This window comes from Carcharhinus amblyrhynchos, chromosome 16 (assembly GCF_965287045.1).
Source record: "Carcharhinus amblyrhynchos chromosome 16, sCarAmb.v2.hapA, whole genome shotgun sequence".
NCBI classification, from domain to species: domain Eukaryota; kingdom Metazoa; phylum Chordata; class Chondrichthyes; order Carcharhiniformes; family Carcharhinidae; genus Carcharhinus; species Carcharhinus amblyrhynchos.
In genome coordinates, this window is record NC_137339.1 from 25,390,829 (window position 1) to 25,462,917 (window position 72,089).

At 40.7% G+C, this 72,089-nt stretch overlaps 1 protein-coding gene and 1 long non-coding RNA gene across 5 annotated transcripts in view; one reads left to right on the forward strand and one right to left on the reverse strand.

Moving 5' to 3' along the window:
• The first annotated feature begins 796 nt into the window (after nt 1-796).
• ythdf1 (YTH N6-methyladenosine RNA binding protein F1) lies at nt 797-36,973 on the forward strand. Of its 4 annotated transcripts, none has more exons than XR_013888771.1 (7): nt 797-905; nt 1,150-1,174; nt 1,856-1,935; nt 19,867-21,390; nt 28,692-28,731; nt 30,969-31,082; nt 35,020-35,993. XR_013888771.1 is itself a non-coding variant. In XM_080204876.1 (6 exons), the coding sequence occupies exons 1-6, from the start codon at nt 879-881 to the stop codon at nt 36,967-36,969; spliced, it is 1,848 nt and encodes a 615-aa protein (XP_080061002.1). In that variant the 5' UTR covers nt 797-878; the 3' UTR covers nt 36,970-36,973. The 4 variants fall into 4 exon arrangements, 2 of the variants coding, with proteins under 2 accessions (XP_080061002.1, XP_080061003.1); XR_013888772.1 differs by lacking the exon at nt 35,020-35,993 and adding an exon at nt 33,452-35,013; XM_080204876.1 differs by lacking the exons at nt 30,969-31,082; nt 35,020-35,993 and adding an exon at nt 36,818-36,973.
• A 21,907-nt stretch (nt 36,974-58,880) lies between these two features.
• LOC145353906 (uncharacterized) overlaps nt 58,881-72,089 on the reverse strand; it is a 20,663-nt gene continuing 7,454 nt past the window's right edge. Inside the window, exons 2-3 of the long non-coding RNA XR_013888773.1 lie at nt 71,524-72,089; nt 58,881-60,574 (exon numbers count right to left, since the gene is read on the reverse strand). The exon at nt 71,524-72,089 is cut by the window's right edge and continues 350 nt beyond it. This is a non-coding gene — a long non-coding RNA (uncharacterized LOC145353906). The remainder of the gene's footprint in view (nt 60,575-71,523) is intronic.

The window sequence follows — 72,089 nt, forward strand, 5'->3', positions numbered from 1 at the left end:
TGCTACCGCGCTCCACATCATGACTACCGTGCTGCCACAGTAGTGCCCCCCCCCCCCTTTGTTCCTGTCTACAACATTAACTTTACACATAACTCACAATTTAAAAACGAGAGGCAGAACTCCGTGCGAATAAAACACGTTCTCAATTATGCAGTCTCCAGGATAGAGAGGAGGGGGAGAAAGTAGTGCTGACTAGAAGGCCAAAGCCCAGTGCCACAACCACCACCATTTGGCTGATCGGGATGGCAAGACGTACATGCATGTCATCACTTCCAGTGGATTCCCCGTCCCCTCCTTCGCTGCGTCACTGCACTAGGTCCCTTCTACGTCATCATTTGTTGGTCTTCTCTCCTCTCCCAGTGTCCGTGTGCGTACTACGTCACCAACTCCATTGGCCTCCCCTCCGCCACGGCGCTGTGTGCGTATAACGTCATCACTTCTGTTGTTTCCACGCCTCCCCAAGCGACCGTGTGCGTAACTACGTCATCATTCGCAGCTGCTCCCTCCGCCACGGCGCCCTGTGCGTACGACGTCATCGCTTGAGGCTGCTCCTCCCCATCCTCGGCGTCATTGCGCCATCACTACGTCATCACTTCTGGCCAACCACTCCCCCCTCACCCCCGGCGTCAGTGCGCACTACGTCATCGGATCCCGAGTATGGTCGCCATTGGGTTAAACGCCTGAGAAATTGGAGCGAGGAGCCAGCAAGTTGAAGGAAGGAAGGGGCGGGTGGGAGGGAAGGAGGAGGAGGGGGGTGGGTGGGGGGGTTAGCTAAGCCGCCGCGGCCTCTTGAGCTTACTTAACCCGCCCCCGAGCAGCCCCCACCCCCTGCTACCCCCTGGAAGCCGAGCCTGGGCGCAAGTGGCGATTAATGAAGTATGTCTGCGACAAGCGTTGACCCTCAGGTAGGTAGGGCCGGAAGGCGGCCGAGTCTTTGTTGTGTGTCTGTGTGTTCCCCCACCCCCCCATTTCTTCCCCCCCCACCCGCTGTTCCCCGGTTTGTTTACCCAGGTGTCTCCCCCCCCCCCCCCACTCCCCGCTCCATTCTCGCCCATTTATATTAACACTTTTCTCTTTTTCATATTCCTCCCATCCGCTGCCCGCCCGTGTGTCCGTTTGCTGCTCCTGCTATTGGTGGCTCTGAAATAGAGAGCGAAAGGACAAGAGAATAAAGGTAAGGTGCTTGCTGGCCTGCAAGGCCCTGGGGCTGCTTGCAGATGCCGTCAGTAACGAGGAAAGTTGCCATAAGTGGCTTTTATTTTGTCTGTCTGGCAGCCGGGGGATGGAGGGAGTGGGAGTCAGCCTGTCTCTCTTCCTCCGTTACCCCCTCCCCCGGTTCTTGGCGGTCTAGGGTCGGCGCCAACGCCTGGGAATAATGGTGGCGGAAATGCTTGGTAAAAGTTGGGAGTTAAGGCCAAGCTTCCCCCCTCCTTGGGTAGTGGGATCGGCCTCCCTTCTGCTTTAGGATGACTTGTACTAAGGAGACGTCATATGTTTCCCTTTGCAAATCCCTCCTTTTGTCCAGGAGAGCAATTTTGCTCCTTTTTAATGGAACGCGAGTTATTTTCTCTCTCTTCCCCCCCCCCCCAACCACCAGCTCCATTTAATGTCATCTCCCAAGTATTCAAATTTTAACCAGTGAAACTTTTTGAAACCAGAAAATGCTGGAAATCCGTTGGCAACCCGCTACGTTAACTACTTTCTCCTTGCAGATGTCGACTACTCTCTACGCGAGTGGAGCATTTTTATATTTGCTTTAGATTTCCAGCATTTTTAGTTGTTTTTAGTAAACCCAATTTTTTTTGAAAAGTTAGAGATTGTGTCGTTTACTAAGGTGTTCTGATTTTTTTTGCAGTGCAAAATGGTTCGCTGCATCAAAAGGACACGGTGCACGACAATGATTTCGAGCCATACCTAAGTAGCCAGTCTAATCAGGTGAGTCAAATGCCTACTTTTACCATTACATCTCGGAACACAGTGTAATTAGTGGGAAGGCTATGTATTTCTAGACATTGTCTTTTAAAAAAGGCAGGTAAATTGGTAAAGTTTTAACAAAATATCTAATTTAAACACATTGTAAAGATACAAGTTCAACAGAAGGAACAAAACGTTGTTGTTTTAATGGGCCTTCTAACAAATTTAGAAAAAAGTTTGTAGTAGGGACTTCAATGAGATTGATTTTTAAAAACGTATAGTTGGCTATGTGTAAGATAACCAAGTGATATGCTGTTATGTACAATTTTGATTTTTATTTGCTCACAAATTTAATCAAATATTTCATGTATAACACACATTCTTCGAATTCACTACCAGTCATATTTTCCAATTTTGATAGTCAAGGTGAATATTAATTGAAACCTGGTAAATTATTAGATACAGTTAATCCTTTTTTAAACTAAACTATTTCCCAGTCCAAAACCATTGAGAAACTATGTATGTCAAATTTTCTTCAGCACTGGAAAGGAATACTATTATTATTGTTACAGATTGAATCACATGGGCACCAGCTATATTTTGTTGGTCTTGCAAAAAAAATTCTTTGTGCCACCGTACACAGTCTCTCTCTCATTTTAAATGAGCTCACCTGATCAACTGTGTTTGTGGGGAAAGTAATCAAGCTTGTGGGATCAAATCCATGGATTCCATTCGGAGAGAATTTTTGATATGTTTGTTGAAGATTTTCATATATTTTACAAAGCATGCAAACTTAAATGTAGCATTTACTGCAAAGATTTTTATAATGCAGAGTTAATGTCTGAAAGAGGGATTGCGAATGGGTGGAACAGCTCTTCATGTTTAATGAAGAACATTTTAAAATATATTTCATTTGCAGCATACCTCCCTCTGCATTCATGCCAATTATTAACCTTAATACATAGCATAAGCCTGAGTGAGTAAGTTCTGTTTTTTTGCTTGTGATTAATTGAATATTACTGATCTGTGTCAGATGTGTTTGCAGCATAGGTTTCTGTCTGCTGAAGTGACTTACTGTGTAAATGTGTGTAGCATTAATCACTCGATGTATGCACACTTAACAATCCAAAATTGCCCCATCAGATCACTCTTGCTGTTTTGTGGACATCTAATAAAAAAAGTGGCCCTGGTTCTGTCTTGCCAATAAGTTGCATCTTTTTTAAATAAATTAAGAGGTCACCAATCCTGTCAACAAAAAGGTCTTGAGGTCACTCTCTGCTGCAGCTTTCTCCTCTTCCCTGACTTTATTAAGGTGTCATTTTATTCAGGCCCTTCATTTGAAGGGCCAAAACCTATGTTTGAGCCTTGACTAAGTTTTGGCAGGCTAGTCACTGTAGTGGGATTGAAGTGGCCTCAGTCCTGTCCTCATTCAATATCCTTGCCTACATTCCAGCAGGTGTTATTTGATGTGATCAGAATTAAGCTTTTTTTTGCCCCCCCCCCCCCCCCCAACCCCAGGGACACTGAGATCAGTTACAGTGCCCTGTCACCACTATGATCAACTAATTCAGCATAGATTAAATATCAAACTGGGACCTTTCCAATTCGTATGACTCAACTTGCTGAACAATTTATTGTGCCACTGGGGGAACTGCTATCTGCAGTAAGCCTCCTTTGTGCTATTTTTAATTTGTTTGGTTTAAGTTTGTATTTAATTCTCGTGAAGTGCTATAAGAAATAGATTGCAATTAAATTCAGTCTACTGAGGGATTTAATAAATGTTCCATTGAATTGATGTCTAAGATACTTGTTGCTTAGCTGAAGTTACTTGTATTAGAAGCAATAATACTCATTAAATTAGTTGGTTTTGTCAAAAACTTGTCATGTTAATATTGGCAAAAGTTGTCAATAAGTTAATTGATCCATAAGATGCAGGAGCATTCAATGAGATCATGACTGATGTGATAGATGAATCCTCAGCTCCATTGTCCTGTATTATCCCAATAACCCTTGATTTAAAAATCTCTTATCTCAGCCTTGAACATAATGACCCAGCTTCTACAGCTCTGTGGTAAAGAATTTCACAAATTCGCCATCTTCTGAGAGAAGTTCCTTCTCATCTCTGTCTTAAATGACACCCTCTTACTCTGAGATTATGCCCTCTGATCTTAGATTCTCCTACAAGGGGAAACAACCTCTTTGCATTTACCCTGTCAAGTCTCCTGATAATCCTTTATGCCTCAGTAAAGTCACCTCTCATTATTCTAAACTCCAATGAGTAGAGGCCCAATCTACCCAACTTCTCCATAAGAAAATCTCTCCATATCTGGGATCAATCTAATGAATCTTCTGTGGACTGTCTCCAGTGATGTGGAGATGCCGGCGTTGGACTGGGGTAAACACAGTAAGAAGTCTCACAACACCAGGTTAAAATCCAACAGGTTTATTTGGTAGCACAAGCCACTAACTTTCGGAATGCTGCTCTTTCATCAGTTAAGTGAGAGTTCTGGAGACAAACAGGGCAAATAAGACACTAAGTCAATTTACAAAATTGTCTTTCAATGTCTCCAGTGCCAGTATATCTTCCCTTAGATCATGGGACCAAAACACCAGGCATGGTCTAACTAATGCCTTGTACAGCTTTAGTTTATTTCATTCCCTTTGCAATAAAGACCATCACTCCATTTGCCTTCCTGAGTACCTGCTGAACTTCTATGCTAGCTTTTTGTGATTTATGCATAAGGACCCCTAAATCTCTCTATGCTGCAGCTTTCTGCAGTCTTTGTCTATTTATGTAATATTCAATTCTTTTAGTTTTTCTACCACCATGCATAACTTCACATTTTCTTACATTTATATTCCATTTGCCAAGTTTTTGCCCACTCGTATTCCTTTGTAAATTGCCATCCTTACCACTTATTTTCCCACCTTTTGTCATTGAGCATTGTAAATTAGTTAACTAAACACTGAATTTCCTTTATTTACTTCATATAGATTTTTGATAAATTTTACTTATTTAAAATATACTCGTATCATTTTAAGATTTTCAACTGTTAAGTATTAAGGCAAAATAAACTTGCTCTTCTAAAACAGTTTGATTCTCAATGAGAAGTTACTGTTCAAGTATAATAAAAATAGTTATCCTGAATGCATAAACTTGTTGGTAAACAAGATTCCTAAATGAGGTAGAGGATTTAGAGGTTGTGACTCACATTATTCAAAGTATTGACTGGGGCAATTTGTTTAAAAATTGGCAATCTAATTCGAGCTAAAATGACCAGAGAAGTTGTTCAACTTGTACAGGATCTTGGCTTATCTGCACTTGGAGTTTTGTTTTTTTTCCCAAATTAATACAAGGATACAGATGTTTGAAATTGTGCAAAAGACAGTCACAAGAATGATCCCAAAACCAAGAGATTATAACTGATGAAAGAGAAACCTCTTGGATAACTTGATCTTGTTTTTTAAAAGATGGAAGGGTTTGGGTGCATATGGAATTGTTTCTACATGTGGAGGAGATCAAACCAGGGGCATCAAGCATTCACGAAGAAACCTAGGAAGGAGGTCAAGAGAAACTTATCTACAGCGAGGTTAGAATGTAGAACAAGAAGTAGATGCGACAAAGGACAAAGATGTATTTAAGGGGATACCATAGAATCCCTACTGTGCAGCAGTTGGCCATTTAGTCCATCAAGTCTTCACAGACTCTGAAAGACTATCTTATCCAGACCTAACCCTCACTCTATCCCTGTAATCCTGTGCATTTACCATGGCTAACCCACCAAACCTCTACATCTTTGGACTTAAGGGGACAATTTAGCATGCCCAGTCCACTTAATCTGCACATCTTTGGACTGTGGAAGGAAACCAGAGCAGCGGGAAGAGACCCACACAGACACGCTGAGATTGTGTAGAGTTTGCGCAATCACCCTGGCGCTATGAGGCAGCATTGCTAACAACTGTGCTACCATGGGGGAATTGTCTTTTTTTTGCTATACGTTGTCATTCTGTTCCCCATCTTTGCTGTGATATGGATATGTGGTGTTGAACTGGGGTGGGCACAGTAAGTCTCATAACACCAGGTTAAAGGCCAACAGGTTTATTTAGAATCACAAGCTTTTGGAGCTCTGTTCTGAAAACTCATGATCCAAATAAACCTGTTGGGCCTTAATCTGGTGTTGTGAGGCTTCTTACTGTGCCCATCTTTGAACATAGCTGAAAATTACTTGAAATGATTGACTATATTTATGCAACTAGAAAAAGGTCATAGATTTCTAAATAGAGGTACATGGCAAATGGTAATAACTAAGTATGTTGATTCTGTACATTGTTGGAACTGGCCAACTTTTGTTTCTTCTATATTGGAACTAAACATAAAGTTATCGCTCCCAATGCAAATCTTAATTTCTTGTATATATTAAAAGCAATGTAGCAAAGAAATGGAAGTCAACGTTAAAACAAGAGGCAAAAAGCTAGTTCCATAATTTAAAGCTATTAACAAGAATGAACAAAAACCTTCTATAAAATGTTAAGACTCAACATAGGTTGAGGTACCAAAAATGGATTCTGAAAATTTGAGTCTCACTTAGTCTTTCACGCTAGTGGTGTTTTTCCTTTCTCATTGCAGTAATCTGATCAGTTGTGCCAGCAGTTTCTGAATAATTTGATGTGGAAGTTAAATATTCATCTATCGTGTTTTTTGTTGAAAAGGAGGTGTAGTTAGTCACAATAATTAAAATGGGTTACTGTAGCATTCACATTTTACTAGCAATGTTTCAATTTTAATTAAAATCAGAATTGCATTATATATGCTGTGTCCAAATTTGCCTTTTTCAACCTAATGTTTTAATTCTGTTAATGGAACAATGAACAGACTACTATTACATTTTGATTAATGTTTGAGTGCCTGTTTCCTGTTTATTATGGGATGTGGTATGTTAAATTGTCAAAATTCAAGCCTCAAGGATAGAGAAACAAACTTTACAGTAATAAACAATTATTTTCAGAACATTTTCCAAAACTGATGGGGTTAGTTAGCATTTTATTAGTTTGTGTAATGAAGTGTAACCTTTTGAAAAATTATTGTGATGTTGGTGTGGTGCTGGAATAGTATTCAATCATCGTTGTTTCTCTTGACTGAAGTGCTGCATCTGAAATTCATTTCATATCCAGTATAATGTGAAACTCCGAAGTTTGATTGGAGTAATTTAAATATTTCAAAAGTAGTTAATTGTACATTCTGAGCCTTTATATGGCCCATCAAAGTGATGTAATATTCAATTAAATGAATCTGTTAGTTAAAAACTGATCACAAGACAAAATTGGATGTTGTTTGTTTAAATGCTGAAGACCCTTCAGCTGCTTTGTGAATCATCTCTTCCCTCTGTCAGAAGACAGAATTGGGGCTGTGAGATTGCAGTGTTCAGTTCCATTTGTAATTCCTCAATAATGAAGCATGGTACAGTGGCGAATTATTTAAAACAAAACACAATCACTCTGCAGCAAGACCTGGCTAGGATTCAGCCTTTGGCTGGTGAGTGGCAAGTAGCACAAGTTGCGGGCAGTACTCTCAACTTCTTGACGGGTTCACTATTCATCAAATCGGTATCAGTAGACTAGAGGATGGTTTGTCATTTAACATCCTACAATCATTATGCCATCTGCAAGATGCAAATCTTGGGAGATGGGTTACTATCCTCCTCTTAGATACAACTGCAATCAAACTTGAGACACTCAACACCATCAAGGACAAGGTAGGCTGCTTAATAAGCATTTCACATACTAATTTAAATATCCAGTCATTCCACCACCATTGTAATGGAGCTGCAGTCTAGACTAGATACAGTAAATACTGGGTTTGATTTCAGCCTTGGGTGACTGTGTGGAGTTTGCACACTTTTCCTGTGGCTGCGTGGGCTTCCTCTGGAATCTGCTCCCACATTCCAAAGATGTCTAGGTGGATTGGACGTGGTAAATTGTCCCAAGATTTCTGGGATGGGGGTTAGTGGGGTAAATACATGGTGTTACAGATATAGAGCCTGGGTAAGATGGTCTGTCAGAGTTGGTGGAGACTTGATAGGCCAAATTAAATCATTCTGCACTGTAGGGATTCTATGAAATAACAAAATCCCCTTTAAACTGGTTTCATTTTAAAGGGCAATTTTTTTAATGTCTGCATTTCATTTTAAAGTGCAGTGTTCTGTTTGTAAAGGGTGCGAGCAGTGTGATGAAGCCACTTGTCCCAAAGTAGTGACTTCATCATGTGAGCAGGCCCAGTGATTCTGTGTGGAGTCTGTCTTAAGATGGATGCCATTTTGTCCTTTCTCTAAAGGAGCATCGCTTTTCTGCTACGTTTTCAAGCACCCCCCCCCCCACCCCCAGCTTGAACGATACTAAATTTTGAAACTTTTTTACCATGCTGCACTGGACATCTGTCTGGGGACCCCTTTACCCCCAAGTTTCCGTCATAAGTTCCAGCTGTTGGTCCTTCATTGTTGCAGGACGGGCTGTGTCGTCTGAGCATCATGTAAAGTCGTGATTCAAAAAAAAGCCCAGCACCAAGTTATCAAGCAAAGGATGGGCAATAAATGGCAGTCTAGCCAAGGATAGCCATAGAATGACTTAATTTCCTGTCTTTCCCTGTTGAGTTTTTAAACAGAACTCATTTTTTCATAAAAGATTGCATGAAAATAATTTTTACTCCGATTATTGGTTTTCAGTTGGCTTGAGAGATCTGCTTATTTGTAATATGTATCTGGAATTTTTAATGAATATGGCATGTTTAGAGTAGCTAAGAGTAGTGGGCGAGAAGAGGATTGGGAGAGGTTTAAATGTCAACAAAGATTGACAAAGAAGTTGATAAAGAAGAGTCGGAGAAACTATGAAGCTGGGCTAGCGCTTAATATAAAAAAGGATAGCAAGAGTTTTTATAAATATATAAAAAGGAAGAGGCTGGCTAGGGTGAACGTTGGACCCTTGGAGGATGAGAAGGGGGACTTAGTGGTAGGGGATGTGGCTGAGGTCCTGAATAACTTTTTTGTTTCGGTCTTCATGGAGGAGGACGTGAATAATTTGCCGGGTGTTAGAGATGGAAAGGTGGTAGGACTGGAGGGTCTCAATGACATTACTGTTACTAGAGAGGCGGTGCTCGACAGACTGGAGGGGCTGATTGTGGACAAGTCCCCAGGTCCGGATGGAATGCATCCGAGGGTTCTGAAAGAAATGGCAGAGGTGATAGTGGATGCCTTGGTTATTTTCCAGATGTCGCTGGATTCTGGGGAGGTGCCAGAAGATTGGAAAACGGCTAATGTTACGCCAGGGTGCCAGGCAAAAGGCAGGGAATTACAGGCCGGTTAGTTTAACGCCTGTTGTAGGTAAAATGTTAGAATCCGTCATCAAGGAGGAAATAGCGAGGCATCTTGAGGGGAATTGCTTGATAGAGCAGACACAGCATGGTTTCGTTAAAGGGAAGTCGTGTCTGACCAATTTACTGGAGTTCTATGAGGATGTGTCTAGGGCAGTGGATAGAGGAGAGCTGGTGGATGTGGTCTGTCTTGATTTTCAGAAGGTGTTTGACAAGGTACCTCAAGAGGTTATTGCAGAAGGTCGAGGGACATGGAGTTGGGGGTAGGGTGTTAGCGTGGATAGAGGATTGGTTGTCAAATAGGAGGCAGAGAGTGGGGGTCAGTGGGTGCTATTCGGATTGGCGGTTGGTGACTAGTGGAGTGCGAGGGAACCGAGTGTATGGTGTCGAAATTTGCTGATGACACCAAGATTGGTGGAACGGCAAACTGCGCGGAGGGTGTGGAGAGTCTGCAGAAGGATCTAGGTAGGCTGGGTGAATGGGCCAGGAACTGGCAAATGGAATTTAATGTTGGCAAGTGCGAGGTGGTCCACTTTGGTAGGAATAATGGTAGGAAGGATTAGTACTTACGTGGTGAAAAACTGCAGCAGGCAACGGTGCAGAGGGACCTCGGGGTCCTTGTGCATGAGTCGCAAAAACCCAGCTTGCAGGTGCAGCAGGTGGTCAGGAAGGCGAATGGGTTGCTGGCCTTCATAGCGAGGGGGATTGAATATAAAAGTAGGGAGGTCTTGCTGCAGCTGTATAGGGCATTGGTGAGGCTGTAGCTGGAGTACTGTGTGCAGTTTTGGGTGCCGTGCTTACACAAGGATATTTTGGCCTTGGAGGGAGTGCAGAGGAGGTTTACTAGGCTGATGCCGGAGTTGAGGGGGTTGAGCTATGAGGAGAGGCTGAATAAACTAGGCTTGTACTCGTTAGAGTTTAGAAGAATGAGGGGAGATCTCATTGAGACGTTTAAGATGATGAATGGGATGGATAGGATAGAGGTGGAGAGAGTCTTCCCGCTCAGAAAGGACAGTAGGACTAGGGGGCACAGACTCAAGATAAAGGGGGGGTGGTTTAAAACGGAGTTGAGGAGGAACTTCTTCACTCAAAGGGTGGTGAATCTCTGGAATTCTCTGCCCGTTGAAGTGGTGGAGGCTACCTCGCTAAATATTTTTAAGACGCGGGTTGATGGGTTTTTGATAAGAGAGGGGATTAAGGGTTATGGGGAGAGGGCGGGAAGGTGGAACTGAGCCATGATCTTATTGAATGGCGGGGCAGGCTCGAAGGGCTAGATGGCCTACTCCTGCTCCTATTTCTTATGTTCTTATGTATTTCATCCATATGAGAACAACAAAGTAGCATTGACTTGGTATTCATATCAGATGCCAGATTTAAGGAAGTGTACCCCTGAAATTATTAGCAGTATCATTGATGTGACTTAAAATACCTGTGAATAATGTAAAATGCATTTTGTAGCTGCCCAGTGTGAAGCCACTGTTATTTGATTGTTGGCATGGTATTCTGATATTTATCATTTTAAAAATTTTGCTTTTAAATAATGGTGTTGCTCAGCTGGACCTCCAGCTGAATTAATGGGCATTCGCATTACCAGTTTAATAGTTAATATTGATGTTGGGGTCTATTTTCTTTTAGCTGAAAGGGGATGAACTAAACTGAAGCGATTTCTGCAAGCTAGGTTAACATATTATAAAATATGTGCAAAAAACATATAATGCAGAGTACATTATAAGGTCATATCTAGGGATGTAGGTAAGTTGCTGCCTAAACCAAGAGGCACACCCAGCAGTGATGTTTTGTCACAAACTGAAGCTTTGACCATGGACCTGCCCAGTGTACCCAAGTTTTCACATTTTTCAAAAAATTAATTTGCTGACCTGATGGATGTGTGTAATTTTCCATTCTAGCAAAAACATTGTGAGATAAAGTTGCAACATTGTATAAACTACTGATAAATTTTTAGATATGCGGTTATAGATCTGAAATCACCAAGTGCCTCACCCAAGTGGTGAGATTACAATAAGATCAATAGCAGGATGTTCTGTTTCTTAGCAACCCACAAACCTTGGCCAGAAACTGTCCTCTAGTTTTTGGTGTAACAGTGGTGCAATAGCCTTACAGTGCAGGGCTTTTTTTAAAGGAAGTTTGAAGGAAGGAAATTTGTGTCACTACTGTGTCAAACCTCATTTATGTGAATTTCTTTCATCTTTTGCACTGCTCCCAAGTTACATTAGCAAAAGCTCCACTTGGCTCATTGACATGGTCCCATTGCTATGCAGAAGATCAAAGTATTGCTATTAACACATTCTTAATTGACATGAATTTGCATCTATAATTTTAGGTGCAGGAGGATACAAAATCACCATGTATTTTAGTGATTTTTTTTTCTCTTCCTTTGCTTTCACGGTATCAGAATCTGTAAAATTAAGAGGGGGTAAGCTTTCATAGAATCCCCACAGTACAGGAAGAGGCCATTAGGCCCATTGATCTGTACCAACCACAAACCGTCCCCGGCCATGTTCCTGCAATCCCACACATTTTCCCTGCTAATTCGCCTGATAGTAGGGTAAATTTAGCATGGCCAATCCATCTAACCTGCAGATTTTTGGATTCTGGGAGGAAATTGGAACACCCGGAGGGAGCCCACACAGACACACAAGAACATAAGAAATAGGAGCAGGAGTAGGCCATCTAGCCCTTTGAGCCTGACCTGCCATTCAGTAAGAACATGGCCGATCTGAAGTGGATCAGTTCCACTTGCCCGCCTGCTCCCCATAACCCTTAATTCCTTTATCAATCAGAAATCTATGTACCCGTGACTTAAACATATTCAACGAGGTAACCTCCACCACTTCAATGGGCAGAGAATTCCAGAGATTCACCACCCTCTGAAGTTCCTCCTCAACTCTGTTCTAAACTGCACCCCCCGCCCCTTATTTTGAGGCTGTGCCCTCTAGTTCTGGTTTCCTTTCTAAATGGAAAGAATCTCTACCTCTACCCTATCCAGCCCCTTTATTATCTTGTAAGTCTCTATAAATCTCCTCAGCCTTCTAAACCCCAACGAGTACAGGCTCAATCTCTCCTCCATAAGCTAACCCCCTCAATTCCAGTATCAGCCTGGTGAACCTTCTCTGTACTCCCTCCAAAGCCAATATCCCCTTTTGCAAATAAGGGGACCAAAATTGCGCACAGTACTCCAGTTGCAGCTTCACCAGTGCCTTGTACAGTTGCAGCAAGACCTCCCTGCTTTTATATTCTATCCCCCTCGCGATAAAGGCCAGCATTTGCCTCCTTGATCACCTGCTGTACCTGCAGACTGAATTTTTGTGATTCATGCACAAAGACCCTCCAGGTCCCTCTGCACAGTAGCATGCTGCAACTTTTCGTCATTTAAATAATACTCCATGCTACTATTATTTCTTCCAAAGTGGATAACCTAACATTTGCGAACGTTATAGTCCATCTGCCAGGTCCTCGCCCACTCACTCGGTCTATCCAAATCTCTTTGCAGACTTTCCGCGTCCTCCACGCAATTCGCTTTTCCACTCGTTTCCGTGTCACGAGCAAACTTTGTTACCCTACACTCAGCCCCCTCCTTCAGATCGTCTATGTACGTGGTAAACAGTTGAGGCTCCAGCACCAATCCCTGTGGTACGCCACTAGTCACCAACTGCCAACCAGAAAAGCACTCATTTATTCCAACTCTCTGCTTCCTGTTAGATAGCCAATCCTCAATCCATGCTAACACTTACCTCCAACTCCGTGTACCCTAACCTTCTGCAGCAACCTTTTGTGAGGCAACTTATTGAACGCCTTTTGGAAATCTAAAAACACCACATCAACCGGGGAGAAAGTGCAAACTCCACTTCCGGTGACTGAGGCTGGAATTGAATCTCGGTCCCTGGTGCTGTGAGGCAGAGATGCTAACTACTGTGCCATCGTGCTGCCAGTGTCCTTTTGTTTTACAATGTTTTGTGCTTAATGCCCATGCATGATTTTAAAACTTAATTTTTATAACATCATATAAGAGGAATGTATGTGATATTACATCATATAAGAAGGAATGGTAACGTATGTTCTGTGTTTACCTTGGGTTTTAATTGTTGGCTCTTATGCTAGTTTTACATTCCGGTTACATTAAGGAGAATTTGGAGATTTTGGCATGAGTTTCTGTCAGCAAGCTAAGTGTAGAAATTTATTTGTAAGTTGTATTGAGTAAATTCTAATCCATTGTCTCTGGATCCATGGGTTCTAAATTTTATTTATTCTTTCATGGGTTGTGGGTGTTGCTGACAAGGCCACCTTTTATTGCCCAACCCTAATTGCCCTTGAGAAGGTGGTGGTGAATCATTGTCTTGAACTGCCGGAGTCCATGTGGACTCGAGTCCGACACAATGTTTAATGTAAAGGGAGATCCAAGGCTTTGACCCAGCAATGTGAAGGAACAGCAATGGGGTTCCATGTCAAGATTGTGTGGTGTTTGGCGAGCCAGTTGCAGGTGGTGGTGGTGTTCCCAGCCATCTGCTGCCTTTGTCCTTCTAGCTGGTAGGGTTCTTGGGTTTGGAAGATGCTGCCAAAGGAGCCTTGGTGAGTTATGCACTGTACATCAGTAGTGGCAGAAATGATTGTTTAAGGAGGTAGATGAATTGGTGCGGCACTTGTAATAAATCGTTAATTTGGGGCAGGAATTTATAGACTCTAAATCATGACTTGCAAAAGATTTATTTGGTCAAAGTGTTCTTTTGCTGACAGTATTGAAGTTCTGTGCTATTTGAAGTGGAAGAGCAAGTGCATTTCAGCAAGAAACCTCCCTCAACATAGAATCCCTACAGAGCAGAAGGTGGTCATTTGGCCCACTGAGTCTGCATTGACTCTCCGAAAGCATCCCAACCTATCCCTGTAAAGGAGGCACATTTCTTAATAAAATCTACACATTAGTTGATATTATTAATTTTCTGAGGCTGTTCTTTTCTAACACCAAACTACTGTGATTAGAAAATTGTTTCACATCTTTCATATTGCATGATTGTTAAATCACTATCCAGGGCAACTTTTAAGGGAAGGGACTAGTTATGTTGAAAATGTTGAAAAGGTACTTGTGATGGCATTGAGCTTGGCAACAAAATGCAATGACATTTATAGATGGCTGGCCTGGAAATTATGTACATGAGCAAAACCTTTTACATAAGAACATAAGAACATAAGAAATAGGAGCAGGAGTAGGCCATCTAGCCCTTCGAGCCTGCCCCGCCATTCAATAAGATCATGGCTGATCTGTCGTGGCTCAGTTCCACTTTCCCGCCCTCTCCCCATAACCCTTAATCCCTTCTCTTATCAAAAACCCATCAACCCGCTTCTTAAAAATATTTAGCGAGGCAGCCTCCACCACTTCAACGGGCAGAGAATTCCAGAGATTCACCACCCTTTGAGTGAAGAAGTTCCTCCTCAACTCCGTTCTAAACCGCCTCCCCTTTATCTTGAGGCTGTGCCCCCTAGTCCTACTGTCTTTTGGTGCATCCTCTCTTCCATTAAGGAAAATGCAAACAGCATCAACAATTACTTTTGTAATTTGAATAGGCAAATCATCTTTTTAGTTGTTCAATGTTGCTTATATTTCAACCAATATGGATAGTTTGAAATGTTCAGACCCCACGTTCACGTGCAGATACTGAAGCTAATAATTACTTAAATCCAGATTAGAGCTTTTATGTTAGTAATGAGTTTTACGTTGGTCAAAGATGTTTTTATTTCCTTTAAAAAGTTACTCCTGCTACTGTGTAATGTAATTTAGCTTGTGTAATTAAATTTGTTCTGTTATACTGTGGAGTTGGCTCAACATTGCTGACAGCAACAGAATAGCAACTCTGTCAAGATGTTTTCATACAATTTATTTTCTGCTTCATTATTTTTGGAACATTCTTTGATGGCAGGAGGAGGTCTACAGATAACTGTTTGGAAATCTGTGTTGTAGACCTGTATGGTGTTCGATGCATAAATCTAAAAGTAGTGCATATTGCGTCATCCACTGAAGATTTGGGAAAACTTTTTAAGGTGAACTGTGGCACCTCATGTATAGTACAGTGCTGCTGAATTAATTACCTAATATTATATTGCTAAAATTAGGATAGTCAGTATAGCGTAAAGCACTGTTAGATATTGCACATGTAAAGGAAAAGAACTATCTTCTGCGTATGTAGTGAAAGAATATGTACTATTTTCTGTATGAGGAAATTTATTTCATAGAATCATAGTTAAGGCACAGAAGGAGGTTATTCTCATTGTTTCCATGGCAGTCCACTGAAAGAACAACTTCATTGGTCCTTTCCTATTTCTCAGGAATTTTTTTCCCTTCAGGTGCTTGGCTAATTCCTTCTTGAAAGCCATGATTGAATCTGCATTCACCACTATCAGGCTAAGCATTCCAAATCTTAATTACTTGCTGCATAAAAAGTGCTTCCTCAAGTCATCTTTGATTCTTTTGCTAATCACCTTAAATCAGCATCCTCTGATTGTCAACTCTCAGCCAAAGGAAATGGTTTCTCCTTTTCCACTCTGTCAAGACTCCTGGTGATTTGAACATAGGTGAACATTCTCATCAAGGTGATTAACCACCGTTTCTCTAATCAGTGTCCGTAATAGAAGTCCTTCATCCCTACCATCATTTTGTACCTTCTCTGGTAGGTTCACATTCTTCCCAGAATTATTAAAATAAAACACGAGTAGCTCTGCAGTTTCGTTTAAAAAATATTAAACTTTGTCCATGTCATGAAGAGTAGCAAGTCATGTTCATCTGTCAATTACATTTGCCCCGCTTAAGCAAAGTATCTTAATTTCAAAACTCTCACCTTCGTTTTCAAATTCCTCCATGGTCTTGTATCTCCTTACCTCTGTAATGTGTTCCAACCCTACAATCCTTTGCAATATGTACATTGCGCCAGTTCTGCTCATTTGAATATTGCAGATTTTATTGTTGGCCTTCCAAAGCTCAAGGCATGACCATAACTCTGAAATTCTCTCCCTAAACTCTCCCTGTCTTGGGTTTTAAGGAGCATCTTAAAGGACTTGTCTTTGACTAAACTTTTAATCATCTGCTCTAATCTGCTTTGGCTGCTTGATGTCAGATCTTCCTAATTCACTGGAGTTAAATACCTCAGGCTATTTTACTATAGTAAATGGAAGTTGTTGGAAGAAATGAACATTGTGATTAGTGATAGAATACGTAAAAACTATTCAGAATTTTGCATGTAGGTTCATGAGTCACCGGGACAGTCTGAAGGAAATAAATAGAAAGGAAGCCAGGAAAGGCTGGGAAATGAGATTAGCTTCAGTTAAGTGGCATAGGTTTATTGGGCTTTGTAATTACTGTGATTTTGGAATAGGAATTATTCAGCTTGTTTTTCCAAATAACATGGAACTGTCTAAAATAATAACGGTATGAAATGCCATGATGTTTGAAACTATTTCTGTTGTTGGAAGTCAGCATTTCAACTATAATTTACTGGCAATTACTTCTGCCCAGCCATTTATTTTATCTAAAAATAGAATGTTGATGAATTCAATTGTATTAACCTCAGCTCATCCAAACCAAGTACTCTGTCAACATAATGCATATTGTAGGAATACTGATTTCATTGTTATTATCTAGGCTAGGCAACAGAGTATTTCATATCACACAAGAAAAGCTCCCATACTTGTGACCTTTACCTCTAGAAGGTCAAGGGAACACTGTCACCTCCTAATTCCCCTCCAGATCACACACCATCCAGATGTGGGGCAATATCCTGGTTCAAAGCTTGGAATCCTCTATCGCATGGCATTTTGGGTGTACCTTCACTAGACAGACTGCAACAGCTCAACAAGGTAATTTTGTACCATTATCACCTTAGGAGCAATCAGGGATGGACAATAAAAGCTGATCTCGCCAGAAGTACCTACATCCTGTGAATATTTTTTTAAAAATGACCTATTCAACAATCAGACAATACATTTTTTGCATCACGTCAGTGCAAAATCTGCAGTGTAAGTGGGAAGTGAAGGTGACAATCTTGTCACTGAATTTTAGCAAGTGGTATGAAACCATCATGGAGATAGCCTTGCACCAACTTGTGCGTAACTATACCCTGTGCAAGGAAACTTCTAAAAGTTCTCAGGCTGGCCAACATTTTAACTTGATTTTAAACTTTTTAAAAATAATGACTGATTTGTTGCCACTTCATTGACAATAATGTAATTGTATTTGAATACTAGTATGCAAAGCTCTTGAATATGCTTTGTGACCAAAGAGCGTTGTGAAATTTAGAGTAGAACTTCATGCTGTCAATTTGCATCACTCTAAAGTGGCTTCACAATAATGCTTGCTGTATTAAAGGATCATTGCAAACCCAAGACTGGTAGAGGTTTTGCTGCCTGTTAAACGTAGAAGATAGGAGGATGCCATTTGTCTCTTTGAGCCATTCAGTATGATCATGGCTGATCATCCAACTCAATAGCCTAATTGTGCTTTTTTTTCCCATAAGCTTTGATCCCATTTGCACCAAGTGCTATATCTAACTGCCTCTTGAATAATTCAATGTTTTGGCATTGATTACTTCCTGTGGTAATGAGTTCCCCAGGCTCAGCGCTCTGGGTGAAGATATATCTCCTCACCTCCAGCCAAAATGGTCTATCCTGAATCCTCTGACTGACTTCTAGTTCTGGACTCTCCCAGATTGTTGAGTTGATATGAAATTTAATCTTTTAACTTATTTCTATTGACCTAAAGTACTTTGCCTTTTTTAATGAGAACTGATAGTTTTACATTTCATATCAAAACTTTTCAACTTTTTAGAGATCTATCAAAATTTGGAAATGGGGACCGCATGTAGAATTTCTTCATTTGCAGATGATACAAAATTAGGTGTGCATGTGTGTTGTGAGGAAGATGTAAAGCAGCAGTAGGAGGATTTGGACAGAGTTTGTGGGCAAGAGCATGATAGATGGAATAAAATGTGAGGTAACCCACTTTGATCAAAGGAGCAGATGTGTAGAGATTGGGCAAACTATACCTGTAGTTTTGAAGAATGAGATATTGCGTTGGAATGTACAAAATGGTTAAAATAATAGACAGGGTCGATGCAGGTTTCCCTCAGTTGAGGAGTTGAACCGGGGAACACAATTTCAAAGTAAGGGGGAAGCTACTTAGGACCGAGATGAGGAGCAATTTCTTTTCACAGAAGGTTGTGAATCTTTGGAAATTTCTATCCCAGCTGTCACTGACTATGTTTCAGGTAGAAATTGATAGATTTCTGATTAACAATAATGGAAGGATTATGAGGATAGTGTGGGCAAAAAACATTGAAGTATCCATGATGATATTGAATGGTGGAGCTGGGTCAATTAGCTGCATAGTGTACTCCTATTCTTAATAGTTCAGATGATATTATTCCGCCCCTTTTCAACCTATAATTGCTTTGAAACTACATATTCTGCTCAATATGTAAACTGACTGGTGCCATGAAATATGGTGCTGAGTAGGTAAGACCATGTAGATTTTGGTTTCTGGGGGACAATATAATGTGAATATTGTTTACAGCTGTATAAATGTTAGAATTGATTACAATTGTGCTATTGCTCAAATTTTCCATCGTGTAAGCATGTCTATGATTGACTGAACACAGGAACACTTTGAGCTAATATTTACAGCTTTTACCATTTCCCCGGTTTGTACAATTTTATATTTAAATACCATAAGTTTTATAAAGTTAATGCGTTCTGCCTGTTTGTCTTGTGTTTGGCTGTGTTACCACATTCTCCACTGCAGGGAAGATTGCAATCATGTTGTGACACCCTGATATTTTACATTATTACGGTAAGATTAACACAAAATAGGACTGGCTGAAAACATTTCACATGTAGGTCTGGCTGCTTGCCTAAGTTAATTGAATTGTTTTTCAGTTGGTGATCTGTTTGGCCTATTGCCCCAGTTACTCCTAAACATCACGTACCTATGTTCAAACTTCTGAATGGCCTTTTTGTGTTCTGTCACTAAAACTAATCTAATTTTAAAATAGATGTGTATATTTGTTGTCTTCCAGCACTGGTCAATTTTCTATTCTGATTTTAAATTAAAAGGATTTTACTTGCAAAAAAATTAATATTGCTGAAATTTCACCCATGTCTAAATGTAACTTAGTTTAAAGTTGAAACATTGTGTGTTTCTACACAAAAAAAACTATTACCATATATCTTTGTGAGGAAACTTGTGAAATGCAATTATTGATTTTTCTAGTTGAATATGTCTTGTTAGTTGGCTTTGTGCACCTTTGGTAGTAAGTGCAAACTGTTTCCACAATTCAAAAAACAGTAGGGCTGGTAGAGATTCGGGTCTGACTTTAATTTGAAATGTACATTAAATTGTAGGATTTAAAAATCCCTTATGAAGTCTAGTAGAGTGTAACCATTCACGATCTGACTAGACAAATCCTCTCAAAATCGATCAACTTGTGAATTGGTTTCTAATTGTGTTGGAAGAGGGAGGGAGGCTGGTGAGGATTGCATAAATTTGTGAACATTATTATGGCTTTTAATTTTTTTTTCCTTTCAATCAACAGAGCAGCAGCTATCCTTCAATGACTGATCCATATTTGTCAAGCTATTATGCCCCTTCCATTGGATTTTCCTATTCTCTTAGTGAAGCAGCACCATGGTCAACTGGCGGAGATCCTCCTATTCCATATTTAACAACCTATGGACAGCTGAGTAATGGAGATCATCATTTCATGCATGATGCTGTATTTGGTCAGCCTGGGGGACTAGGGAGCACCCCATATTTAAATCAACATAGATTCAACTTTTTTCCTGAAAACCCAGGGTTTTCTGCATGGGGAACTGGTGGATCTCAGGGACAACAAACACCAAGCTCAGCATATGGCAGCAGCTACAGTTACCCACCTAGTTCTTTGGGGGGAACAATAGTAGATGGACAGGCAGGGTTTCCCAGTGATACCTTGAATAAGGCACCAGGCATGAATAGTATTGAACAGGGGATGGTTGGACTAAAGATTGGAGCTGTGACGTCAGGTGTAAAAACTGTAGGGTCTGTGGTAAGCAGTCCGGGTATGACCAATACAGTACCTGGAAATGGCTCAACAGCTGGTTTATCTGCTCCAAAGCCAACATCATGGGCTGCCATAGCAAGTAAACCAGCCAAGCCTCAACCAAAATTAAAACCAAAGACTGGAGCAACAGTAGGAGGTTCTACATTGCCCCCACCTCCTATAAAACACAATATGGACATTGGTACATGGGACAATAAAGGACCTGTACCAAAAGCTCCTCCACCCCATCAGGCCCCTAATACTCAGGCAGTTCCTCAGCAGCAGTTGACTCAGCCCCCTCCAGCTCAGCAGTTGCAACTTCCACAACAACCTTATCAGAATCCTCAACAGCCCCCACAGAACCGTTGGATAGCCCCTCGCAATAGAGGGGCAGCCTTTGGTCAAAACAGTGGAACTGGTAATGAAAATAATTCTGTGGGTAACCTACCAGTTAGCTCTCCTCCAAGCAATGAGACTCATCCCGTCCTTGAAAAATTGAAGGCTGCATACTGCTACAACCCAAAAGACTTTGACTGGAATCTTAAAAATGGCCGAGTGTTTATTATCAAGAGCTACTCTGAGGATGATATCCATCGCTCTATCAAGTACTCCATTTGGTGCAGTACTGAACATGGCAACAAACGCTTAGACAGTGCTTATCGCTCGATGGCTGGAAAAGCTCCTGTTTACTTACTATTCAGTGTGAATGGCAGTGGACACTTTTGTGGAGTGGCAGAAATGAAATCGGCAGTGGACTATGGTACTTGTGCTGGGGTTTGGTCACAGGACAAGTGGAAAGGAAAATTTGATGTAAAGTGGATCTTTGTAAAGGACGTGCCTAATAACCAGCTGAGGCACATCCGTTTGGAAAACAATGATAATAAACCAGTCACTAACTCTCGGGACACGCAAGAGGTTCCTTTAGAGAAAGCCAAGCAAGTGCTCAAAATTATTGCTACTTACAAGCATACAACCTCAATTTTTGATGACTTTTCACATTATGAAAAGCGTCAGGAAGAAGAGGAAGTTGTACGTAAGGTAAGTCCTGTTCGATTATTCATACATTTATGATTTAGTTACCAACCAACTAGATGATACCTTGTTGTGAAATTGATATTTTGATTACATAAATATCAGTGATCAATTTAATCACTGTAGCTGCAGAAGAGAAACCCTTGCATTGAAAGCCATCTGTAAAAAAAAAATTTAAACTGAAATAAGATTGAGGTATAATTATAAATTACAATGTCGTGGATATTTTTGTAAGACAAGTATTTGAATATGTAGGCATTCTGCATCAATTGGAGAGTATTTTTCTTACTCCCCCTCCACCCCTACCAAACATTTTTACCTTTTTGAGCATAGGTTTGCAAAAATGTGTTGCTAATTTGTGTTGATGTTTAAGTACATAATATGGCACCAATTGTTCCAATCTAGTAGTTGGCATTCTATTCAAAATGGTTATTTGCATGTGACAATTTGCATATCCTGTTTCTCACGAGCATGCCCATAATTTACACGTCCAGTGTAAAGAATAATGTGTTAATCTTGAGGGTTGTACGGAATTTATGGTACTCTATTAAAACTGAATTTGAAAACTTTAGTGAAGTAGAATTAACTTTTAATGTTTTCAAATAGTTCTGCTTAAAAGATCAGTGATTGCATTCTGGCTACTACAGAGAATGCATTAAAAATGCAATCATAAAATTTTATGGCTAATGTATCCCAGAAGTCTGCTACCTTTTAACTGCTTTTTGCTCTGATTTATTTCAATGTGGTTACTACAGTGATCTTAGAGAACTGTAAACAGGTGTGACCAAATGCATCTAATCAAGTTACTTTAGATTGAGCTCATCTAGTGATTTTTTTTGGCTTTTTCCACCCTAAGATCAAAAATAGATTTTTTTCCCCCTAAACTCAAAATTACAGTCTCCACCCTTGCCATTTGGTAAAATGTGACATTAAGAGGACTGCACAGAGTGGATGTAAAATCCTAATTTTACAGTAATAAAGGAAGCAGGATGATATTACAAGGGAAGTTATGTATTGTACTCCTTTGTGTCCCACAAGACTTTTTTGTAACAAGCTCCACCCCTACAGTTTTTGGGGGAAAAATCATCCATTAAAGTAACTACAGAGCCCAGCATGCTGTCATTTAATTAGCAAGAAATCAGGTTTTGGGTGTTGATTAGCTCAGTTGACTGGATATCTGTTCATGACAGTGATAAGTCTGACAACACCAGGTTTTAGTCCAACCGATTTATTTGATAATACTCACAAGCTTTTGAGGGGACTGCTTCTTCGTCAGGTGAATGGAGAGTTCTGGCCTCAGACAGAGCATATAAAGCACAGACAGTTTAGAGATTACTGATTAAAATGCGAATCCTTACACATTAAAATTTGCATTTTAATCAGTAATCTCTAAACTGTCTGTGCTTTATATGCTCTGTCTGAGGCCAGAACTCTCCATTCACCTGACGAAGAGGCAGTCCCCTCAAAAGCTTGTGAGTATTATCAAATAATCGGTTGGACTAAAACCTGGTGGTGTCAGACTTTTTACTGTGCTTACGCCAATCCAACGCCAGCATTCCCACATCATGACAGTGATGTCAGCAGCACTGGTTAAAGTCTTGTACTAGCTGAGCTCATTCGTGAAGACTCCACCTTGCCCCTCGGCTAAGGTGTGGTGATCCTCAGGCTTAATCACCACCAGTCAGTTCTTCCTCCCTCACAGGAATGCATCTATGGTCATCTGGGACAATGGCAATTTTACCAGCTTAGAATGTACAGGGTAATCTAATCAAGATTCCTTAGGGTAGTTACAGAGAAACTGTTCCCTTGTTGAGGTACCCAAAACGAGGCCAGAATCTTAAAACCAGAGCACTGCCATTTAAGAATGAAATTAGAAGGCATTTTTCTATGCAGAGGGCAGTGGAAATTGGTAATTCTTCCCCCAAAAAGCTTTGAATGTCTAACTGACTGAAATTAATTATTTTTGTGTGGAAAGAGCATCAGGTTGGAGGGATAAGGATCAAAGGCGAGTAAATGAAATTGAAATCTAGATCAGCTATGAATTGAATGGTAGTGCAGATTCAAGAAGATGAATGGCTTGCTTGCTTTCCTACGGTCCTATGTTCATGAAGGTGGTTAGTGTAAATTTGTTATTGTCCTTTTGCTAAGTGTCCATTAGTCTGATTACTCTAGGCTTTGGAACATGTTATTGCTAATGGAAATACTCTTGATAGCATTTTCACTACCTGTTATCAGTAGAAGGCATCTGTTTCTAAGATTAAGGCCTTAGATGGGGGGGCCTTTTACTCCTTCAGGTATTACGCACTTAAAAGGACATTGGCCATGAACTTCCATTGGATGGGTACATGATTGTGCTTGGCAAAGTATTGCAGTGGTTTGCCATTTCTTTCTGTAGTATGACTGGCCACAAAACACTCCTGCTCTTGCCATCTGCTATCAGGTTTATTGGAAGGATTCAAAGGCTGATAATCAACCTGTCTGACCACATTAGCAACCTTGAGCATCTAGCCCAGAGGTATGTGACCCATGCGGCACGAGCCTTCTTCCTCTAACAATCCTATTCTTAACAAGATGGAATTCGTATAAAAGGCCATCCACCTTATTTTGCATCCGGTGATAATGTGCTTTTGATTTTGTTACATAATTTTATATTTAGTATATTTATCTTCATTTTGGTTTAAATCATGAGAATTGTATTAATAAAGTCCTTACAGTCAGATGCATGTTTTATATTATGGAAGTGATTTTTAAACAATTAGGTAGCCTTGACCAGAGAGAATTCTGGCAGGCTGGATTGGCCACCTCTTTATAAAGAAATTTCCTGATTTTCTTTCCACTGCTTCCTAGCAGTTTGGAGAAGGATGTGCAATCTAGATCTGCTTCAGTGGATATTGATGAAGATGGCAATCTACTGTGCTGTACAGTGAGTTTGAATGTAGCAGCGCTGGAGTCTAGATTGCTCTGCAGACAGCGTTGCACTGTCTGGTTTGTGCTTGCATAGACTGAGCTGTAAATACTTAACTATATAGTTTTAAACTTGCCATTTAGAGTAGCCACAGGTATGCATGTTCAAAATTTTTTGTTTTCAGTGATCCAAAACTTCGACCTAGTGGGAAATCAGTTGAATGATCAGCAATAGCTGTGTTTTAATACACCAATGCTTAAATTCATTTTAAATTAAATTGTTTCTTTTATTTAAGCAAAGTGTGCATTGATTATGGTCTTGAACCTTAATCCACCCATCTTGCAGCAAGTTTACACACAAGCATTGAAGACAATTAATGCTGCAATTATGGCTATTGGTTTCTTTTTAAAGAAGTGTTGAAAGTGATTAGAAAGGATGTTTTATAATTACAATTTGAAATTTTTTTACAATTTTGCCAGAATTGTAAGATCAATAAGTAGTTTACCAAATGTCCATGCATAGTCTGATACAATTGTAGATGATCCTGGTTGTCTGCAGGTGCAGTCTGACCTGATGAGGAAAGCAAGATGTCCAACAGGTTTATTTGGAAGCACAATCCACAAGCTTTTGGAGCGCCTTTCCTTCATCAGGTGTTGAGACTTGCTGTGCTTACCCCAGTCCAATGCCGGGGTATCTCCACATCCTGATCAGGATAAGCAGTGCTTTGCAACTCTCGGCTGGATCCAGAATCTCAAGTTCTTTTTAAATTTTTGATGCATTCAATTGTTTTGATTAGATTAATAATCACTATTGTGCAAAACCTTCATTCTTTTTAATCAATATTGATCTTAAAGAGCACGAGAGATTTTTAAAAAGTTTTGTTCTAGATTGATTTATGACTCAATCAAATTCTACTTGCAACAATCGCTTGCATTTTATAACCCTTATCACGGAAATACTTCGGCTGCTTGCCAATTTTGATCTGATCACAGATCAGTTAAAGGAGATGATGGTCTGAGAGGTGGCCAAAAATGTGATCAATGAAATTGATTTTTATGGCGATGGTAACTCTTAAAGGCACAGGGAGGTATTGAGACTTTAGGTAAAAATTCCAGAGTTTTACCTAGCTGTAAAAGAATACCAATGATGGAGTGCAGAAATAGGGAAAACACTGAATTCTTGGAGGGTTATAGTGTTGGAGATAGGTAGGGTCGAGGGTGCGAAGACTTTTCTACAAAAGTAATATAATTTTAGATATTTCTTCGGTGATTGGGAGCTAGTATAGGTTGGCAGCACAGGGAAAATGAGTGAGCAGGCCATGGTGTTGGCTCGGATATTGATTGCAGAATTTGAGAAGTTGAAGTTTATGGAGCAAGGGGGAGGCCAATGAAAATATCTTCAGAATAGTCGAGTCTGGAAGTGACTTGCAGATGATTTTGGCAACATTATATTGAGGGAGGGAAGGAGATAAATAATATTAAAGATATGGAAATCTTTGCAATGGAGAGAATTTGACTTGGCAAATAAGTTTGAGGTCAGATGGATTGTAAATAGTCTGCATCACCTGAGATAGTTACCTAAGTCAGTGGTGAGAGCAAGAAGTTTGACAGGACCTGAAAGCGATGGCTTTTGTTTTCCCAAAGTTTAACAGGGATATTGTTGCTCATCTTGGATATTGGATAAGCAGACTAAACCATACACACATGCAGTTGAGAACTTGACAGAGGTGATGGAGAGCAGATATTGTCACTGCATGAATTTAATACTATGTTTTTGGATGATAGCAAGATAAATGCATAGATGCAAAAGAGGAGGCAACCAAGGATAGGTAATATCTTGTCTCCATCAGAAGTTTTGTGATGGTGGGAAGAGAAATTATTGCTTGAGAAACCAGCAATGATGGGGAAGCTATTGCTCGAGAAATTCTAGCAATGATGGCTAAGAATGGAACATGTGAAGTCAGTCTCATTCAGAATAACAGAGGTTGCAGGAGATTATAGTGAACCTTGTCAAAAACTGCAAAGTAGTTAAGAAAGAGGAGGGATAATGTACTGCAATAAAAGCAATTAAGGATGTGTTTGTGACCGTGTCATTTCAGTGCCATGGCAGGGGTGGAAATCCTATTTGCAGATGTTAAAACGTGAAGCTTCAGAAAAGATGAACACAGATTTTGGAGATGACAATATGGCAGTCTTTGGAGAGTTGGGGCAGGTTGGAGATTGGGCAGTCATTTACCATAACAAGTGAAGTCAAGGGTTGGTTATTTGTAAAGATAGCAATGAAGATGGAATTATTTACACAAGCTGGCTTAGAAGCCAGCAAGGAGAATTGTGTAGTCGTTTAGATTAGTGCAAGTGGAAGGTGTGGCTAGATGTGCTTGCAAAGGCTATATGGGAATTAGAGGGAAACTGGGAAAGCTGCAAGTGTGGAGCTAGATAAGGGAACTTGAGCTTCATGGGCAATCGCAGTGTGAATAGCAACTCATTGAATGTTAATCATCAGTCCATGAGCTGCTTGTAAGGCTATAAGGAGGCAGTTTAATGGAGCAAAGAAGCTGGTGTCAGTAGTAGGTGGTTTTGGTGCAGGACAGCAAGCTCAATAATGCTCAATGTCCAACTAAATCTGGCATTGCAAAGCTAAATTCATATACTAGGTGGATTGATACTCTCATGGTTGCATCCATTAAAGATGAGGACCAGACTAGTAGTAATGGTTGAGTTAGGAGAAAGTAAATGTGTACTGGGGATAATAGCCTCGAAGATAAAGAGCAGAGGAAAGTGTGATTGAAAGAGGTTATGGCAGTGGAAATCAGGGATCCAAGAAGTTATTGGGGTTGGTCTTATTTATGATTCAGACGATATGAATAGAGACACCACATGAGATGACAAAATCAAGGAATGGCTGTGAATATCAAAGAGAGCTTCTGTAAAGAGAAAGTTTGAGGAATGATGAGGGAGTCAAGAGAAGTTGAAATGAAAATTTAAATCACTAAAGATGAGTTGGTGCTCATTGCAGGGTCTGAGGAAAGGTGGGAGAATAGAATAGTGAAAAGCTTGTGGGCGGGGCAAGATAAAATGTAGTAATTTTAAAGGAGGTAAAAAAGGTGGAACGTGGTACATAAGAATTAGGAGCAGGAGTAGGCTGCTTGTCCCCTCATGCCTGCTTTGCCATTCAATTAGATCATGGCTGAATTGATAGTAGCCACAACTCAACATTCCTGCTTACCCTGACAACCTTTCACCTTTTTAATCATGAACATATCCACCTTTGCCTTAAAAATATTCAAAGACTTTGCTTCCACCATTCCTTTTGAGGAAGAGTTCTGAAGACTCATGACTCAGAGAAAAACCTTCTCCTAATCTATCTTAAATGAGCAACCCCTTATTTTTAAGGTGCTCGGAGGAAAAGATCAAGGTACAATTCAGTGAAGGACATGAGGTAATTTTCGGTAGACCAGTTGGTGAACATATAGCCAAGAAGCAGGCTTCACTAAGAGGCAAATGTTGCTAGCTGTAAGTCAACTTACCATCACGGATACAAAGGCCCTTTAACGAACGTTTTAAAATAAGTCTGTTTCAAAAATAATTTTTTTTTACATTTTGCGTTATACAAAATTCATACAGGAAAAAAGTGGACATTTTTAAAGATTTGTTTTAAATTGCAAAATATTTTTTAAAGATCTCTTGATTTATCTATTGACATTCATTTTTAGAATAATACTGATTTCCCCATCTTTTCACGATTAAATTTTGGTAGTAACTGGAAATGTTGTTGTGGTTAATAACAGTTATATAAATAATATCAATAGATCATCATTGAGATGTTTGCAATAGGTTTCCTTTATTTCTCAAATTGAAGTAATTTAAGATTGAGGTTGCTGTACGTTTTGTAATTTCCATTCTATACATCATGGGACTCCTTAAGATGTTCTATTTATTTGCTAGCAAATGTGCAAAACTTGATTTGGTGTTCTGAAGGAACTCCTGTTTGGTGAGTGAACGAATTGTCTGAATATGTTGATGATGTGGACCGTCCAGATTAAGGCAAAACATCTCCTTTAGTCATCAGTTTGGAGGAAATTAAGACAAATTTGACACAAGTGTATAACAGTCAACTAAAATGCTATTTAGTGATGTAGTTGATTCTAAATGCATCTTTTCTGTTTTTGTTTCTAATCTGAACCAACAAACACAATTAATTGTTTTTGAAAAAACTGACCGCTGTAACATTTGCAAAGGAAATCTATTGAGCTGATTTTTTGTGAAAGAACAGTTGAGTCATTTATGAATTCTTATTGAGGGATATCCTGTTGGTGGGCAGAGTTAACATTTTACTGTTGTCATACGTAGTATGTTTTTTTTAAAAAATCAAAAATACATGCCTTTTTGTTTTAACTTTCTAGGACAAAGTTTCTCTGCCCGTGGCTTCTCATTATTTACAAGGTAAATATTGTAAAACAATTGGTTTAAGTTTTTTACATTTAATCAACAGTAACCCAGAGATTGAAAACAAAGGGTGATTGTACTCAGACCAGACTGCAGAATTTGACTGTTTTAGTCTTGGCTTTGCTAATCTTCCCTCAAAACTATTGGCGCTGTTAGGTGTGTCTAGTTCTCAGCTTTTCCTTTGTTTTCAATTGAGATAAGATTGCAGTTCCTGGTCTGGGCGAGAGGAGAACAATAAAGAAAAATGGCCACAAATTGGAGCCAATTGCACATGAATACAGAAACCAGATAATAAGCCCTTCAGTGCCAGAGACCCAGGTTCAATTCCAGCCTTGGGTAACCTGCTTCAAGTTTGTCTGTTCTCCCTGTATCTACATGAGCTGCTTCTGGGTGTTCCAGTTTCCTCCCACAGTCCAAATATGTGCAGGTTAGGTGAATTGGCCTTGCTAAATTGCCCCCTTTAGTATCTCGAGCTGTGTAGGTGCAGTGGATTAAGGATTGGGTGGCCCTGGATAAGATATTGAATTGGTGCAAATTTGATGGACTGAATGGCCTCCTCCTGCACTGTAGGGATTCTGTGAAATGCACTTGAGAATTATAACTGGGCTGAAGCCATTGGTTTTGAGGCTTCTCTATACTCAGACCATAGAGGCCAGAATCTGGAAAAAGAGCTGCCATATGGTTTGTATAAACTAAATTCATGAAGTTATCATACAAAGAAATATGACATTTACAAATTGAATTAATATTACAAAATTATGAAGAAGGAAAATGTTTATACTTAAAAAATTTTTTTGGAAGTTAATGTCTTCGTTCCATTAATTTGGTGCCACATTTTTTGTTTGTACTTAGAAAAATAATCAGTGGTAAACTTTCATATCCTCTGCTCAAATACCAGATGATTTTAAAATACGTTCTGGATTGTAATGCAATGTAATATGCCTCTGGCTTCTACTATTGCATAATAAGATGTAGGTGTTGCTTAGAATTTCTGACATGGCAGTTATGAGTACAGATGAACTACTGGGGAAGGGGAAGAATATAGGGATTCCCCTTTGGGAGTTAAAAACTGAGGACTGGTGTCCACATGAGGCCTTTGAACATGTAACCTGATTGGCAACCATGTTAAGGGATAGTTGCATGGAAGAATAGCGGGATGATAATGTTGTGCTTCACTCAACATGCTTTTCCTGGCTTCACTTTTAATCCTATTCTGTTCTAACCTGTGAAGCTTAAAATAAAAATGAGTAACGTTTTCAATTCTGATGTGCTTTCTTCTCCATGCAAATAAGATTTAAGTGCAAGGAAATTCAGAGTTATCAACAATGAAATTTAATCATAGAATGCCTACGGTGCAGAAAGAGGTCATCCGGCCCATCGAGTCCTACACTCAGGCCCTATTGCCGTAACCTCTCATTCATTCTGCTAATTCCCCTGACACTAGGGTCAGTTTAGCATGGCCCATCAACTTAGCCTGCACACCTTTGGACCATGTGTTATGTATGTAATGTATGCCAAAAATAAAGGATAATGGTGTTAATTATAGAAACCAACCCAGTTTACCTCAAGTGCTGAATCTGAACTTTGTCATTCAAAGCTACTTTATTCAGTATTCTCTTGTTCGTTTTCACTATAATCCGTAGTCATTGACAATTGTTACTGGTGTGGCATTTTTAGTGTTCTTGACAGAGTAAGTAGTTCTGAATTTGCCCTATGCTTTAGTTATGGTACTTCTTGATTGTAATAAGAGGCGTAGAATCACTATTAGAAAAAGATAAGTTTAAGTTGATTTTCTGTTTGTTCCCTCAACAAATTTTGGTAATGATCCAAAGCCAGTGTTCACAGGGAGGTCAAATTTCAGATGCCTGACCCTTATGTTATCTACCTTTTCATGACATGTACAATGCCCCCATGCATTGCTCTTCAGTTCTTTCTCCTATTGGCATTGGGCAGAATCATGTTACTCTTAGGAATGTGAAAGGTTCTAGATTCAGTTCTTGTTTCTAGTTCATTGCTATATCCTGGCCTTTCCTGTTGTTGGCGATTGTGATTACTGCCTGCTTCTAGACCGCAATGTGGCATTGTATCAAAGATTCTGAGAAAAGTAAAAGCAAGAAACCTTGGTTCAAGTTAATGCATTAGATCAAAAGGTCCAAGATGGCTGAAGCATCAGTATCTGACTTGCCTCTGGCTGGCAAGTGCTCAAAGTCATCCCACTCCTCTTGCCCTTCCAGCCACCGTATCTATGAAGGCACAGTCGAAGCATCAGGGAGAATGAGCTGCATCAGAGCTGCTGTATCAATCCTCCTCCTCCTCCTCCTCTTCAAGCTTTGCTTCAAAGACTTCGGGTAAGCGTCAACAGAAAACTTAATCTAGAACAAGAAGGGAATCGTCATTCAGTAGATTTCCATTCCAGCAAAGTACCCAGATGGACATGGGGAAGGCAGTTATTTCCCTGAATTAAGACTTGCTTCTGGTTTCTACCAAATCTGTTTTTGCATCAGAGCAAAATTGCATATTTTAGTACTTGGCATAATTCTCTATCCATCAAGCATGTATTAATTGCATCATCAGTCGACTGATTAAGATGGATTACAATACCTTGCACTTTCATGGTATGTCTCCCTAGAAAGATAGAGAAGAGAAACTGGTGACAGCAGACTCTTGAGACTGTTGAAGATCATGTGCACTATTAGGCCAGTAGCAACCACTGAGAGGCCACTTCTTTCTTTTGGCGAAAAGATATAAGAACATAAGAAATAGAAGCAGGAGTAGGCCATCGAGCCTGCCCCGCCATTCAGTAAAATCATGGCTGATCTGTCGTGGCTCAGTTCCACCTTCCCGCCCTCTCCCCGTAACCCTTAATCCCCTCTCTTATCAAAAACCCATCAATCCGCGTCTTAAAAATATTTAGCGAGGCAGCCTCCACCACTTCAACGGGCAGAGAATTCCAGAGATTCACCGCCCTTTGAGTGAAGAAGTTCCTCCTCAACTCTGTTCTAAACCGCTCCCCCCTTTATCTTGAGGCTGTGCCCCCTAGTCCTACTGTCTTTTTTGAGCGGGAAGAGTCTCTTCACCTCTATCCTATCCATCCCATTCATCATCTTATATGTCTCAATGAGATCTCCCCTCATTCTTCTAAACTCCAACGAGTACAAGCCTAGTTTATTCAGCCTCTCCTCATAGCTCAACCCCCTCAACTCCGGTATCAGCCTAGTAAACCTCCTCTGCACTCCCTCCAAGGCCAAAATATCTTTGCGCAGGTGCGACGCCCAAAACTGCACACAGTACTCCAGCTGCGGCCTCACCAATGCCCTATACAGCTGCAGCAAGACCTCCCTACTTTTATATTCAATCCCCCTCGCTATGAAGGCCAGCATCCCATTCGCCTTCCTGACCACCTGCTGCACCTGCAAGCTGGGTTTTTGCGACTCATGCACAAGGACCCCGAGGTCCCTCTGCACCGTCGCCTGCTGCAGTTTTTTGCCCCGTAAGTAATAGTCCTTCCTACCATTATTCCTACCAAAGTGGACCACCTCACACTTACCAACATTAAATTCCAAAACCAGCACAGTGGTTAGCACTGCTGCCTCACGGCATCAGGGATCCAGTTCAATTCTGGCCTCAGGTGACTATTTGTGTTGAGTTTGCACGTTCTCCCCATGACTGGGTTTCATCCAGGTGCTCTGGTTCTACCGCAGTCTAAAGATGTGCAGGTTAGGTGGATTGGTCATGCTAAATTGCCATTTAGTGTTAGGGAGATTAGCAAAGTAACTATGTTGGAATACGGGAATAGGACCTTGGGTGGGGAGGAAAGAGCAAAAGCAGGCAGGAAGGTAAACTGCCAGTGGGTGGGAAGGAGATGCAGGGTCAGCTTTATTATGCAGAGCTGCACCACTTTTATATTGCTGAATATTGTTAAGCACTATAAATCTGTCCGTTCTGCTGAAATTAACTGTAATAACTTAGAATGTTGACTTGAATTAAGGGACTTAATATAGCATAGTTCCTGAAACCCTTGCTGTAACTTCTTGCAGGTAGAGATACCATGTAACTATGCAGGAATTATGTTCCTTACTATGCAACGTAAATAATGTACTAGCAAGTCAACAAAAGGAAGAATACATGGATTTTGTAGGATCCAGGTATCCCAATTTGAAAACCAGTGCATTAGATCTTCACTTCTGTTCCCAGTGAATTCATTTTATAAGTTATCAACAAACAATATATTTGATCATCCCAGTGTAGAAAGCATAAAGCCAAAATTTGTAGATGACAGCAAGACTAATGTAACCCCAATTCCCAAAGATGTGGTGTTCAAGAATTTGCATTGCATAATTTGAGCTGCATCTTGGCACATAGCTGGCTTGGCATTCCAAACAATTGAGCTATGTTGTTGCCAGAGTCAGCAGCATTAGGGATAAAACTTTCTCCTTATTCCCTATAGCCTCTTCTGACCATCATTGCATCAACTCCTAATCATACTCCAATTTCTATTTAAAGAGCACAAAATCTTAACTCTTTACCAATTTGCTATTCTGGGCAGGAGTTTTTCTATTATCTTTTCCCACTTGCGCACCACCGCCCATCTTCCCCCACGCAACGTCTTGGCCTATTCTACAAACTTCTGAAACGTCAAGGGTTAGGATAATTATAAAATACATTTTGGTGTGAATGTTTTTCATTGTTGTGGACTCTCTTTCTCTTCCTGTTCTAGAAAGGGAAGATATTCTAATGACAAACTCTTCCATTTCACATTAATCATTCAAGTTGAGTTTCAGTGGGAGAAGTCATGTGTTAACAGTTGGCAGTACAGGTAATTAAAGACTATTGTTTTGAAAAGCCTATCTGCCTAGTCTACCAACAATTAAATGTGTTTACTTAGTAGAAGAACCCATTGGTATATACTGCTGCATTTCTCCCTTTGAATAAAATAATTGTAAACAATTTCCCACTTTGAATACTTCCAAGGAGATGGTTGAGAAAAGGTTATCAGGCTGTATGAGTGGTAGATCGTATGTCCTTGGGAATGAAATACAAATTTGCTACATATTGTAAATCTACCTTTTTTATCATTTCAAAATTGCAATGTCGGTGGTACTTGAATTGCGTTCCCTATAATATAGACACTGTAGGGGCTGACTTTGTGAAAGTTGCAGGGTTAGCCCCTCCTGGTTGTAAAAGACCCTCTGTCTAAAGCAGAGCTAAAACTTGGTTAGAAGTACGGCCTGATGACCGGTATGATTTTTGGTGAGACAGCAAATCTTAAAAGGGTTGTTCCATTCCCATTATGTTGCAACAGTGCGGCAAATAGTGTTTATTTTAAAATATCTTGCCAAATAATGTTATTTAAGATTATCTTTTGCAGCAAAAGAAACTGGGCAAGGGGCAAAGTGCAAATGATTATTAACAATTCGAAAAGATTTTGTCAATTTTTTTAATGAAAAGCTCGACATTAGTGATGCGCTTAATTATATAGGTGGGCAAGAGGATATTGGAAGTAAACTGCCCCAAACCTTATGAATTTCACCTTGGGACCTGATTCTTGCAACTCCAAATCTTTCCTTTGGCCCTCTCCTACCTGCTCGGAATTATGCATTTATGAATCTGGCACATCCCTGAAATTAACCCACGTTTGCCTGCAGTGAGGACTGATGGGAACCTCATTTTTGGACAGATAAGTCTGGTGTTCAAAATAAAGTCATCTAATAGTTATTTGCAAGTGTTATAAATTAACTTCAGTTGAGAAGAACTGATGAGAGATTTGGTGTTAGGGTGCCGCTATGCATGAGGTACAGTAAAAGAAACTGGAAATTTGAAAATCCCTTAGATGGGCATCCTGAGAACCACTTCTGTAAGCTTTGCTGGCTTTGGATCATTACTCAATGTATAGAAATCTGAAAATGGTCATTGTCTTCTGAATCTAAACACCTTGGTTCACAATCTCTCCAGTCAATGCAGCTTCAACTAGCACTCCGGCCACCTACAGTACAAGTTATTGTAGTAAACGAGTTTCCAACAAAAAAAGCTGCATGTTGTGTTTTCTGAAGCCTGCAAAATACTGTGCATGTAAATGATTAACTGTGGACTGTGTAAACTTCTACCAAAGTCCACATTTGCCAAGTATAAAATAAAAAGACAAGGACCAACAGGGTGATTTTTATTGACTGTAGTTTGAAAATCTAATTACAGTGGAATTCATGCATTGTGTGTCATAGAATACTTGTGCAAAATAGTTTATAACTTTTCATGCTCTTTCAAAGTAACTTTTCTCTTTCTCTGCAGGAGCACCTGAACCGAAGCAAATGATAAGAAAACATTTAACTTGAATTAAAAAAAACTGAACCTGGTGCTGTGATGCAGCATCAGAATGAAAAAAAAACAAAGCTTTCTGCTCCAGTGATATCTTTATGTGCAGGGGAATTAAAAGCTACATCACGTTTTTAGTACATTTCTGTTTTTTTTTTGTTTTTTTGCCCAGACTGGTCTGCATTTTGTTTGTAATTTTGCACCTAAATGCTGTAGCAGTCACTGGTAACTTCTGTTACACTGAAGCTTTAGCCTGCATTTGTTTCGCAATCCTGTAAAGAGGGACCCTTCATGCTCCCCTTTATGGGAAATATTACTGCATCAGCCTTATGTAGTTTGGATGATGTGATGCTTTCAACGTTACTAGTTTTTGGTGATGTGTGTTAACTTTGAGCTTTCTGGTGTTCTTTTCGAGTCGCTGTTAATTTGCATTCTCATGAAAATCCCAAGGCCATTTCTTTTTTTCCTTCTCTAAAGCTGAGCTTTAATATAGGAGCAAATAGTGGAAACGATGGTTGATGTCTCAAAATATAAATTGATGCAAACGTCTCTTGATTCTTCTGGGATGAAATATTTTGATTGTTTTTCTGTCTGAAAGCTGTACTTTGCTGTACTGTATGTCTGTGGAATGAGGGAACCATTGAAATTGCTGCCGACTGGATAAAGCATGAAACGGTGCTCATGCCTGTTGCTTTAGTTCACAGAAACTTGCACGTGTTTATGTAGAGGAACTTTACTATCGTTAGAAAGAAAACAATTAACTCTTCTGAACCTAGTTACAAAAATGGACCTCAGTTTAAAAAAAAAACTATCATTTAGACTTATATTTAGACAATTTTAGTTATGTCTATGGAATATTGCCTGTAAGGTAAATGAACATCATTGGGTTGATTTTCTTTCCTCTAGGAGAATACAAGCCTTAATAAACAATATCTATTTAGCAAGCACAAGTGATCTGTTCTTAATGCCTCTATTCATTTCTGTTCAGCTTTTTTCCATTCATGTGCCAGTAGCAAAACTGCACTCTACTCTAGACAAAAGTATACAAATTGCACTGAAATCGAAGTCTTCAAGTTTCAGAAATTGACATTTGAAAAAACGCCAAATAATTGTGTACAGAATTTTAAAATACTTAACAACTAACTGCAATTGGGAGGAAAAAGTGAGTACCATGGGTGTATCATATCTGCACCATATTGTTCAACGGCCTGATACGTTCGGTGTTAATCTTCAAGTGGAACACCTTGAGTTGATCGAGATGTGTGGTTTAGAATAGATCTGTGCGTTGTGATGCAGAACTTTCCTTGTTCTTCAGTTCAAAATGTCACATATAAGCTATCTAGTTTATTCTACAGCCTGCTGGTAAAATTTAAGTAAAACTGGCTATTGCATCACACCTATTAAGAGACATAAGCGATGGGTAACAGTCATTACTTTAATGTCAACATTTATGCATAATCAAGTTGATTGTGTCGTGTAATATCCAAAGTATTTTTGAGGTGGTGGGATGGAAGGAATAAAAGGGGAAATGTAATTGTGATGCTTAATCTTTATCTTGGTTTCTCCAATTCTTTGACTTTATATTTTAGTTCTATTTTTCTGTTCTGCATAAATATGAACAGAATTAGGCCAATATGGTCTCTTGAACTTGCTCTGTCACTTAATTCATGGCTGATCCTCAACCTTAATTCCACTTTGATTCCCTTAGACTCCAAAAAGCAACCAAACTTAGCTTGAATGTGCTGACTGTGATTTTTGCAACCCTCCTACCTAGAGAATTCCAAAGATTCACCACCCTCTGAAGAAATGACTCAACTCCATCCCACATCCAGAGCCTATACCACTTCATTCTTGGACTCTCCAACTAGAAGAAACAGTCTCTCAGTACCTACCTTGTTGAGCCCTCGGCATCATGTGTTTCAATGAGAACCCCCCCCCCCCCTCATTCTAAACTGCATTTGAGTTATCTCAAGACATCCATCTTATCCTAATGAACCTTCACTGTGATTATTCAAAGGCAATCAAATATTTACTGTGGATTGGAGATCAAAGCTATGCAGTATTCCAAGTCTGGTCTGATTAGGATTGTACAATTGCAGCAAGACTTTGCTCATTTATTCCAAGTCGTTTGCAAGAAAAGACCAACAAAGTATTTTTACTTGCCTGTATATGCATGCTAACTTTCTGCAAAGAACTCTGCTGGAACTATAATAAAAACATGAATTCAATAAAGAAGAGTTTATTTATTACAAGTAGGCTTACATTAACACTGCAATGAAGCTACTGTGAAAATCCCCTAGTCGCCGCACTCCGGTGCTTTTTCGGGTACCACTCAGACAATTTAGCATAGCCAATTCACCTGACCTGCACATCTTTGGATTGTGGAAGGAAACCCACACTAACCCAAGGAGAACATGCAGACTCGAAACAATGACCCAAGCCAGGAATCGAACCCAGGTTGCTGGCACTGAGGCGCAGTGCTAACCACTGTGCTGCCCTGCTGCCAGACCTGGGAATTCCCTGTTCCATGATGACTTGTATGTCTTGCACAAGGACACACCAATCACTCCAAATACCAACAGTGAAACAGTTTTTTGCGATTTGAAAATTATTTAATTTTTCTATTTTTCTTTCCCCAATAAATTGTATAACCAAATCTCACCATTATACTCCATCTGCCATTTTATCCACTCTTAATCAATCAATGTTCCTTTGCATAATGTCTTCTTCAGGGTTTACTTACTCATCTTTCTTCCGTGTGGTCTGTTTGCTGCCCAAACTTGCCCAAAATGTTTGACTTAGTATGTTAGCTAGTTAGGCCCACACTACAGATTCTATGTTGTGTGGACTTTAATATTTCCATTATTTTACACATTCCTCTGCCCCACCTGAACCCATGTGTTGCTGAAACCCTCATCCAACTTTGTTACCTTCAGAACTGCCTATTCTAGTGCTGTTCTGGTTGTCTTCCCATCGTTTCTCCCCCACCCCCCATAAACCTAAGATTGAAAATTCTGCTGCCTATATCCAAACCTTCACCATTATTGACAATTCACCAATTGCCACTGTGGCTCCATTGCACCAATATCTCAATCTTACCTTCATGGTCAAACCACTTTCCAAGTGGTTTAACCTCTTCAAACCTCACCTACCCCCCAAAAACTTTCTGATCACTCTGCATTCCTCCAAATCCTGAGCTTTTATGCAACCCACACCACCCTAAGCCCTGGAGTTTCTTCCCTAAACAACACCAAAGCCAGTCCACATCTCTCCTTCAAGATGCTCCTCAAAACCTAACTCTTTGACCAAGCTTTTTGCTAACCAAATGTCTTGGGCTCAGCGTCAATTGTTACGTGATTCACCTGTGGGTGTTTTATTGTTACAACTTGTATTTACACAGCATGTTTATTTCAAGCTGTGGATACTAGTATGACCTGATGTCCTGATTATCGGTTTATCCGTCAGTAACAATACTCAAATAACCCTTTTCAAAACCTATAGATCCACAGTGCAAGTGGTATTGAGTTCCTATGGCTTATGGGCTACATGTGATCCATAATCTGTACTTTAGATACACTTGAAGACTTTCTCTGGTACTGCTTCTGGGACATGGTGGGATAAATCATCTAGCAAGGTTCATTTTGATGCAACTTTCTAGCCCTGTGCCACTGCTTACCATAGAACTGGTGAAAATGTTCACGTGAGTAACTAAGTTCAATTGTTTCGTTCTGAGATTAAAACCTGGATTTTCTCAATTAATTTGTTACAAGATATTAGTAACTTAAAGGGCCCAATGATCTTCATTAGTGAAAATGCAAGGTTGAACACATTAGAAAATGAGTGCTCCTATTTGGAAGAATATTATTTAAAAGGATTTGTACGCCTGCAGGTTTGCGAATGTTACGTACGTACATGTGCAAAACTGAATTTCTGTTTATTAAAAAATTCTGAGAACCAGCAAGCTTACAAAATACTCCTATTTCTACATTTGATGCTTTTAAATGCACAATTATGGCAATCTCATTAGCTGTTCTTGCTGTTAGTCATTTTTAGCTGTTGATGCATTTTCCCTTCTAAATTTTTTTTGTTATACTAACTACTTCATTTCAAGGTTGGCTGCCTTGTTCCATTTGCAAGATGATCGTTTTAACTTTCAGTTCTGTTTGCTAAGGACAGTGAAGATACTTAAAAGACCTACTGAAATAATTATTTTGGTTGCTAACTTCCGCATTCATTGCCTTCCATATTGTGCCCTTTAGAGGTGGCATTGAAAATGCAGATTGTGGAAGTGGATCAATTATGCAGCTTTTACAGAATATGATTTTCACCCTTGGTATCATTCAACAGGGTTAGACTAAAAAGGTGAACAAAGTACTGTGACAAGAAATCTATGTCACAATTGTACTTGAATAAAAACACCTGCTTTTTCTCATTTATTTCTGGATGTTAATCAAATCTGGTGTGATAGTGTGGTCAACTTTAGTACAACATGACTATCAACTTGTGCCAAAACAAACATTAGCTGCCTCAATTTAGTTCGGCTGAGGGAAGAGAATAGAAGACAGCAGCAGGGAAATGAGAAAATTGGAGTGCAGCTTACAAATGGGTTCTTGTACACTGTGAAATAAGGAAATACTTTTCTGACTAATGTTGCAAGTGAAAGTGTTAATATTAGTCAGTCAATTTGTTTTAGTAAATGCAGCTTTGTAAAATAATTTTTTCCCTGGTACAATGAAAGTGATATTGTATTCCATGGATGAGGGTTGATTAGCCTTCTCCAAAAGCACTATTGAATGTGCAATTTTGACCAGTAATTTACAATATTTCATTTATGGAAAAACAATAAATTAGCCCCTTTACTTGTGCATGTTACAGGCTAGGCCAGTCAGTGAAACAATTAAATGGTGGTACAATGGTTAGCATTCCTGCCTCATAGCACCACGCATCTGAGACCAGAACACTCCACTCACCTGACGAAGGGGCAAACCCCAAAAGCTTGTGGGTTTACTATCAAATAAACTGGTTGGACTTTAACCTGGTGTTTGTGAGACTTCTTACTGTGTTCACAGCACCAGGGACCAGAGTTTGATTCCAGCCCGTGTGTAGTTTGCATGTTGTTCCTGTGTCTGTGTGGGTTTCCTCTGGGTGCTCCAGTATCTTTCCATAGTCCCAAAGATGCGTCTGTGTGGGGGTTAGGTGGTTTGGCCATGATAAATTGCCCCTTTGTGTCCTAAGATGTCTAGGTTAGGTGGATTGGCAGGGCAACTATGTGGGGTATAGGGATAGGGCCTGGGTGGAATTATTGGTGCTGATTCAATAGGCTGAATGGCCTCCTGCACTGTAGGGATTCTACGATAAGTCTGCTGGAGACTAATTAAGTCCAAGACCTGAGATTTAGAGTGCAAATGGTATTTGACGTTGCCATGATGTAATACCTCCCCTCCTGTTAACAGAGACACTGCAGCAGCGTCATTGATGGGAGTGTATAATTATACTGTTACAATTTTACATACGCAGTTTCTTTTACAAATGTGGATATAGTTTTATATAATTAAAATACATAAAACTAAGGTTGGAATATGTTAAAATGAAACTAATGCTGTGGCTCCACTATTCCTTAGTCTCTGGCTTTCCATTACCTGCACTTGATCCTGACTCTAACACCACAACGATCAACTGTGTTCAAAATGTGTTAATAGGTCATGGTGTACACAATCTCTCTCACCTATTGTTTCCTCTCCGTCTTTCTTTTCCCTTTACTATTTTTGACATGTTTCCCATTCCTTTTGAGTGGGTGGTGTGGCATGGTGGAGAGTTGTTACTGTAGTCTGCTACTGCCCCTCTTTAAAAGCCTTTGCAATTTTCCTCCTACCTTCCATATCTCCTACTTTCTTGTTTCTCTTCCCCACTGCTGTTGTTCACCCCTATTTCTTATTCCTGTAATCTACCAATAACCAACCATTACTCCAAACAGCATGCCACCTGTGACTATTCACACTTAATTGCCTACTAATCAGTTGACTCCCTCTGTTTTTATGTTCTCGACGCTGATCTTTTCTGTTCAGCCTTGTCAGATTCATCTTTCTGCTCATAGTTTTTTTAGTTATTCATCAGTCACAAGTAGGCTTACATAAACACTGCAATGAAGTTACTGTGAAAATCCCTGAGTTGCCACACTCTGGCACCTGTTTGGGTACACAGAGAATTTAGCATGGCCAATCCACCCAACCAGCGCATCTTTCAGACTATGGGAGGAAGCCCATGCACAAATGGGGAGATCATGCAGACTCCGCAGTGACAGTGAGCCAAACCAAGAGTTGAATCCGGGTCCCAACTGTGCCACCCTACTGCCCCCATAGTGTGTTACTGAAAGCTGCAGAGATTGGACACTACTTGTAGGGCTGATGCAGAGCTGAAGAGGATGTGAAGGTGTGAGCTCTAGACCAAATAGGAAGTGGGGGTGAAATGCAATAACCAGACAGGCATGAAAAATGTGAGGAAGCTACAGGCCTGAGAGAAATGTGAATTGGGAGAGGAAATATCTGGCAATAAGGTATGAAGGTTTGGTACCTGACATGGATATGATGGCAGCAGGAAAGGACTAATAGAATGGGTGGAAATATGAATTAAAAACTAAAACTCGCCTGCCACATTACCTAGGTGATTGGACATGAAACAGAACTTTGGGAGCAACAATTTAACTTTGTGGGACGCTAGAAAGGTAAATTAAATGCAATTATAGAAACCTATTAAAATTTTAAGCACTTGATTTAAAAATAGTCCAATATTTTACACTTAGTCATGATTGCTAGAAGTGATAAAATTGTGACAGGAACTAAATGTGACTGCGTGCTAGACAGAAATCTTTTGTACCTTGTGTTCATTTAAAATTCTTTTTCAAAGTCACCATTCTCTATTGCCCTCCCAAGTGCAATTAAAAAAATGTTCTCGCCATGGTGTCTTCACTATTTCCCCTGAACAATTTTCTATCTTTGGTCATTTCAGGCTCCAGCTCAGCTCATCATTATCTCCTCTGAATTTGCTGCGCTCTCATTCTCCCTAAATTTCACTCCCTCCATATAACTTCCCCAACCTATATTTACAGGCACCCCCATGACCTTGCCATCTCACTTGGTCTGGATGGTCCCATAGTCTCAATTGTAGACAAGGCCATTCCTGATCGCTTCCTTGTATCACTCACAACCCACTTACCCCTTTTCCACACTCCAACACTACCTCCTCCTGTTATCTATCAGGAAGGGGGAGGGGGAGTTCCTTTCCAATAAGGTGGACAGCAGTGTACAATGGTTAGCATTGCTGTCTCACAGTGCCAGGGCCTCAGGTTCGATTCCTGGCTTGGGTGACTGTGCAGAGTTTGCACATTTTCCCTGTCTGCATGGGTTTCCGCTCTCAGTCCGAAAGACATGCGGGTTAGGTGCATTTGCCATGTTATCAATAACCTAGCTTTCTGTTTTAACTCCTCATTTTAACAAATATTCCGTTATTCTTGATAAACTTTGTGACTTTTGTTTTTGATGCGTTCTTTTGCAAAAAAAAGTTGCTTATTTAGCAACTTGTTCTTGCATTTGCAGTATTTCTATTACTTTTCCATACTCATTAAATTGATCGAAAATTTGAAAATGCTGGAAATACTTAGCAGTAGATTAGAAACAGAATTAATGTTTCAGGCCTACAACTTTTCATCCTCAGTTTTTCCAGTGCTTTCTGTTTTCATTACAGATTTCCAGCATCCCGCTATTTTGCTCTTCTAAAACAATGAACGCACATCGAATGATCTTGGAACATCCAAGTTCACAAATGCCCCAAGTGCTTCATTGTTGACAAGTACTTTTGGACTTCAGTCAACATTACATAGGTAAACAGTCAATTTGCACACAAGATCTCTTAAATAACAGTGAGCTGACTGACCGGTTAACCTCTTCGTAATGCTGTTTGTGGGAGGAGTTTGAACGTCAGGTGAAATCCTTGTGCACTCTTGAAAAGTGACAGGATTCAACACAGACTACAGGCATCTGTCACATGCAAAATATGGCACCTTCAGCACTGCAATCCTGTACATTTAGTGTTCAAAACATGTGCCTAAGTCCTGGAGTAAGACTTTGGCACAGCTTTTAGATTCACAGACAAGAATGCTACCAGCTGAGCCAAGGTAATAAAAATTACATTTCTCCCATTGCTTTATTTCAAGTACTGCTTCGTATTGGTTAGCACTGCTGCCTCACAGCACCAGGGAGCCTGGTTTGATTCCCAGCTTGGGTCACTGTACGAAGTCTGCACGTTCTCCCTGTGTCTGCGTTGATTTCCCCTGGGTGCTCTGGTTTCCTCCCACAGTCTGAAAGATATGCTGATTAGTTGCATTAGCCATGCTAAATTCTCCATCAGTGTAAATGAACAGGCACTGTAGAGTAGTGACTAGGGGATTTTCACAGTAACTTCATTGCAGTGTTAATGTAAGCCTATATGTGACACACACAATCCTTAGTCCATTCTTCTCAAAATGCACTAATTTACTAATTTTTTTTAGGTATGCACTATTGGAATTTGTTTTTGTTTTAATTATAATATTGATAGCATTGAAAACTAAAACCATTGTTAATTAAGTCAAGTCTGTTGTTAAGGTACCGTGAAGCTTCAAAACCTTTTACTGCAGTTTTGGACAGAAATAGAATGTCATGATAAGTGGCCAATAGCTGAGTGTACTTTGGTCTTTCCATGTAGTTATGCCTGTTATATACTTTGCAGCAATTATTATTTTTGCTGAAAATTAACAGCATCTGCCAGAGATTCTCCACTAACTATTGAGAAAATACAAAGTCTGTAACAAGAAGTAGTTCATCAGGATTAAAAGCCATGCTTTTCCATTAACATTCTCCATCAGATGCTTGGCTATGTCTGCTGGCAATAACACCTCATTAAAATGAAGCACCTTTCAGCAGCCTGGTGCTTGAGTGAAAGAATGAGTTGAACAGTAATACCACAGTGAAGTATTGTTGAATGCGGAAAATCTGAATTATAGACAGAAAATGCTGGAAACGCTCAGCAGACCTGGCAGTATCTGTGGACACAGTAAGAAGTCTCACAACACCAGGTTTAAGTCCAACCAGTTTATTTGATAGTGATCCCACAAGTTTTCAAAGGTGTTCCTTTGTCAGGTGTGTCGTACTATTTGTAACCCCCATGACTTGCCTGGGCTTGTAAAATCTCACTTACTGCCCTGTCTGGAGACAATACACCTCTTTAACCTATGCTAATGCTATCTCCGCTCACATTGTCTGCATCTTTAAGACTTGAATAGCAAAGACTTGCATCCTAATCAGTATTCTGTAAACTGTGTCTTTATATGCCTTTCTCTGATCAGAACCTTGCACACACCTGATGAAGGAACACTGTTTCTGAAAACTTGTGGGATCATCATCAAATAAACTGGTTGGACTTAAACCTGGTGTTGTGAGACTTCTTACTGTGTTTATCCCAGTCCAACACCGGCATCTCTACATCATGACTCAACATCTGTGGAGACAGAAACAGGGTTAGCTTTTCAGGTCTGTGACCTTTTGTCAGAGTTAATGAGCCCTTTATAAAGGAGAAGAAATTGCCTGCTGCAATATGAGACTTTGGGCCTGATTCTCCCAGCGCGACCTGCAACTTTTCTGGTGAGTTGGACAGGGAAATGTGCATGTTGGCTATTTCACAGGTTCCCTGCCAGCTTTTATGACCTGCGTCCATCTCCCAACCAGAGAAAAATGATGCCTCCAGGAACCCGCTGAAAACCGGTGTGCTGCTGATTTGCATTACTTACCATACCTTAGCATGCCATTGCAGGGATTGACACTGCAGTCTCCACCCACGTTTACGTCTGCCACCTCTTTGGCGTGATTACATAAAAGTCTCGACATGGCAGTCTTGAACTGGTGTGAGGGGATAAGTGAGGGGAGCGTGGGGAATATTGCAGGCAGGCCCTGGAAATGCCTGGTGGCCTTCCTCCTCCTGTCTTCAGGTACTGGCCCATGGACCTGTGATATCTGGGGTGGGGGGATTGGGGGGCTTCTATTTTCTCAGAGCTCTCTGGGTGAGGTTCCTGCTTACCTTTTACCTCCAGGGCAACGCTGTAGCTCAGTTTGGGAAGCCCCATCAAGGAGTCCTGCTTACTCCCCTCCTCCAGGGCAATTCGCAGTGGCATTGCCTTGTCGTGGGGTGTGGTCAGGGACTCAACTGAGTGCTGGTGATCCAGGGTGGGGGAGGAGTGCACCATGTGCTGACTGAGGCCTAACTAGATGAAGCAGCTGCAGAATGGAGGGATTGGGCATGCATATTATCCAGATCCATGGGGGCATGGGGTGAATGGGCAGCCATGTCTGTATGTGGGAGGACATGGGGGACAGTGATGACTGTATGGGGAAGGGGGGGCTAGGGCTGTCTGTATGGGGGAGGGGGCAGCCATGTCAGTGTGTGGGGAGGTGGGGTGGGATGGTGTGTTGTGGGGCCAGCTATGAAGCCAGTGATGTGTATGGGGTTGGATGGCAGTGATCTGGATGGTGGGAGTTTCAGAAATTTCCCAGCGATGTGTGCATGTGCAGGTTCCCGCTTATCCCACCAATTTCAAGCTCTTTGGTGTTAATAGGCCCCACGCTCTAAGCTTTTAATGATATTCACGATTGTGACCTCTGCATTGCACAGAGTGTGGAGATTCAGGTCTGAAGTTGCACTGAAAAAACAGTCATAATCTACACCAGTTTTCCCACTAATTCAGCACTTTTGGGAGAATCGCCTCCTTTGTCACAGTGTCTCTTATCAAAGATTTAAGATTTGATGTCAGACTGGAATCTTTAACTTGTGAGGCTGGCTACCCAAAGAGGTGGTTCTTGTATTCATTTATTCATGTCAACTGGGTGCATTTTGCAAGCATAGTTATCTCTAAAGACGGTCCTCAAGAATATTGCCTCCATATGGAAAGAGAAGAGAGAGTAAGGGCTCAGAATTGATTCTTAATTCTAATATCAATTAACAAGGGAGGTACGATGGCATAGTGGTTAGCACTGCTGCCTCACAGTACCAGGGACCTGGGTTCGATTCCCAGCTTGGATCATTGCCTGTTAGGAGTTTGCACATTCTCCCTGTGTCTGCATTGATTTCCTCCGGGTGCTCTGGTTTCCTCCCACAGTCCGAAAGATGTGCTGGTTAGGTTGATTCGCCATGGTAAATTGACCCTCAATGTCAGGGGGATTAGTAGGATAAATACATACGGTTACGGGGATAGGGCTTGGTGGGATTGTGGTTGGTGCAGGCTGAATGGCTTTGTTTTGCATTGTGGGGGTGATTTCACCATGTGGAGTGCCCATTTAGGGTGGCACAGTGGTTAGGACTGTTGCCTCACAGCACCAAGGACTTGAATTCAATTCCAGCCTTGGTTCACTGTCTGTGTGGAGTTGGCACGTTTTTCCCGTGTCTGTGTGGGTTTCCTCCGGGTGCTTCGGTTTCCTCCCACACTCCAAAGATATGCAGGTTAGGCACATTAGCCATGCTAAATTGACCCTTGCTGTCAGGGAGATCAGCAGGATAAATACATAGGGTTATGGGGATAGGACCAGGGTGGGATTATTGTCAGTGCAGGCTTAATGGGCCAAATGATCTCTTTCTGCTCAGTTATGATGCTATGTCTGGATATGTCATGTTCCAGGCAGGTTACACGATCATCAAGAAGAAATGAGATATAACTCTTGGGATCAAGGCATATGGGGGGAAGGTGGGTTCAGGATATTGAATTTGATGATCAGCCATGATCATAATGAATGGCCAATCTCATAGGGCTGAATGGCCTACTCCTGCTTCTATTTTCGATGTCTCTACATGAATTAGGAACAGGAGCAGGAGCAGGCTGTTCGGCCTCCAAAAGCCTGCACTGCCATTCAGTAAAGTCATGGCTGATCTGATTGTGGCCTACCACTGACACTTTTGATTGCCTTTTTGTCAGAACTTAATTGCTTCTGGCTTAAAAACATTCAATGACCCTGCCTCTGGGGAAGCAAGTTCTACAGACTCGTGACCCTCTGAGAGAAAAGGTTTCTCCTGACATCTGTCTTAAATGGGAGACCTTTTATTTTGAACCCGTGTAACCTAGTTCTTGTCTCTGCCATGGGGGAGCACCCTTTCATCATCCACCCTTTCAACACAGGGTGGCACAATGGCTGCACAGCATCAGGGGCCCGGGTTCAATACCCAGCTTGGGTCACTGTGTTGCAGCGTCTGCACGTTCTCTTCGTGTCTGCGTGTGTTTCCTCTGGGTGCTCTGGTTTCCTCCCACAGTCTGAAAGGCATGCTAATTAGGCATTGGCCATGCTAAATTATGTACGTGAACAGGTACCGGAGTGTGGCGACTACGGGATTTTCACAATAACTTCATTTCAGTGTTAATGTAAATCTACTTGTGAAGCTAATAAATAAATAAACTCCCCTTAGGATGTTATATGTTTTAATAAGATCACCTCTCATTCTTCTAAACTCTAATGGATATAGGCCCAACCTATCCAACCTTTACTCACTTGATAACCCTGTGATTCTCAGGAATCAGTCTAGTAGACTTTCTCCGTACTGCTTCTAAGACATTTTTATATTCTTTCTTAACTAAGGAGCCCAAACTATTCCAGATGTGATTAGACCAAATGTGGTCTTATCAATGCACTGCACAACTGTAGCAAAAGAAATTCTTATTTTGTATTCCATTTCCCTATCAATAAATAGCGATATTCTGTTTGTCGTCCTAATTACTTGTACCTGCATATCAACCTTTTGCGATTCATGTACGTGGATAACTCGATCCCTCTGCACCTCAAGAGTTCCGAAGGTTGATTTTTGACCTATCTATTTAATTATAATCACAGAAGACTATTATTCTGACATTTTAACAAATGGCCACAAAGAACATTCTCTTTAAAGAGCCATCGTTTTATGTTTTGTCAGTAACTACTTGTTCTTTCTGTATCTGTTTCTTGAATCATCTACAGTCAGTGAACAGAGTTGTGGCCACGCAGTGTTTCGATATTTTAAAATTTCCAATTTGACAGTAGGAATCCTACGTGAATTCTTGTAAGCTATTTAATGTGGTTAGCATTTATATTTCGATCTGTTACATCAGAGACTGAAAGAGACATGAACCATGTATGAAGACAGTTGGCAGGTATGAGATGTTGAATAAAATTATGATTAGTAATGGTCATCAAAACAGTTACTCAGTGAAATCACAGGATCAGAGCATCAAACCTATAGGTTTAGGTGAGGTTTTAGTTTTGAAAATAATTAGTTCATTCATAGAACAGCCACTAGATGGTAGTATGATGCAGTTCTGATATCCATTTCTAATGATGTGGGTATGCCGGCGTTGGACTGGCGTAAACACAGTAAAAAGTCTGACAACACCAGGTTTTAGTACAACCGATTTATTTGATAATAGACTCACAAGCTTTCGGGTTAGCTTTCCAAATAGACTTGAGACAGTGCAGAAAGAGGCCATTCAGCCCACTGAGCCCACACCAACAACAATCCCATCCAGCTCCTATTCACGTCATCTTGCATATTTACCTTGCTAATCTCCCTGACACCAAGGGACAATTTAGCCAATGCACCTAATCCATACATCTTTGGACTGTGGGAGGAAACTGGAACATCTGGTGGAAGCCTACGCAGAAACAGAGAGAACACAGTTACCAGAGGCTGGAATTGAACCCGGGTTCCTGGCACTGACGGGCAGCAGTGCTAGCCACTGTGCCACCCTACCAATCCTTGCTGTTTATTGCTCCTCTTAATCATCAACCTAATCCTAAAATATAGTATGTATTTTCTAAACACCCTCTAACCTCTAGTACAACAATGGTCCCATTTTGCTAGTCAATTCTTTGAATTGATTTGATTTATTATTGTCACGTGTATTAGTGTACAATGAAAAGTATTGTTTCTTGCATGCTATACAGGCAAAGCATACTGTTCAGAGAGAAGGAAAGGAAAGAGTGCAGAATGTAGTGTTAAAGTCATAGCTAGTATGTAGAGAAAGATCAACTTAGTGCAAGGTAGGTCCATTCAAAAGTCTGATGGCAACAGGGAAGAAGCTGTTCTTGAGTCGATTGGTACGTGACCTTAAACTTTTGTGTCTTTTTCCTGACAGAAGAAAGTGGAAGAAGGTTTGCCAATCCCTTTTAAGTGGTTGAGTCCCTGTTGTTTGAGTATTTCCAATCTGTTAATGATTTCATCGGCCTATGTGGGTTCTTTTATCACTGAAGCATTTGATGTGGGATCAGCATGTGAGCCCAGTTCACATTGTCATTATGTGTAGCTGGGGAGATGTTTGTAGCTGCATCACCCTTGCCCTCCCCCTGGACAACATCCCACGATAGCACAGTCAAGTGAATATGAAATTACATTGCTGAGGTGAGCTGAAGAAGTCTAACTGCTCCTGACGAACCATTTTGAAATGAAACCTGTGGTAAAGTTGATCAGAATTTGGTTGGTTTTGATGGGGCTGTGTGCCACGTACAAAATGAAGCCAATTACTTTTCAGAGTAGCAAGATGGAGTTAGCACTTTGCCCTTTCACCTCAGGTCAGATTCATGGGCATAATTCTCTTCCCTTGGCCATGAGGAGTGCAAGCAAAATACATTTTGGGTAAATCCTATCGAATTCAAAGTGGAAAATCTCAACAGGGTCTGACAGCAACTGTGGAGAGAGAATAGAGTCAATGTTTTGAGTCTGGATGACCCTTTGTCAGAGCCACATTCTGATCACTAAGTGGACACTTGACTCTGACGAAGGATTAGACGTTTAAAATGTTCAGTTGCTGCAGTAGTTTTCGATTGAGTCCTGAAGGCTGCATGGCACTGAGTCATAAGATGAGGTGCTGTTCCTTGAGCTTATGTTGACCTTCACTGGAACAGTGTTAGATTTGTACCAAAACTAACTTGCACAAAATTATGTTGGAACTGTACCAAAACTATCTTGCACTAAGTTTTTTTTCAAACTGTGTAAAAAATTACCTTGCGCAAAGGGAAATAGTTTGGAAAATTTCAGGCAGAGAGTTGTGGAGCTGTCAAGGTCTTGTGGATTAAGTTCCTGTCAGCCTGACAAGCTCAGTTGAAACTTTATCAAATTCTCAATCCCAGGCATGTGGTCTCAAGCCCACATTGATGATGATTTTTTTTAGTGTCTATTAAAGAATGTAATAAATGGTACTTCATTAACTGAATAAGAAACTTTTGGACAAGGAAATTTGGGCAGAGTTTTGCGGCAGATATGATTTGTTCCACCGTGAAATGTTATGGCTGACGTATTCATTGGAATTTAGCATTTGGGATATTTCCCAGAAATTGGGAAAGGGAAAAGTAGAGATTGGGATGGGGATGATGGTGGAGTGGTGGTGGGGAGAGAAATTAGCAGGAGACTGGAAAGGCCAGAGATCGCAACTGGGGGACTGGGGTGAAGCTCGGGATTGGGCCTTAGAACTGAGATAATGCTGAGACTGGCACTGATCACAGCAGGAGGGTCTGAATCAAGCAGAAGCAATCTTCCTTGAGAAGCTTGTGGAGCACCCTTCCTTCTTTTGGTCAACAAAGATTCTGGAGCTGGCAGCTCCCACCTCACCTTTCAATGCTATTTTCCCCTGACCCAAATGGAAAGAGAGAAATTACTATCAGTTTATACAAGCAATGATATTTGATAAAACAAATAATGGCTTCAGGCATTTCCTCTTTAAAGATTTTGACCGGGATGCTCCAACCTCGCCTCTTGTTGGGATTCTCCAGTCCTGCCGTAGTGAATGGAGATTTGGCTGAGTGCCAGATTCTCTGTTCTCATTGCAGCGGTGGCAGGGTGTACGACTTCAGAGATTTCCAGCCATTGTATCTATGAACAATAAAATTAATAGTGTAATCTGACTTGCCTGAGTTATAGGGAGAGGTTGGCCAGGCTAGGACTTTATTCCTTGGAATGTAGGAGAATGAGAGGTGACCTTACTGAGGTGTATAAAATCAAGAGGGTTATAGATAGAATGAACGTACATAGTTCATTTCCCCAGGGAAAGAGAATTGAAAACCAGAGGGCATAGGTTTAAGGTGAGAGGGGAAAGATTTAAAACGGACCTGAGGGGCAACTTCTTCACACACAGGGTGGTGTGTATCTGGAATGAGTTGCTAGAGAAAGTGGTTGAGGCAAGTGCAATAGCACTGTTTAAAAAGCATTTGGATAAGGACATGGATGGGAAAGGATTAGAGGGATATGGGCCAAATGTGGGCAACTGGGATCAGCTGGGAGGGCACCATGGTTGGCATGGACCGATTGCGCTTCTGTGCTGCATTGCTCTATGATTCTATAGGTGCGATTTTACGGCTTTGCTCGAGCAAGACCAGAAATTACTGCCCAAGGTCAATGGACATTTCCATTGTCCAGCCCTCACCCGCTCTGAGTCCATGGCGGGCAAGGCAGTAGAATTCTAGCGTATTACCCTATGACTATGATTTAGTCAGGGGGAAATTTTTAATCTTTTAATAAAAAAGGAAGTCTGAATTGTTTTACACATCTATCGTGTTTCCCATATTTATCATCTGTGTAACTCCAAAGTAGGAGAATAACAGTATTGTCACACTTGTACTCCTGTAAATTACAAATTGCTTACAATTCAAATGAAAATCTTAAAGAAAGTCTGTAGAATAGGTGATGAAGGACTTGAATCAACAGTCAATAGGAAAGTGTAAACAATGCAGGCAAAATCTATTAGGGAACTCTTGCAAACATCGATGTGGAAGGTTCGCTAGAAACAATTACGGCTGATGTTCTCATTCTACACTATTGTCTAGCAAATCTTATAAATATGTATTGATTGAAAATGTATTTTTTCATTTTTTCCTCCAATGTTCTCCTTTAGTCTCTGGAAGGTACTGACTTGCATTGGCTGTAGTTCGATGATGCCAGCTGCTCAACTCTCCATTCTCACTACAATCAGAAGTGGGATTAATGAATTTTTCATTTATGGGGGAGAAACATAGCTAAATCCAATCCTATATGTCCACATACATGCTTTTGCCAGTGGAGGGTAGCTGGATTGTGATTAAAAGGATCATTCAAGCAAACAGAAAGTAAAATTGGACAGGACATAAAGTCAATCTCATCCTGAAAAATTCCCAAGGGTGGGTTAAGTTAAAATTACCTTCGTAAATCATAAGTTCTTTTTTACTGATAAGCCTGTTTTCAAATTAGCGAGGCATCAGTGTTCATAGCTCAGGTCTTCTTTATAACCCTTTGAGTTTAAATTCAGCAGAAAATGGTCAATAGCAAATCAGCTGCACTGTGAACTATTTTCTTTCATGTTGAAGTCAAATTTATGCCCCCCTTTTGTGTAGGACTAATTGATTTTGATAGTCCAAGTCATAGAGGCTCACAGCAGGGAACCAGGCCCTTCGGCCCAACTTGCCCATGTTGCTCTTTTTTAAAAACTCTAAGCTATTCCCAATTGCCTGTATTTGGCCCACATCCCTGTATACCCATCTTACCCATGTAACTGTCTAAACGCTTTTTAAAAGACAAAGTTGTATGCACCTCTACAACTGCCTCTGGCAGCTTGTCCCAGACACTCTCTGCCCGATGTGTGAAAAAAATTGAATGATATCTATCTAGTTAATTTATCCACTGGTTTAATTACCTCCCAAATAGTTTCAGTAGGTTAGTATAGAATTAATAGTTCCTTCTAGATCCAGGTCCACTTCCTGCTTTGAATTGGGTTAGGTTAGGTGTAAGGATTCGCATTCTAATCAGTAATCTCTAAACTGTCTGTGCTTTATATGCTCTGTCTGAGGCCAGAACTCTCCATTCACCTGACGAAGGGGCTAACCCCGAAAGCTTGTGAGTATATTATCAAATAAATAGGTTGGACTAAAACCTGGTGTTGTCAGACTTTTTACTGTGTTTACGCCAGTCCAACGCCGGCATACCCACATCTTGAATTGGGCACTCATAGCTGTATTATAATACACCAAGATATTTCCTTCATTACAAATGGAGGTTAACTGATCAATAGTTTTCAGGTTCATGTCTCTTTTCTTTCCATTGAGAATGTGTGGTGAAGTGCTGAGCTATAATATGTATCACTCTGTAGAAAAAGTGTGCCGCAGAGATTTCCTGCTGGGAAAGTCCCACCATCAGTCCTGGGTCCATGCTGAATTAACCATTCTGATGGTGGCAGTGTGGGTGCTACAACCTCAGGCCCCAAGGACAGATAAATTGATAAGATTGCCTGCTCCGAGTCCCATCCAACAATCTCTGTTCAAAATATAACGGCTTACATACAGATGAAAGCCAGGATTGTATCAGGCCTATCACCTTCATGGCGAAAGCTCCTGCAGACTCACTGCACATGTTCCTCTGGGGAAATGATAATTTTGGGCAAAATGCTACCTGTGGAACTGTTTCCCACTGCGAGTGACTAATTTCAGGAAAGGAAGTGAGAGAAAAATCAAAGAAAGAAGTGAAACAATTATAAGATTCTTATCCCCAAACTGGGGAAACAATTTTATGCGTAAGAATACATCAGGCAAGTTTGCAAATCTTTACAGCTCTTTGAGGTGAAGGTTTCCCCTGTATCCAGTTACCTTGACAACTTACAGTTGATCCACAGGAACGTTTTCTGTATGTGAATTAGATAAGGAGAGAAAAGTGGACAACTTTTATTATGTAAAAAGAAGACTGAAATATCTGATGTGATGAATGGTATTCTGTGTATTTTACTCTCTTAATCTATCCTGCCTCATTCACGAGGAAGGTTAGGCTCAATGACTTGCTGATTTGAATTTGGGTTCTTCTAATGGATGCTCTACATTGTGTTTCAGCATCAGTTGTCTTCCTTTACTTTCTCTCTCCTCTCCCAGTTCATTATGATGTGGAGATGCTGGCATTGGACTGGGGTGGGCACGGTAAGAATTCTCACAACACCAGATTAAAGTCCAATAGGTTTATTTGGTAGCACGAGCCTTTGGAGTGCTGCCCACTCATCAGGTGAGTCCCAATTCGTTAAGCATGGGAATCAAATAGACAGAACTTAAAAGATCGTTATTTGCCACTGCAACATTGAGTTGATCATATTACACAAAATATGTTCAAAAACCAGGCAATGTTCAACAAACCAATAGTTGCAGATATGAAATGATGATGACTTTAAATTAATGTTATACTTTCTATATATTTAGCATCACAACATTTAACATTCTGAACAAATGGAATATAAATTATAGTATATTCCATGGAGAGTGAACATCTTGAACCTTACCTATAAAAAGTGAACAGACTGATCCATCAGGCCAGAGAGTGTGTTTTACACAAAAAATTAATAACTCAATACTTAAAAACTGACAGCATTCTATCTTCAACAACTTTTCTGTAACAGGATTTTTGATACCACAAGGTTCTTGTTCATGTACCATGCCTAACCATAAGGGTTTTTATATAGCTCTCCCCCTGATTTAAATGCTCACGCTGTAATGATGAGGGAGGAAAACCACTTTATCCAAAGTTAATTACTTGTTAAATGATTCCAGAGTCTTCTCCATTCTGCTGTCTGGAAGTTCATTCCAAGTGTTGATCCCATTTTGTGAACAACTTCCTAATAACACTCGTAAAATTACCTTCCTTTCATCTCTCCTTCTGTTGCACCTCTCCATGACAGTGCAGGAGGTGCAACCCCCTTCCTTTTACCTACTCTCTTCACACCGCCCAAGGCCTCAAACGATTGCAGGCGAAATAAGTATTTGCTTGTATTTCTTTCAATTCGGTGTATTGTGCTTGCTGCTCCCAATGCTGTCTCCTCTACGAGGAGCAAATGGTCTAGTGGTATTATCGCTAGACCATCCATCCAGAAAGTCAACTAATGTTCCAAGTACCTATGTTCTAATCCCGCCACGGCAGATAATGAAATTTGAATTAATAAGAAAATCTGAAACTAAGAATCTACTGATGACCATGAAACCATTGTTGATTGTCGGAAAAAACCATCTCCTTCACTGATGCCCTTTGGGAAAGGAAATCTGCTTCCTTATCTGGTCTGGCCTCCAGAGTCACAGCAATGTGACTAAGGATGGGTGCTGCTTGCCAGCCAGCGATGCCCATGTCCCACAAATAAGTAATTAAAAAAAGCATTGGGGAAACCTGATGCAGTCTGGATGAGCACTTTGTGGAACAGCTCCATTCTGTCTGCAAGCATGACCTCGGACTTCTGCTAGCTTATCATTTTAATTCGTCACTTTGCTCTCATTCTGACCTCTCTGTTCTCAGCTTCTTATAGTGAACCAATAAAGCTAAATATAAACTCAATGAATGATTAGGCACTTAGGCTTGCTGGACTTAATACTGAGTTCACCAATTTTAGATGGTAATTTCTGCTCTGACTCTGCTTCCTTTACCTTTATTGGGCAGCATGGCTGAACAGTGGTCAACACCACCGCCTCACAGCGCTAGGGACCCAGATTCAATTCCCGGCTTGGGTCACTGTGTTCTCGTCATGTCTGCATGGGTTTCCTCCAAAAGACATGATGGTTAGGTGAATTGGCCATGCTAAATTCTCCCTCAGTGTACCTGAACAGGCGCCAGAGTGTAGCAACTAGGGGATTTGCACAGTAACTTCATTGCAATGTTAATGTAAGCTTACTAGTGATATTAATAAATTAACTTTAAATTTGTTTCTCTTTCCTTTTGGATGGCAGCTATTCCACATCCTGCCATTCACACTCTTCTAGGCACACCTTTTGTTTCTTTACTTATCCCGTTATCACTTTCGTTGGCCTTGCACTATGGACCCTCTTGTTATCTAGTCTCTCCTGCCTGCCATTTTAACACAGACATTCCTTTTGTTCTTTTTCCCACGCTCTCCCCTTTCCCTTGCTCAAAACTTTTATGGATTTCTAACTTTTCCCAGGTCTGATGAAGAGTCACAGACTTGAAACATTAATATTGTTTGCTTTCCATAGATATTGACAGACATACTGAGTATTTCCAGCATTTTCTGATTTTATTTCAGCATCTGGTTAGTGTTAGTTGCCTTTCATTAGTTTGCATCTTTATCACCTTCTTCTACACCCACAAGTTAATTTAAAATAATATTGCTGAGTTGAGTTTCTTTTCCAGTTCCTTAATTATCTTATATACCTCGATCTGATCACCTTCCTGGTGGAATCTTTCCTGGATGAAGTGTCTGCAGTTCAGATACTTGACATTAGGGGTCAGTGTCCACTTGAAAGTCTCTGATTCGAATGCCGCCCCCACCCCCCGCCCCCCCCCCCCATTTCCCGGCAACCAGCTTTGTTTGCAATATTTGAGGTTTGATCTGACCACATCACGATAGCAATTGTTTGTACGAATGACCCTTGAATCCACCATGTTAATAGGGTAATACCACCACATGGCTTACTTCATTTCCATCATTTTGCTACACACTCCTTAACTGATCGTTTCAGGAAACAGCAAGGCAGGTAAGCCCCTAAAGGGGACATCTTCGCTTTTACAGACCTCACACACTTATATGGAAGGCCACTGGCCTCATGAGGTAGCACTGTGCCTTGGACATGGGAGATGACATGTCAGCAACATAATGTCAGTAGCACGTTAGTGAAGCACCACACAGTCACATGCCTCCCCTTTCCTATTCTTTCTCCCTAATCCCAGCCTGGTAGTTTGCCCCCACACTTGTCTTTTATCTTCCTTTTCCACAGATCCACAATAGATAGCATAGGAAGAGTAAGATGAGGAAAATTAAAGGGATGATCATGAAAGAGGGAGATTAACTTGGCCTCAGTTCCACCCATAATATTTTGCAAGAGTCTTTCAACCCATGTGCCTTTGTTGCAGTTGCCTAAAATATGTTTCAGAGTCATTATACCTGGATGCAGACTCTGATGTGAGCCTCTAAGGATATGTGGCACTGACAGCTGTGGCTTTACAGTCTACAATCTTATTTGTGGTAAAAAAGGGATGACAGATGACTGCCATTTTGGGTTCTTGGTTTGGCATTAACATGAGCTTCCCAAATGTCACATTACTGTTGCATTCTACTCTCAGTGCACAGCAAAGTACTCCAAGATTGACAGTATATCTGCTTTCCTGCCACGGAAAACGGCTAATGTTACGCCGTTGTTTAAGAAGGGTGGCAGGCAAAAGGCAGGGAATTATAGGCCGGTTAGTTTAATGTCTGTTGTAGGTAAAATGTTAGAATCCGTCATCAAGGAGGAAATAGCGAGGCATCTTGAGGGGAATTGCTTGATAGAGCAGACGCAGCACGGTTTCATTAAGGGGAAGTCGTGTCTGACAAACTTATTGGAGTTCTATGAGGATGTGTCTAGGGCGGTGGATAGAGGAGAGCCGGTGGATGTGGTCTTTCTTGATTTTCAGAAGGCGTTTGACAAGGTACCTCACAAGAGGTTATTGCAGAAGGTAAGGGGGCATGGAGTTGGGAGTAGGGTGTTAGCGTGGATAGAGGATTGGTTGTCAAATAGGAGGCAGAGAGTGGGGGTTAATGGGTGCTATTCGGATTGGCGGTTGGTGACTAGTGGAGTGCCCCAGGGGTTGGTGCTGGGGCCTCAGCTATTTACCATTTATATAGATGATCTGGAGGAGGGAACCGAGTGTATGGTGTCAAAATTTGCTGGTGACACCAAGATTGGTGGAACGGCAAATTGCATGGAGGGTGTGGAGAGTCTGGAGAAGGATCTAGATAGGCTGGGCGAATGAGCCAGGAACTGGCAAATGGAATTTAATGTTGGCAAGTGCGAGGTGGTCCACTTTGGTAGGAATAATGGTAGGAAGAACTATTACTTACGTGGAGAAAAACTGCAGCAGGCGACGGTGCAGAGGGACCTCGGGGTCCTTGTGCATGAGTCGCAAAAACCCAGCCTGCAGGTGCAGCAGGTGGTCAGGAAGGCTAATGGGATGCTGGCCTTCATAGCGAGGGGGATTGAATATAAAAGTAGGGAGGTCTTGCTGCAGCTGTATAGGGCATTGGTGAGGCTGCAGCTGGAGTACTGTGTGCAGTTTTGGTTGCCGCCCTTACGCAAGGATGTTTTGGCCTTGGAGGGAGTGCAGAGGAGGTTTACTAGGCTGATACCGGAGTTGAGGGGGTTGAGCTATGAGGAGAGGCTGAATAAACTAGGCTTGTACTCGTTAGAGTTTAGAAGAATGAGGGGAGATCTCATTGAGACGTATAAGATGATGAATGGGATGGATAGGATAGAGGTGGAGAAACTCTTCCCGCTCAGAAAGGACAGTAGGACTAGGGGACACAGCCTCAAGATAAAGGGGGGGACGGTTTAGAACGGAGTTGAGGAGGAACTTCTTCACTCAAAGGGTGATGAATCTCTGGAATTCTCTGCCCGTTGAAGTGGTGGAGGCTACCTCGCTAAATATTTTTAAGACGCGGGTTGATGGGTTTTTGATAAGCGAGGGGATTAAAGGTTATGGGGAGAGGGCGGGAATGTGGAACTGAGCCACGACAGATCAGCCATGATCTTATTGAATGGCGGGGCAGGCTCGAAGGGCTAGATGGCCTACTCCTGCTCCTATTTCTTATGTTCACCCTTTCCACTGGTGCTATAGTCAATGCCACATGAGGGACTGTCTGCCAAGTTGCTACAGTGTGCTTTTCAAGGCCCGATGCTCGAGACCAAGGCTTCCGAGGGGTCCTCTACACGAATCACAGTGTAGTCAGTGGGTGCGCCAGAATGGATAAACAGTCATGCAAGAAAACTTGTATGTGGATGTCACTGATTTAAAGCGAATGGCAAAAAAAAACCAAAGACAACACATGAGAGAAAACTTTTTTTTAATGCAATGAGTGGTTAGGATCAGGAATGCACTGCCCGTAAGTGTGGAGAAGGCAGATTCGATCGTGGCTTTCAAAAGATAATTGGATATTCACCTGAAAAGGGGGTTAAAGCACAGGACTAGAAGGGTTGCTCTTGCAGAGAACTGGTGCAGACACAATAGGATTAATGGGTTCCTTCTGTACTGGGACCATTCTATGACTGAGTATTTTTGATTAATCTTGTAATTATTTGTACATTTAAGTTGTGAGCATTTTATTTAAGGATGATTGACAAATTAATATGTCTGCTTAAACCAATTTGAAAAATAGTGATTTGATCATTTCACCTTATGTTTGTTTCTTGATGTTCACAGGTAGGTTTTTAGTGAGTGTAATTTTTTAGGAACAAATGTAATGATTTTCTTTTACAAATAATTGTTCATGATTTGTCAATTTTTGTCCAAACAGCATTTTTCCATATCCTCTACTGAATAGGAAAAGGGAATATCTTCTACTTCAGTAATATTAACCTTTGTGATCTTATTTAACACCCATCAAACACAGTATGAAATGCTCCCAGTTTCCCTCTCCACATCCTTTCCCCAGGTTGTAAAATCTATCTGTACTTGTACAGATATCCAGTTTCATAATTCTCAAAGTAGTTAGTGAGTGACTAACATTCTGAAATAATGGTAAATTTAGTTGTGCATGGAGGGAAACCCAAGACTGGCTAATTACCGTGTATTGGTTATAAAGCTGAAATTTCCGAGAGTGATATGACTGTCTTCATTGGAACTTTGTTTGACAAAACTTGTTGGCTTTTTGGGACAAAAGAACCACTTAGTCTTCAGGAGCAAGTCAGGCTACTTGACTGGCTACATCAGCTCCAACGCTGAAATGTCAAAATCTGAAGGAATATTGAAAGGTGTCAAATGATTTGAAGCAAAGACAATATGCACACAGAAATGCGAATGTTGTCTACCTTAGTATCAGTGGCACGGACTGAGTTTAATCGAATGCTGAAGACACCGTAATGTTAAGTGGTGGAAAGTGCAGTGCTGGACTTCAAGTGTAAATGGAGAAAATCTCAGAAAAAAAGGAAGTTGAAGCTATTAGAAGGTTGTCTTGTGGTATTTGCATTGAAGCTGCTGTGACAGCAAATCAAATATTGCTTTGATAGTTGTTGAACTCAGCCTGTGGTTAAGCCCATTTATGTTGTTTCTCAAAAAAAAAGCCAGTACTGCCAGCAAAGAGGGTCCTGCCATGAAAAGGGTCTTAACAGCCTTTAAACAAAGGATGATGCTACCATTCTCATTGAGGTAGTGGAAGGTGCTGCTGATGTCAAAAATGCAAGTAACAATCTCCTGATTGTAGAACAGTTAACATGGAGTTTCTAGTTTTGCACTCACAACTTTTTTTTGAACATTCTGTACATTCAAAGCCGGCAGTGCATTGGGCAAGTGTGTCTATGTGCTCATGAAAGAACCCCTGTGCTTTTCTTCATGGTTGATGGTGAAGGAAGAATTGAGTTGCAGGGGAAAGCTAAAGACTTTCTTTCAGAGTAATATCCTCTGTCACCACTGGGTGTTGCATAGTACACACAAAAAAGCCTGATGACACGCTGACTCAGGTGACCAAAGAGTTTTGAAAAGAGATGAGAAACAGAATGTTGAAAAACACTCGGTCAGGCGGCATCTGTGGAGAGAGAAACAGAATTAATATTGTGGGTTTCATCAGAAGTAGCTATTAGAGATTAACAGTTTTTAAGCGAGCATAAAGCCAAGGGAAGGGTGTGAGGAAGAAAAGAACTAAGTGGAAGGTGATAGGATAGAGGGTAAGAATGATGAAAATGGTTAGATGGATGAATGCCGATCTAGGGCTGTAAAAGACAAAGAAGGTAGAATCTGGCAAATTGAAGGCTCCCGGGACCAGTCATGAGGCGAAAAGTCACAAGACCCGAGGGATTCAGAGTAATTTACCAGTTATGTACTGATATGGGATTCTTTCCTCACCCAATACCGCCTCGACTCCCAGCAACTCTAATCAATCCTACCTCTTAACAGCACCTGCTTTCCAAGAAAATAGGAGAGGTGGTTTGGATCTAAAGTTATTAAATCCAATGTTAAGGCCAGTAAAGTGAAATGTGCCTGTTAGGCATTTTACCATGAATCAGCATTTCACCATATGACACAGCCCTTTGAGAATGTATGAAGGAAGTGAGGAATGTGCCCTGGTTGGTGTACTTCAATGTCCATCACTGAGAATGCTTCAGTAATATTATCACTAACTGAGGTGGTCAAGTCCTTAGAACATAAGAAATAGGATCAGGAGTAGACCATTCAGCCCCTCCAGTCTGCTATGCCATTCACTATGATCATGGTTATCTGCCTCAACTCCACTTTAATGTCCACTTCCCAATTCCTTGATGTTCTGAGAGATCAACACTGTATCTATCCCTGCCTTTAATATATTCAACAATAAAGTATCCACAACCGGCAGAGGTTGAGTTCTGCAAAGAATCATAACTGAGTGACCAAACCTCTCTTCACCTCAGTTCAAAATGATTGACCCTTACCTTGAAACTGCTGAAGGATGTGGCTGCCAAGCTGGACCAGCTCAAGTCAGAGAGAGAACCAACATGACGGAATAGCTGCTTGACCTTGTTCTCAGCAATGGGTTAGGGGCAACTGCGATGACCCTTCATCCTGTGTAGTGCTGCACACTATGCAGGATAAAGCAATCCACTTGATTGGTATCTTATCTATTCCTTTCATTACCAGCCACTGAGATTGCTATGTGTACTGTCAGCAGGGTGTACACAACAATTTGTTAACAACATGTCTTCAGCTGCACCTCCCAAACCCACATGGTGGTACAATGGTTAGCACTGCTGCCTCACACAGCCAGAAACCTAGGTTTGATCCTGAGCTTGAGCCGCTGCCTGTGTGGAGCCTGTACCTTTTCCCCGTGTTTGCATGGCCTCCGGGTGCTCTGGTCTCCTCTTACACTCCAAAAGATGTGCTGATTAGGTGCATTGGCCATGTTAAATTTTCCCTCAGTGTACCCAAACATGCAATTAGGGAATTTTCACACTTACTTCATTGCCGTGTTAATGCAAGTCAACTTGTGACATTAATAAATAAACTTTAAACATTTAAACTTTAAAGCACAACCTTCACCATCCAGAAGGGAAACAGGTTCGTGAGAACATCATTAGTTCCAAATTCTGCTTCTAATCATCTAGCATTCTAACTTGCACATAGATTGCTGTTCCTTCCTTATTACTCAATGGGAATCATGAACATTTCAGTTTAACAGCAGTGTGGAAGCACCTGCTCAACAGAGACAGCAGAGGTTCAAGAAGAATGCCCAGTACCAGCTTTTCAGGACATCTCAGTCAGTTACAGATGCCAGCCTTGCCAGTCATACATATTCCCTGATGTAATAAGTCCTCGGAGACAGAAGTCCCTTCACCAAAATCCCTTTACTTACAAGTTTGCCACCAGCATACAGAGTGTTTTCAGTTAGCTGTCTGCACCAGAAGTCCCAGACACTGGCACTCCTTGGTTAAAATCAAAGCAAGAGGCTCCCTGATTGGCCCATCAATTTGGCCCTTAATCAGGGAGTTCTTTTCATGTGTCAAATGAACTCAAATTAACTTAGGGACAAATTAAGAGGGGTAGCCCCCCAAAAAGGACAGGGGGGATGGCCCAAACAGAAACCAAAGTCCAAAGGAAACTTAAAACATTAAATCAAAATGTGGTTGTGAGGGTCTGTGACGCACACCAGCCCCTGCGGTGCCCAGCGGGCACGGAAGGCATCAACTGCACCCGTGGACACTGCGTGCTCCCTCTCCAGGGACACCTGGCTGCGAACGTATCCACGGTAGAGGGGAAGGCAGTCGGGATGGATGGTCCCGTTGATCGCCCGCTGCCTGGACCTGTTGATGGCAGCCCTTAATCAGGGAATTCCCATTCTAACAGGCCCACTTCAATTACCTGATTATAGTCATTACACTTGATAATTAATTTCCAAACTACCTTCAATTAGTCATGTGTCCATTTGAGGCATTTAATGTAGCATAGCCTTGACTTCATCTACAATCTTGAGTGTTCATCTCAGCCTAAACCAAAATCTGGATATACTGCTCGACAAGAAAGTCAACTTTCTTCCCCACATCAAATAGCTTTGTTTCGCCTTTGATAGTTTAATCGACTCTTTTCTTATTAACCCTGTCCCAAAGTGCTGAAAAACTAATTTATGACTTTATCATCTTGAGCCTGGATTTCTTAAATGCTTTTCTTGCTGACATTCCTACCCACATTCTCACAAATTTACAGTAATTCGGCAAATCCCAACCTGTGGTCTCACGGGCTGAAAGTCCAACAATCCCACCAGCTCTGTCTTCACCAAGTTTTATTGGCTGTCCAGTCCCCAGTGAACTTCACCCTTACTTCATGGCCTTGTCCCATCCTACCTTCTTGATACCCTGATACCATCCAATTGAAACTTCTTGATCCAGTGAGTGCGATAATACGGAACTCATTATCACAGCGAACTCTTGGTGCATTTGAGGGAGAGCTTCATAAAAAATGAGGGCGAAGGGAGTTGAGGGTTATGCTGATGTACTTAGATAAGGAATGATGAGTGGAGGCTAGAGTGGAGCATTAACATTGACATGGACTAGTTGGGCTGATTGGCCTGTTTCAGTGCAGTATATTCTGGTTGGGATTATCCACCTCCATTTGCAACGGATGGGAAAACTGGTAGGCGTGGAAAATCTAACAGGAGTTCCTAAAGGGCGTTTATGCTGATGGGATTTCCTGTTCAGATTGTCCCCGCCCCTCCTCCATGACATAATGGGGTTCCCACAGTGAAAGGTCAGGAAACCCATTATCATACGTTAACATAAAAGCAAAATACTGCGGATGCCGGAATCTGAAACAAAAACAGAAAATGCTGGAAAATCTCAGCAGGTCTGACAGCATCCGTGGGGAGAGAATAGAGACAATGTTTTGAGTTTAGATGATCCTTCATCAGAGCTGGACCATACATTAACTTTATCAGAGCTGGACTATACATATTCCCCTGCTCTATTCCCACTACCCCACCCTCCCTCCAATCCCTCTCCCTCCCACCCCCCACCCCACCACTGACCTAATCATATCGCTGGGATTTACAATGGATCCTGACAAATGTTACCTGTTGTAAATGGGTAATCTAGCAGGGCACACAGGTAAGTACAGCACCCACCCCCCCCAACCCCCCAGAGGGAGATTGTTATGCCTGGACAGTGCCCCTTGGCACTTCACTCAGAACTGACCCCTGCTGGCAGTGCCAGGGATAGTGTCAGGGGCAGTACCTGGGCACTGTCAAGGGGAGGGGGAGGGCTTCCTATGGGGAGATCCATGAAGGGAGGAGGTGAGAGTTTCCCAGGGATGGGAGGGAGAGAACAGTTCCCTCTGTTTTTTAGGGGGTCCATGTGAGGAGTAGCACATATGCATGGAGAGTGTCTCTTAGATTTTTTTTATATAGATTGGGGTATTCATTAAAATGGTGCCCTGATCTCTTGAAGGCTGAGGTTGCAGAATGCATGGACTCTGATTAGAGTCCACCCCCCTTGCAGGATCCACCTCTAGGATTGTTTAAAAACTAAATGTGAAAAAACATGCCAGGAAAAGGCAGCAGTGGAGCCAGGGGCAGGACACTGCTTTTCCTACCTGAGTTAACACTTAGAGAGTGGAATTCCATCATTTTTAACTATGTAATTGAACATTCCTGAAATGCAACCCGTATTTTTCAGATAACACCTTACTACTAATTTCTTCTCCCTCCCAATCAGTGTCAACTCTTTCAGTCACTATGCCCTGTTGAGTTCCCTTCCTAAATATGAATTCAAGCTCAGTCCAAGACTTGAACAAATAAAACTCAAGACCTTTAGTATTATTGAGGATGTCATTCTTCAAATGTGATGCTAATTAAAACTCCCACCAACCTCTTCCTGAAGAATCATAGACCCCTACAGTGCAGAAGGAGGACATTTGGCCCATCGAGCCTGCACCAACAAAAATCCCATCCAGGCCCTATTCCCATAGTTCCGGCGTATTTACCCTGCTAATCCCCCTGACATTAAGGGTCAATTTAGAATGGCCCATCAACCTTGGTCAACTTGATTTAAGTAACTCAGTGTCATAATTGAAAGAGCCTGGCTAACATTCCTTCCTCAACTAACACAAACGAAGCTTGACATTTACTTCATTGCTGTCTGTGGGATATTGTTCTGTGTAAATTAATGGTGGGAGTCACTCAATTTGAAATCAAATCATCATACGTGAAATACCTTTTCTATGTTAAGATAAAGCAATATGTATATTTATGCAAGTTTTTTTTAAGCATCTTCTCAATATCAGATCCATGCTTTCAAAAGCCTCTCAAGTCTATTTTTAACAATACCTTCACTCTTCTCCTAACAGTAGTGTGGCTATAAACTTGTTTAAGGCACAAAGGGCAGAAAGTAGTGGTGAATTGTTTTTCAGACAGGTGGAAAATATATAGTGGTTTTCCCCAGGAGTCATTTTAGGATCACTGCTCTTTGTAATTTCTGTAAATAACCTGAACTTGTGCACGTAGAACATAATTACAAGGTTTGCAGATGACATGAAAGTCAGAAAGATAATGAACATTGAAGAGCATAGTAACAGACTTCAGGGAAGCATAGACTAGTAAAATGGGCAGATAAGTAGAGATGAAACCTAACACAAAGAAATTTTAGTAGGAAGAACGAGAAGACTCAGTGATGCAATTTTAAAAGGGGAGGAGGAACAAAGGGACATAGAGGTGTATGTACACAAATATTTGAAGGTGGTAGGATATGTTGAGAAGGCTGTTGACAAAGCATAATCCTTGCTGTTATTAATAGAGCAAGGATATTATGTCAGATTTTTATTAAAATTAAATATTTTCTAGGTATCCGCTAGAGTTTTGCTTTCAATTCTGGGCTTCACTCTTAGAGATGGTAACAAGTCTCAACACCAGGTTAAAGTCCAACAGGTTTATTTGGAATCATGAGCTTTTGGAGCACTGCTTCTTCATCAGATGAGTGGAGGTTAGTTCACAAACAGTATATATAGGCAAAGACATAATTGCAAGATAATCACAGATTAGAATATGAAGAAAGGTTGGAATACAAGTCTTTACAGGTAATCAAGTCTTTACAGGTACAAACAGTGTGCGTGGAGAGAGGGATAATCACAGGTTAAGGAAGTGTGAATTAGTAGGATTTTGCAAACCCAGGCAGTATGGTGGGGGTTACGAGTATTGTGACATGAACCCAAGATCCCCGTTGAGGCCATCCTCACGCATGCGGAGCTTGGCTAATCACCACTCACCCGAAAAAGGAATAGCACTCCAAAAGCTTGTGATTTCAAATAAACCTGTTGAATTTTGACCTGTGTGGTGAGATTTCTTTCTATGCCCGTGCCAATCCAACACTGGCATCTCCGCATCTTGAACAGAGAAGGTTAAGAAGAGATTTGATAGCAGAGTTAAAATTCATAAAGTGTCTGATCGAATAAATAAAGAAAAGCTGTTTCTATGGCTGAAGTTTCAATAGAGAACACAGATTTAACATGAATGTCAAAAGATGCGATCTGAGAAAAACAAATGCAGTGTTGTGATCTGGAATACACTACAGGAAAGGATGTTGGAAGCAGACTCAGTACTAACTTTTGTGATGATATATGTATATTTTTAGACTCCTGTGTTTCTGTATATATTGTGTGTAGGTAAGGGTAAAGCTGTATTGCTGCGTACAAGGTAAATCAAAGGAGGGGCTGTTGGAGTTGAATTGTTATGACATCTAAGGATTAAAGATGTTATCTTTTTGCATTCTGTCATGAGGCCTCATGGTGGATTTTAACTTGCAAGTAAACAGAGTAGATTTGAAATTTGCATTTGGGGATAAGCGTTGAAATTGATATATGGCTGCTGCTTTTCAAAGGAGTCTCAACAGTGACAAAAACTGTTGTCTTTTACAGGATATTTATGAAGAAACAGAGGTAGATGTTTTGAATTTTATTGACCAAAAATGGAGGCAAAATAGGAACGTAACAGGTTTTATTTGGGAACCTGAGTTTTTAAAGGGTTATTTAAGGACTAAGATGAAAGGAGTAAAAAGAATATTTATGACAACAGAACTTTAGCTGTAGAGAGTTGCTGTGGGGAATAGTTTCAGTGAAAGCCAGCTCATGTGATTTGGAGTGAGCTGAAAAGCTGAAAAAGCATTTTAATCAAAGAAAAGCAACTCAGTGTTAGGCTAGGAGGATATTTGTCCTGAGCTACTGTATGCTTTGAACTTCCCTTTGGAAAGATCATATCAGCATGAAATTATTCTTGAAAATCATGGATCGTCCTTCTGTTTAAAATGAAAGTAACATCTCAATTTGAGTAATATTTCTGACTTTTATGGTTGAGAAACTATATGGGTTGCTGCCGGAAAGATGGTTTTATTGCATATCTTTGTTAAAGGATTTTGCTGGTTATTTTATAAGAATTTTCTAAAAGTGTATCTTTTATCTTGTGTGTTTAAGTTTTTTACCCCTTTTAATAAACATTTACATTTTTCAAGTTTATAAATTATCATTGGAGTCCTGTGCTTTTACGTTCAGTAGCTTTTCCTCCTTGTTTCAACAATACAAAAAGAGAAGTACAATCAAGTAAGACTGATTTCAACCTGAAATCAGCATTAACATCAGCTGTGGTTGTAACAGTTTCTAAAGGAATTGGATCAATTCTTGATGAGAACAACTTGAAGAGCTAAGGGGAGTGGGGAGGGCTATAAGGTAGCTGGGGAGTGGAACTAATTGGATAGCTCTGCCAAAGAGTTGACACAAGTATGATGGGTTAAATGGCCTCCTTCTATGCTGTATCATTTTATAACTCAATGATAACCTTCAGTTTCTTACCTTTCACCTGTTCAGCACTAATTTATCCACATGGAGACATATTTCTGTTTACAGCACAAGTAAATGTTATTGTTTTGTGCTCTCAAATAGTTCCTGTTACATACTGGAACTGGGCCATATTTCACCATTTTGATTCTAAGTGCTGGGCGGACTTGAAACTGGGAGTGTTTCAGGTCCAACTTTTAGACCCGTTCTCAGGCACCCCCATATGCATGCTACCTACAAAAATATCAGCAATTCTGAATGGCACTGCACAAGCTTGTGGGTGGGGCTTAACTCACCCGAAACCCTGCAGATCCGATCAGCATCTCCAACTGTGCACGTGCAGAAAGAAAAGATAGAATGCTGCTCTCTTTCCACATCCCTCCTGGGCCAGATAATGCCTCCTCCTGGCCCCCAGGGACATTGCCTCACCCCCACAATATGACTGACCCCCTTATCCCCCCCATCTTCCCACCACCCAGACTGATCACTGGCCTTTCCACCCACTGATCTCAGGCAGAGTGACAGCAGACCCCCCCCCCCCCCCACCTATCTCAAGCAGACAATCATCGGATGATAGGCACCTGCCTCCTCACTAACTGGAGTGCCCAAATTGGACTTTTGTGGAGTATGTCTGTTTTGCGCCGATTTTGGACAGGCAAACGCAGTGATAAAGAGCGAAGTGCTGGTAAGGTTGGGTGTGCGGCTTATTAAGTCAATTTAAACGCATGCAAATTTTCATGCATTTAAAATTTTTTTTAAGGCCATTTTCAGGCTTTGGTAAAGGGGGAACCGGTGCCAGGGTGGTTGCAGATTGTGCTACTCGCCTCACACCCAACTTCAAGTTTTAATACCTGAAAACAGGCACAACATGATGGTAAAATCAGGCCCACTGTATCAATGTTTTTCATTAAATCACAAAAGAATTTGAACCTTTAAAATGTTAGCATCTTTGGTGTATTCTGCATCCCCAGAGGATAACTATTTTTAAAAGTTTTTATTTTGTATACTTTTGAAGTTCAGTAATGGCTTTCTATATTTCTGCTTAGATGGATTTATTACTGTCATTTTAATGGGCACAGCAACACTAAAGTATGACAAAAACCTCTTATTTCCACATTATATTTTCTCAATTCTCTTATTTATTTCTTACAGCATTATTTTCTTGGTTATATTTAGTTTATGAATCCATCTGTTTTCATCTGCCTTTGCTGACCCATTGACTATTTTTAGAACCTGTATTATTTTGGTTAAAGTTGATTTTTAATTATCTAAAAATTGGTTTAAAAAATAATTTCATTTCAATTCCCTGTGTCACACAAATCATTCCATGAATCTCAAAAATATGGAATTCTAATCTCCCTCAGTATTACCTGCTTCCTACAAAAACTTTTCTTCAACCTCAGTTTGACCAAGTTGCCATTTCTTGATTTTTCTCATCTTCTTTCCCATCTGGTGGTGTTTTTACACTTTCTACATTGACTCCTTTGTTAAAATCTTTCAAGAATAATAAAAGGATTTCTACTAAAACCACTGGTGAGCCTTTTTGTAAGTGTATTTTATAACTAACTCAAGGAGTGGAAGGTGGATGATGAGATAATGTGTTGGTTGTGAGACTTGACACACAAAATATTAAGTTAGATTTTTATTGTGATTTTTACTTATTAAATTTCCACAATATTATTCCATGATTTAATGTTAAGAAGATCCATAGATTGTATTTTTTTTACACAAACAATTTGAGATTAGATGCTAAAGAAAATAGAGACAAAGCATATGTTGTGAATATTGTGATGGGATTTAAACTCCTCCAGTGAGAAGACTTGATATTACTATTGTATGCCTTACGAAAGAGAAGTTATTAAATTGTCAAGTTTCTAATAGTTACTTTCTTAATTCATTACCCAAATGATAAATTGAGCATTCATTTCTAGTACATTAAGATATATTCTGAACCTAGAAGTCCCTCCTGGGCTTGTTTCTACATTTAGCATCCCTAGTGTAGACTTTGCACGATTCAGTTAGGGAATAAGAGGATAAGGGTACTTAGGGAATAAAGAACAGTGAACACAATTCAGATCCTGCATCATTTGCTTTCAATTAATCCCGAATTCCTAAAATGTTCTCCTATTGCAAAAAACTCAGCACCAGGAGTGTTAAATCATACTAGGTCAAATCAAAAGTGCATTTAGCAGTGACAAGCGAGAAACTGGCTGTAGTGTGTCCTGACTTGGTAATTGACTATTCATCCTGATAGATGATAAACATCAGTCATGTGAAATAAATTATTTCCCAAAGGTCTTCATATTATATTCTGTTTATACCATGCATTAAAAGTTAATGTAGTAAATAATTAGGTAAAGTTAATTAGGTAAATATGGGTTCACTGGCTCACTGTATTCCTTTGTGATTTAATAAGTGCCTCAGGAGGAAGTGCCAGCGTCAATTAAGCTTTTGTTGTCCCTCAGTGGTTCAAGTGTACTGTCTAACTTATATAGACCAGGTTCTCATTTAATCCCCATCTGCACTGAATTAGTAATTGCAATGGCACTGGTGGTTAGTAGTTGGCCTTAGTATCCTTGGGATAGAGAAGAAAAACAGCAGATAGGATTCATTGCTCCTCTGGCTCACTAGCTCTAAATTATTTTTTTGACAAGTGTTGGATGAGGGACTGTTGCAATACCCTCCCAGTAGTCTACTCTTACTCACTGTCTAGGCTTGCATAAGAAGCCTGATCACTTAAATGAGTTACCGAAGACTGTTTTTTCTGTAGCACCATATTCCTGAGTGAACCATTGTGCTCCAGCTTTTAGGAAAGGAGGGGCAAAAATTGGCAAAAAGAAAATGACAAAGAAAAATTAGTCTCATGCATTAACTTCATCATATTTGACAATGTATTTCATGGAAATTATCAAACACAAACTCAAGAATAAATGCAATTGTCAAAATGAATGTCAATTACATTTGCCAGTAGTTTCAGAGGTTAGCTTTCTACACAGAGTTAAGTAATTACATGCCTTCTGAATTGCTTAGCTGTTTAAAAACTCCTGCAATTCAATCTTATGCTGTTTTTAAGTGACAACTTTATAGAAGAAGGATGCAGATGTGCCATTAACAGAAAGCCTGTTTGGATGAGCTCCAGTGTAAAAGTGGCAGCATTACTTGAGAGTCAAGTCAATGAGTTGGCTCCCAAATGTACTGAACATTTGAGAAGTGAACACTTCAAGAGCAAGGCTCATCCAGCTTAGAGTCCACACTGGATGCAATATAATTTCAAATTAGTGCAAGGCTACATTTTAAAAGCAGTAGACATGAGTCAGACCTAGTTCCCTGGTCAGTGTGACCACGATAAGAATCATTTCCCCTCACCACAGCATATACTATACAGAGACGCCAGTCTGAGACTGTATTTCTAGCGTAGTCTAGCTATTCAAATTAGTGAAAATAAATTTGTGTTATATATATACTTTTTTTTTACTGCTTTGTCCTTTCTTCACGTGAACAGTAATCTCGTTCATTTGCTAAAGTTGCCAAAAACAATTTCAGACCAATAGTTGCAGCCTAAATCCAACTTCAAGACTAATTCCTGAAGAGTTAATACATGAAATATTTAGTTTGTGTAGTTTGTTTATGCTATTTGCAACACAGGAGTATGGAAATAAATGAAGAAGGATGGTCACATACTGCAACCCAACTCACCGGAGTGTGGTAGTAACGTTCTTTCTCTTCATGCAACAAAAAGGAGGATCTGGAAAACTATTAAATAGCCATCACAGATCTGGCGCAGATTGCGCCACTGTTCGCTGGGGACCAAATTCACTTTGAATTTTTGTCACCGTTTTGGACAGCTGCTCACCCTCTCCTCCTACTGCACTGACCAGCAACGAGACACCTACATTAGGATGCGCTTCCCAGAGAATCAAGGACATGGGTATTTTCTGTCTGTAAATCTATCCTGGTGTGGGGAGCAGCATTCAAGAGACTTGGTTGAAATAGGTTAGTTTTTTTTAGTTTAACGTCGATTAAATAATAAAATCAATTCGTGGTGGTGGTGGGGGTGGGGCGGGGAGAAAGATCTCAGGTAGTCCAAAACCTGAGCGTTTGAATTGTTTTCTGCTAAGCACTGGAGGCACGAGTTCTTCAATCGAACTGAGTCGTGAATTGAAAGTGATAAACGGGTTACCATTGAATCCAGGCTGTAGTGGGAGGAGCACCAAAGCTGCCGCAACAGTAAACAATATTAAGGATGTAGAAGCCAGACATTT

What these genes read in the sequence shown, in the direction of transcription:
- ythdf1 (XM_080204876.1), top strand. Translation starts at nt 879, where the DNA reads ATGTCTGCGACAAGCGTTGACCCTCAG. An exon ending in TAAGTAGCCAGTCTAATCAG is followed by an intron (nt 1,936 to 19,866) that starts GTGAGTCAAATG and finishes TTCAATCAACAG; the next exon opens with AGCAGCAGCTATCCTTCAAT. An exon ending in GGCTTCTCATTATTTACAAG is followed by an intron (nt 28,732 to 36,817) that starts GTAAATATTGTA and finishes CCTCCTACCTAG; the next exon opens with AGAATTCCAAAGATTCACCA.